Below are 72,089 nucleotides of genomic sequence, written 5' to 3'. Positions count from 1 at the left end.
ATTTGGTACCAGAAGAGACCTCGAATAGCAAAAGAAATTTTAGGCAATAGATATATGGCTGGGGGTATTACAATCCCCAACTTGAAGCTATACTACAAAGCTACTGTGATTAAAACAGCATGGTATTGGCAAAGAAACAGATCTGAGGATCAGTGGAATAGATTAGAAGATGCAGAAACAACTGCAGATATGTTCAGCCACCTCATCTTTGACAAAGGAGCCAACCATCCTCATTGGAAGAAAGATAGCCTATTTAATAAATGGTGTTAGACAAACGATTTCAACCTGCCAATGATTAAAACTTGACCCATGCCTATCACCATACACTAAATTAATATTGAAGTGGATCAAAGTTTTAAATATTAGGACAGAAACACTAAATTTGCTGGAAGATAAGTTAGGTAGAACTCTTGAAGATATTGGTATAGGAAAAGACTTTATGAACAAAACCTCAGTGGCATAGGAACTTGCACAAAGACTCAACAACTGGGATCTTATCTTATTAAAAATTTTCTGAACTGTAAGAGAAACCACCCACAGAGCTAAGAGACAACCTACAATGTGGGATAAATTTTTCAACAACTGTACCTTAGACAAAGGACTACTATCTAGAATATATAAAGAACTGAAAAAAATCAGACCCCACAAATTCAAAAACTCAATTCAAAAATGGGCATCTGAAATGAACAGACATTTCTCCGACAAAGAAGTAAAACCAGCAAATAAATATACAAAAAAACAGTTCAACATCACTGGTTATTTGAGAGATGCAGATGAAAACAACACTGAGATACCACCTAACCTGAAAAGGAATGGCTGCTTTTAAGAAATCGTATAATAACAAAAGCTGGCAGGGGTGTGGGGAGAAAGGAACCCTTCTCCATTGTTGGTGGGAGTGCAGACTGGTGCAACCACTGTGGAAATCAGTATGGAAATATCTCAAAGAATTGGGTTTAGAGGTCTCATTCGACCCAGCTATCCCCCTGTTGGGTATCTTCCCAAAAGAATTGAATCTTCACAGCAATATATGTGCACACATGTTTATAGCTGTGCAGTTTGTAATAGCGAAAGCTTGGAAACAGCCCAAGTGCCCATCAACTGGAAACTGAATAAAGAAGGTGTGGTTTTTTTTAATAAAATGTAGTGCTGCTCAACCATAAAGAATGAGAAACTGGAGACATTTATAGCTAAATGGATGCATATTGAGGCCATCCTCTTAAGTGAAATAAATAGGACACATGTGTAAATACAGAATAGTTTCTCTAGTGTGAGAAATTGAAAGTGTAATTATGGATACACATGGATGAAATGGCCTAATAACATATTTCTTGGGTTGTGTTTCCATTGTGTGTCATATGACTGTATCTAAATTTAAATTAGGGAGAAGTTTGGCTTATGTGGTGTCTGCTAACTAACTCGAGTTTTTTTCTAGATCATTATTTGTTCAATGTTGGTTTTGGGGTCCTTTCTGAAACAAATTACATCCTCTGGTGTCTTGTTGGTGCTTGAGATGCTTTTTTAAATTATATGGAAAAATGTTTAAGTGCTTTTTGGTTGCGTTCTACTGTATTTGAATATTATTGTAGTATTTTTCCCCTTGCATCTTTCTGCTTTGAATGGTTTTAATTTTTTGTATGTGTGTGTGTTTGACAATAAAGTTATTTAAAAAAAGATGGAAACCTCACTGCATCATGTAGAGGAGAATATGCCATCCTCGAATACTATTGAAACATATTAGGAGGCATCATAGCTCTAATCTGAAAACCAAGAGGAGCTTGCTATCCATTCAGCTTAGCCTGTGGAGGCCACAAGCTATTCTCTTTTCCACCACTTTGAGGATGTCACTTTGTTCAGGTGTTGTAGCTGTGTTTTCATCCTGGCCAAGGAGCTTTTCATCCTGATCTGATGAGGAAGATGGGCCAACAGATTTACCACCATCTCTCCAACAAGAAACATTTGGTGGGTGTAAATTGGATCCAGGTCCATAGTTGTCATCATTTGCTTCCTCTTCTTTTCTTTCCTGATCCCCAGCTGTTTGCAAGCTGGACAATTCCTGCTGAAATTGACTATTCACCTGGATTCCACCTCCTTGCCCACCTTGCTTGTTACTGACCCATGATTTAGGAGCAGTTGCTACTTCTGGGGGAGGTGCAACACAGGTTTTGGCTTTGCTGGTGACATTTCTGGTGCTTTCTCTTCTTTCTGCTGCTCTTGTTTAGATGCCCATCCTGTCCCATCTTTAGGCACACTATTCACATTAGGATCATTGCCTTTGCTTTCTGCTTTGAGACTTGGGAGGCATGTTTTGTGAAATACCAAGTTTTCCAAGAATTTATAACCCATGTGGAGCTGCAACTGTAGTTTTCTGAGTTTCCAGTGATTTTCCCTTGTAAGTATTAAATACGCTGAGTGTCACATACTTTTTCCCATCCTTTACTTTTGTGCTCTGGACTGACTTCTCTGACATTTCAGTGGAAACACATGGAATCCAAAACCTCTTGCCACACTGCCCAAATCAGTCAGTCAGGGTGTCCAGTTTGCATACTGTGAGAGTTTCACTGAGGTCTGATCATGGGAAGGGGAAGTTGGGGTTAGAGGGATGACTTGAAAGGCCACCTGGGTGAGAAATTCGAAGTTGCGGATAGACAAACTGCCAAAGCACTTTCTCTGCTTTCCTGGAGGGTGAGAGCAAGCTAGAAAAAAAGTGTTTAAATGATTTTCAAGAATATACTTGTAGAAAATCAAGTTTTTCAAGTACTATAGTGTGGATATCTACAGATGAAAAAATATTACCTGTATCTATAAGGGGCTTAGAGACCAGTAAGTTGATGCTATATCAAGTTCAGTACATAGTATTATGGAAAAAAATATAATTAAGGCACACAAAATAAACTAGAATTTGTGAGGAATATGTCACCCTGACCAACCACCTGAAATATGAATAAAAAAGATAAAAGAGGAAGACATGAGATAGAAGTGATCTATGGCAGCAGGAATCCATATTTTTAGTTGCCATCTTTTCTTTGTCTTTCAAAGAGTTGTGGTTATTTCAATCTCTCTCATCCCCTCTGGGTTAATTTATCAACTTTGTTGATAGAAGTCAAATTCAAATTATCTCAAGCCAAATTCAAATATTCACAAATCTAATAATGCACTTTTCTATTCCTGTTGGATAACATTTACTTTTGTAGTGAAGACATTAGTGTGAGAATAAAGAAAAAAGAAAAAATTGATTACTTGCTTGAAGCAGTTATTGTTTACACATTTACTTGATAAGAACTATTTTGATGAAGGCTCTTTCAAAATGATTTTTATTTCCCCCAAGTAAGCAAATACTCTCATAATAGGCACCACACCTTAGCTCTTTCCGTATCAGTCCCCCACCCTTTTTCTAACAACAGTGAGCACAGTGTGAATGTGTTATGCTTTCAAAAGACAGTTACCAAATTATTCTAACATAATGATGTGGTCTTTCTATAATATGACAGAGTAATTTAGCTCAAGGCGCTTGACAATAACTCAAAGTGATTCAAAGGCTTATAAACACATGGGTAAAAGATATGAATTTCAATGATTTCTTCCAGTTAAATACCACTTCACCAGTAATCAGATATGTTAGGTTGAGATGATTGGTTACTTATTATTATTTTTAAAAGCATTTCCTTTATTTATTCCCTTTAAATTGTGTATTTTTATTTTATAGTTTATGTATTCCTTAGTCAATATAAGGTCAATTCACAGCCAATACTAATGCTCAATCCACAGCCATTATTAATAGTCTTCAGAGAAACAAAGATAATTTCATATTAATTTTTAAAATCATGACTTTGATAGCTGTCAGGCCTTTTAGATTACTACAGAAAGAAACTGAGTTGAATATAGGGATTTAAAAGAGATAACAGATTCTATGGCAAACATTTCTGTTTTTCAATCACTATTCCTTTATTTTGGTTTTACATTTTCTAGCATTTTTCTAATTTTGGTATAATTTGGATGAAAACTGTAAGAAAAGCCCAGAACACATGTATATATATTTTTGTATGTCATTATGAGAAGCTGTCCAGTCCAGGAGAGAGGAGTCTACAGAGTTGCCATTTACATTCATTACAATTATTATTGCTTCACATAAAGAGGGATTTACTCTAAAACATAAAGTAAAGAAAGTTGGAAGCTCCTTCTTAAAATGAGATGAAAGTCTGAATTCTACTAATACAAATAAAATAGCCTTAACAGTAATATTTTAAGACTGAATGTACCAATCAGTGGTATTATATAGAAGATAAACTACTTCATTTTAATTGCCAATTCAATACAACACTATTTAGGCTAAATTTTATATCTGAATGTATAACTTGTACATTTAATTCATAAACAAATACAAGGCAAGGTAAAGAAAAAAATTTCCTATGAATTTAGAAATTGGTTCTTTTGAATGTAGAGGAAGGACAAATTAATATGAAATAGAAGTAAAAATTAGTAGAAAACAAATTGTCTTGTACTTTTTGAGTACATTACATTTAAAAGTACCACCAAAATATTTATTAATCTAGAAAATGTAGGCACTGTATTTATACCACCTTCTGTGATATTAGTTGCAAGTTATGGACCAATTCTTTTTACTTTGATTTTTAAAATTGATATAATTGTATTAGACAATGGCTGCATTCCTTGTGGAGAATCTGATGCAAGTATATAATACATTCTAATTCCTTTTTTTCAACTTTTCCTTCCTTTCACCCCTCCTTCCATCCCTTGATTCTCGCTCTTTTTTAGTACATGCTTACAACACATAAACTTTATATTACTTACGTGGAGTTGGTCAATGTACATAACACAACTGTTTGTTTTTTGTTTTTTTTTTTTTTGGTACCAGGGATCGAACTCAGAACCTTGCGCTCGCAAGGCAGGTGGTAGCACCACTGAGCTAAATCCCCAGCCCACATAACACATCTTAATACCTGGGACGACTTTTGAGGGCTGATTTTCTCTTCAATTAACAAATGATTGCTTCATCAGGATTAAAATGTTTGTATGTTCATTGTTCATATTCCTTTGTTTTCCCTCATTTATATCAATCAAAATTACCAATATTCAACATAGGAATATACAAATTTACTCAGCTTTTTTTTAACATAGTCATATTTAAGAATCATGATATAAAATTTTTCATGCTGAACCTTTATAATTGTCACACATTTATAAACTAGGAGGATAGGCATGAACAGTCATAATAACAGAAACTTCAACAAATAGGAAGAAATATCTAAGAAATATACAAAATGAACACAAATTGTATAAATGTGAATATTAAAATGTATCATGATAAGCTGAGAAGAGAAACTACATTTTTGATCAATTTATTCACTGATCAAAAAAAATTGACTGATGGGAGGACATTATCCAAAAGTGATGTCCTAAATTCTGGAAATGTAATAATGAAAACAGAAAAGTAGATAAAAATTTCCTCCCTGACAAGAGTGTCAATGTTTCCTTCTAAAATTTACTAGGAGGAAACAAAAGATCAGTAAACCTTGAATTATGTCAGAACTAATATACATCATTTATTTTTGAAGGATATGGTGTAGAATTTTCCATTGCATGTATATTCAGATTGTAGATACCTATAACATAACCAAATATCTGCAATCATCTATGATTACATGTTACAATCTTCCACTTCAGATAGATATTTCTATTACAGATACTTATATTAACATAATAATTAAATTGCATCGTATATAGGAAATAATATATGCCATTCATTTTTGAATAATATGATACTGAATTTTACACTGCAGATTTTTTTTCAGAAAATTAAAGATGCAGTTTTCTTATCATTTACTTTCCATTATTGTTTTTTAAGCCCTTTACAGCTTTTGGAATTATTCTTTAAAGAAAACGTGATGTGTTTTATTTTCTCAGGCTGTTGTTATAAGTTATCTCTGAGTTTTGAACAATCATTGAGGTATGTGATGTTTCTTAGTGTGTGTGTGTGTGTGTGTGTGTGTGTGTGTGTGTGTAGTTAATCAGGCACCCTCAGCTGAATTTTGTTTTCAGGAAGTATCTCTCCAAATGTTGCTTATTTGTTTTCCTCCGTGCTCTTATTTACTAAATTATATATTAAATGCATCTTATAGTTTTAAACTATTTTCTGTCATTTTTAACACTTATACATTCTTTAGTACCTTTTCTCATGAATATTTTCCCTATTTTTACTTTTTAAAGTATATGTTTGTAGTATGTAATGATCGCATTCCTCATGAGGAATTGGTACCTGTACACAACACATCCTAATCCTCTTTTTCACCCCTTCCTTATCTGTCCCTTGCCTTCTCTCCATCTCTCAGTCTCCATCCCACTTGCAAAAAATGTACCTCCCTATTATCTACTAACTATCTTCTATTTTCTTCTTTATTTATATCTTGTCTTTTTCATATAAGAACAACCATATGATATTTAAGCTTTTGTGTCTGATTTATTTCACTAATATTATGGTGTTGAGGTACATCTATTTTTAAAAAAAAAACCTCAAGTGGATAATTCTCTATATAACATTATGTAAATATCACATTTTCTTTATCCATTTATGGACAAATAGGATGTTTGCAAGGTTCAGCTGTTATAAGTTGTATTGCTATAAACATGAATATGCATATAACACTGTAATGTAATATCTTTAAATCTTTCAGGAAGATACCTAGAAAGGGTATAGCTAGGTAAAATGGGTTTTCTAATTTTAGTTCTTTGAGGAAACTCCATACTGATTTTCATAAGATTGTATTAGATTACATTCCTACAAACAATGTAGGATTCTTTGCTCCCCACATCCACACCAGCACTTGCTATTATTTGATTTCTTGATGATAGCTATTCTTTCTGGACTAAGATGGGATTTCAATGTTGTTTTAATTTTCATTTCTTTAATGGGTGAAAATGTTGAACATTTTTCATTTATTTCTTCTTCTGAGAAATGGCTGTTCATCTCATTTATTCAGTTTTGATTGGGTCTTTTATCTTGGGAGTCTAATTATTTTTTAGTTATTTGCATATTCTAGCTAGAATTTAGTTCTTGGTATAAGAAATAGCTGACAAAAATGTTTTCCCATTGTGTAGGTTTTCTCCACTATGTTGGCTTTTTCTTTTTCTGTGAGGAAGCATTTTAAGGTAATATGATCCCACGGATTGAGTTTTGGTATTATTTCTTATGCAATTGTGGTTCTGTTCAGAAAATCCTTGCCTACACTTATGTCTTCAAGAGTTTTACCTATCTTACATTGAGGCAAATTAAGTGTTTCTGTTTTAATATTTAGATATTTGATCCATTTTGATTTTACTTTTGTACATAGTGGGAGATACTGTATGGGTCTAGATTCAGTCTTCTGCATGTTGACAGCAGGTCTTCCTAGCAACCTTTGTTAAAGAAGCTATCTTTCTTCCACTGTATGTTTTTGGCAACTTTGTTAAATAACAGGTTAACTAAATGTCCCTAGAGTTGTTTCTGCATGCTGTATTCTGCCACATTTATCCATGGGTTTTTTATTTTTTGGCCAATCCCATGTTGTTTTTCTCACTGTAACTTTGTATTATAATTTAAAGTACAAGATTGTGATGCCTTGTGTTTTGCTCTTTTTGATCAATATTGTTTTTGCTATTCTAGGTCTCTGATTCTCTGATATGAATTTTAGGATTGCTTTCTCTAGTTCTGTAAGGGATGCTATTAGTATTTTGATTGAGATTATATTAATCCTATATATCATTGTTAGAAGTATGACCATTTTGACAATATTATCTCTGCCTATCGAGGAATAGGGGACTTCTTTCTATTTTCTGAACTTCCTTGGTTAGGTTAATTTCTAAGTATTTAATTTCTCTTGATGCTATTGTGAATAGAATGATTTTCCTAATTTCTTTATTAGGTAGCTCATTATTCTTCATTTCTATCAGTATAGTTAATAAATATTTCTCATTTGTGTGTGTCAATTTTTCAGTCTACTGTGCTACTAAATTTGGCTATAAATTCTAGGAATCTTTTTGAGTAATGTTTAAGGTTTTCTGTGTAAAGGATTATGTCATCTGGAAATAATGATAATTTGAATTCTTTCTTTTCTATAGATAGCCCTTTTATTTCTTTCTTTTATCTGATTGGTCTAGCTAATATTTGAAGGACTATACTGAAAAGTATTGATGATAGTGACACCACTGTCTTGTTCTTAACTTTAAATTGAAAGATTTCAATTATTCCTCATTTAGTATGATGTTGGCAGTAGGTTTGTCATTAAAAGGCTTTTATCAAAATTAGATAAAGTTCTTCTAATCCTATTTTCTTCAGGATTTTTTTTTTATCTTGAATGGATGTTGGATTTTTTCAAAGGCTTTTTCTGTGCCAATTGAGATTATCATCCAATTTTTGTTCTTGCTACTGTTTATGTAATGAATTACATTTATTGGCTTGCATATGTTGAAAACTCCCTTCATCTCTGGATGAATCCTATTTGTTCATAATATATGATTTTTAAATAATTTATTGCATTTTGTTTTCCAGAAACTTTTTGAGGATTTTTACATATATGTACATTAAAGAGATTGGCCTGTAGTTCCCTTTTTTGTTGTTGTTTGTGTGGGCCTTTTTCTGGTTTTAGATTTAGGGCACTTCTAGCTCCAGGAATGACTTTGGGAGTATGCCTTCATTTTGTACTATATTAAAGAGATTGAGGAGTATTGGCATTAGATATTTCCTAAAGGTCTTGTAAAATTCAGCAGGGAATCTACCAGGATATGGTCTTTTATTCATTAGTAATTTTTAAATTACTTCTCCCTTTCACTGCCAGTTCCTGGAATGTTCAGTTTTCTTTTACACCTTAGTTCAGTTGTGGTAATTCATATATTCTAGGAATTTATCCATTTCTTCTGAATTTTTCAATTTAGTAGAGTATATGTTCTCAAAGTTGTTATTAATAATCTCCTCAATTTTCAGGTGTTCATTGTAATTTCATCTTTTTGTTTCTAATTGCATTGACTGAAGTCTTTAGTTTCTTTTTCTGGTAGGATTGATTAGCTATTTGTCTTTTTTTTTAATTATTTACAAAAACAGTTCTTTGATTCATTGATTTTTTTTATTTTTTTAGGTCTCAATTTTATTAATTTCTGCTCTGATCTTTATAATTTCCTTCCTTGACTTACCAATGGATTTGGGTTTTTCTGGTTTTTCTAGGACCATGAAGTGCAAATTTTCATTATTTATTCGTGTTCACTCTCTTTGTGATGGGGTGATCACAGCTCTAAACTTCCCTCTTATGACTGCTTCATTGTGTTCCATAGGTTCTGATATGTTATACTATATTATTATTTCATTTTAAGAACTAATTTCTTCCTTAATTATCTTCTGTTATCTACTGATTATTAAAGAGGATATTTTAAAATGTTTATGTATTTGGATAATTTAGGTGGTTTCACTTGTTATTTATTTATAGTTTTATTGCATTATAACTTTGTAATACATATCCGTGAAAGTATTACGATCATCTTGCATTTACATAATCGTCCTTTACGGGCTAGCGTGTGATCTAATTTAGAGACAGTGGAATGTGCTCTTGAGAAAAATGTGTATTCTGTTGGATAGAACATTCAGGAAATATCTATTAAGTCAATTTGTTTGTTTGAGGATTTGGTTCAACCTGATACTTCTTTGTTGATTTTTTTGTCGATTTGTCTGTGACACCAGGGTACTGAGGTTCCCCACTATAATTGTGTTGTTCTTTATTTGCTCTTTTATCTAATATATGTTTGTTTTGTGAAGTTAGGCATGTCATTATTCACTGGATTTATACTTATAGTTATATATACAATTATCTCTTCTTGTTGAATTGTTCTTTAACTAATATGTAAGGACATTCTTTCCCTCTTCAAGTTTTGACCTGAAGTTACTTTTGTCTGAAATTAGGAGAGTTACTCCCCCTTTTTTTTTTCTTCTGGATTTCTGTTCTATGGAATATTGTTTCTCATCCTTTGATTTTTAATCTGTGTAGTTTTTATTAAATGTGTTTCTCATATACAGTATATTGTTGAGGTTTTTTTGTCTTGGTCCATTGTACAAATCTTTGTCTTTTGATTGGGGAAATTATATCATTCACATTAAGAGCTCATGCTGAAAGATACTCACTTATTCATGTCATTACAGGATTTTCCTATTGCTGACCTCACCCCCTTTGGCTTAAGCGCTCACATTGCTTGTCTAATAAAAGTCATTTACTAGACCTTTTTTTGACATTGTTGGCTTCTTTGTCTCTTTTTAGGAAACCCTTGAAAATCTTTTCTTATCCTGGTGGTCATGAATTGTTTCAGGTGCCTTTTGTCGTGGAAATACCATATGCTCTATCAGTTTTGAAATACAGTATTTTCAGGATATTAAGTCAATGTTGGCAGTTATTTTCCTTTGAGGCTTGAAACACTTCATTCTAAGCTCTCCTGGCCTTTAAGTTTTGTGTTAAGAAGTCATCTATAATTCTAATATGTTTACTTTTATAGGAGAGTTATTACTGTTCTCTACCAACTCTTAAGATTCAGTTCCTGTGTTGGATTTCTGGGATTTTTACAATTATGTGTTGTTCTTTTTTAATCATGACTCTTTTGAACATGAGGTTCTATGTGCCTCATTTTTCTGTATGTCTGTTTCCTTATATTGGACATATTTCATATATTTTGTAAATAGTTTTTTATACCATTTCTGCTGTCTTCTGATCTTTCTCTAATTCCAATTAATCTTAGATTAGTCTTCCTATTGTCATCTGGCAGCTGTTATATTCATTTTCATATTTATTTGTTGTTTTTAAGATATCTCTAAATAATTTATCTTTGACAGCAGCCCTATCTTCTAGTTCTGATACTATCTCCTAACATTGATCACTTCTGTTCCCCATACTTTCAATAGAATTTTTTAATGTTCTGGATTTCCATTTAGAACATTTTCATGGGCTCATTCTTTGATAAACTAGTTAAGCATATTTTGTATAATTTTGTTTAGCTTATCTAGCTTTTTGTTCTTATCAAATGTAAAATTTCTGATAGCTATTTTATTATATTCATTATCTGTATTTTATATCTTTTTGAGATTGCAAAGTACCTTATTAATCTGTTTTTAAAAATCTCTATTAACCTTTTGAATAATTCTTCAGCATGGCTTTTGCTTACTTTTCCCTTGATGCCCCATAGATCACCTTGGAAGCAGTTGGGAGCGTAGGGAAGTTTTATTTTTCTCATGTTTCTACTTTTTTTGGTTTGTTTATTTGTTTGTTTTATTTTGTGCTGAGTTTTGGGTGCACTGAATGAGTTTGTTGCTTATATGGAAATCTTTTCAGTTAGTGTCTGCTTTTTAGTGATGTACTCTGGGTATGTCTACCTCTAGGCATTGTCCCTGTCTGGAGATCTGACTACCTCTGTTAATTTTGGAGGGGGATATACAGGGTAATTGGCCCAGCACACAGTTCTGTGGAAATGAAAGACAGCATTGTTAATGACACAAATCAAATCTGGATATTGGCATACATAAGAAATCAATTAATAGGAAAAACTATGCCACCCTAGCAATAACAAGTTAATGAAGAACAAGTAAATCAACAAGAAAATCAGTTTGTCTGAGAGTAACTGGATGTTGATGTAACATTACAACTAATAATGCCTCATCCTTTGCCATTGAAAAGAGATTGTATATACAGTAGAAACACTAAGACAATCAAATATTGACATATACACAACAGCAATCTTTCAGGTGAAATGATTTGTGCTTTGATGTATTTTCCATAATGTAGTTTTCATATTTATTTTAAATTCACGTAGTGTTATGTAACTCCAACATCTGGAAAACTAAATGTGTTGAATGACTTTTTTCTCTTTATTTCTCTATCTCTGTCTGTATATGTGTTTGTGCATGTGTACAAGTGTTTATTTGCATTTATGTGTGTAATATACCAGAGGGAAATTATTTTTTTCATCAGGAAACAATGTATACAGAGATGCTCTTGATTTATTTGAATCTGACTCATTTATTATACTCTTATTCTCTTAGGGCATATCTTTTCTGTAGCCTTACTTCATTCCTGGGAAATGGGCTGGAATCTCTTTTTTTTGATAGGTTTTGAATTACAATTTTTGTTTTTTCAACATCATGAGAATCAAAGTTTTGGTACTTAATAACTATTTTATGTTCTTTTTTCCTGATTCTATTCCAGGTAAATATAACTTCTGTATTGACAAATGATGCATTTTCTTTACCTCTCTATAAATAATTATCACAAACTTTGAAGCTTAAAACAATTCACATTTATTATTTCACAGTTTCACTGAGTCAGGATTCTAGGCATGCTTACTTGTTTCCACTGCTGAAAATCTCAGAAATTCTATGTTTTAGATAGAATAAGTTCTAATCTGGAGATTTGAGTTAGGGGAATTTCACTTTTAAATTCATTCAGTTTGTCGTGGGAGTTCATTTTATAAATTAATGTGACTGCAGATTTTTGCTTGCCTTTGGCTAGACTCTGCCCTCTGGTCCTGTAGGATACTCACCATTTCTTGTAGATTTTGGCAGTTCCTTTCCCTGTGGGAATCTCCTTCTTATCTATTGGCTTCATTAGGCCAACAAGAGAATCTCTTGTCTCGTATGAAACCCCAATTATTTTTTTAAGGTTTCATATATTTGAGGCCTACCTACCATAATCCTCATTTTATTACCCCCAAATCAGCTGGTTTGGAAGTTTAATAGTATCTGCAAGACTCTATCACCTTTAACAAAGAGAAAACATATCTCACCAATACTTAAAGGGAAGGAATGATACAGAGGGGGAGCAGCAGCTGGTCTATGGACCCTCCTAATGCCTATTTTTCCAGATGACTAAGAAAAAGTAGCTCCTAGCAGTAGATAAGGAAGACTTCAACTATTTGCCTCTATCTGAGTTATTGGATTTTCAATTAAGACTCCATGAAAAACTCAATTAAAATCTTCATCTTCCCATCTAGTGAAAAATTTGCTAATGTGATGATTTTTTAGTTTTGCCCCATAAAGTGAGTTAAAAAATATCAAATAAGGTAGAAAATATCTTCCTTCTCAGCCCTCCAATTATTGATATTTGGATTTTTCTACATACATTCAAATAGCTCTCCCTTTTTTTCTCCAGCTGTGTTCTTTAATCCAATTTTTAATGTTGTTTCTGGGGGAATATTCTTCTGATATTAGCTGATTCAGGAGAACTAGAGCCAGAATTTTTATTGTGAACAATTATTTTAATCTTTTGTAAAATCCAACTCTTTCTTCTCTGAAATTAAACTTCTTCCACTTTAAATAATATAGCTTATAATTTAGAGGAATTGTTGTCTCCTTCTCCTAAAACTTTTCTATAACTCCATTGACCCAGATAGATGACTTTGGAATATTAGTGTTTTAGTATTCTCAGTAAAGAAGGGAAGCAAATTTGATTAAGCAAATTTGATTGCCCAAATTTAGTGGGCAATATTTAATAGAGTTAGTGACAATGAGCTCTTCTTTTCTTGTTTCTGATTTTAGAGAAATTGTTTTCAGTTTTTCTTCATTTAGTATGTTTGTTTTGAATTTGTTATATGAAGCCTTTATTATCTTGAGGAAAGGCCTCTCTCCACCTAGTTTCTTCAAAACTTTTATCATAATGAAGTTTTAATTTCACTGCAAGCTTTTTCTGATGTTGTAGATGATTATGTGAATTTATTTATTTTTTTTAATTTATGAAGGTTCTTGCTAAGTCATTAAGTTGCTCAGGTTGGGCTTGACCTCAGCTCTCTAGATCCCTGCCATTACAGGGATTTACCAGTATGAGTGGCTTTCACTTTAAGAATTATAATAGACCGTGTGGAAATTGAAAGGAGATCTCAGCTTGAGTGAGAGACAGGTCGAAAGAGAGGGAAAGGAGAATTTAAAGGATTGAGCTATGCTATATACAGATACTAACTTCATGTAATGAAGATATTATTATGTATTATCCATGTATTTATTAGGATGTGTATTGGAAATTTGTATAATTAAAAATGGAAAAGCAACTATAAAAATCATGAGACTAATAAAAGAATGATTGTTGTTGAAATTTTGTAAAATAACTTAAAAAGCTAAATTTTGTAAAAGTAAAACTGATCATGACAAAGGGGAAAAAGAGGTAGGAAAATAGAAGAGAAGAAAAGAAGAGGGGAGGAAAGAGGAGGAGAGAAGAAAGAGAAATCTAATTAAAGTATTATTCAAAGAAGGCAAAAATGATGAAATATTTAAAATACAATAAAGTATAACTATTAAATCATAGAGTAGATGAATGAAAGTGGAAAAGACAGAAAAAAGAAAAAAAGGAGTCAAAAGTGTTTGTAGCTGAGGTGTTAGGTTTGGAGACTCTTTTTCCAAGGTGTTTGTTCACTTAGCTGCTATCAGGCTGTGGACCCAAGGACAGTGCTTTGCACCACAGGGTCTCAACCAGGCATGTAGTACACACTCACTTTGGAGGTTTCAGACCATCCATCCAGGTTTATAGCCAGCATGCAGAAGGCAGTTAGCTCTGTCTCCTGTATAGCTCTTACATTTTGTAGGCCATTGTGGTGGGTGGGTGATGCTTTCTCAGCTCACATTTCAGGCTGTGTACCTAGGAGGAATGATGAGAGTCCTAGAAAGTAACCCTGCTACTGGTGGGGCTTTTGCTTTATGAGGACCATGCAGGGTGAGAAGTATACACCTCACTTGCAGGCCTTTGTTTACCTGGGGTAGGGAGACACAGTCAGCATTCAGTAAGTAGCCTTTCCCTGACGAGGCTTGTGGACTATGCGGGATGAAAGGCAGTGAACTCTATTCACAAGTTCCATGCTGTTTGCCAAGCAGTTAAGAGAGGGTCATGCATGACAAATATCCATGCTGCAGCAAGCTGCCTCACTGGCAATGCCTCAGTATTAGGAGGGTCATGTTGGGTAGGCAGTACATATCCAGCTCCACAGATATGAGGACTTTAGAAATGCATCTGAGAGTGTGACAGATGTCAAAGCTACTGCTTTTACCCAGGATGTGTCAGTGGATCAGAGGTACTAATCAAACTTCTGATCTGTGCTGAGGGAGAGGGGTGAAGAAATGGAGGGATTTATCATCCCCCTCAGAAGCCTTCATCAAATACTTTTCCACTGACTTGTGTGGCCATCTCTGACACATTAGTGTGATAGGGAGCCCACAGGGACCTCAATTTGTGAGTATTCTGAGTCTTTTTAATCCCAATAGCACTTCCACCCTTAACAATAGAACTCATCTAAAAAGGCTTCTGACTGTAGCCCGCTGAAAGACTGCTGGGCAATGTATTGAATTTCTCCTCTAGAGCTGGTTTGCTGTGCAATGGAAGTCATGAAGCTCAAATCTCTGACCAAGATCTGAAGCTTGTATGAACTGTGGATTTCTCCAGAGGTTAGGACTGTTGGTCAGAACCCACCATACTGATCCACTGTGCTTTCCAGAGTGGAGCCTGGTTTCCTTCCCTGTGTTGGACAGCCTTCCAAAATGCTTACACTTTTTTCTGTATGGCCCCTCTGTTTCACTGTGCTGCTTAGATTTCCTGTGACTTCTTCATTGGTTTTCAGAGTTTTTCCTTACTTTCCATGGAATACAATCTCTCTTATTTTGGTCTGAATCCTATCATTCACAGAGTCGTGTAGGGGTTATCTCCATTCTACTATCTTCTTTCTCACACTTTGTGGAATTGTTATTGTTTTTCTTAATTTATAGATCAAAAAGTTTTGCTTAAATCTTCAAGAATGCCTCAAAATTATAATTATGGTATTCTATTATATAGAAATTATAAAAAAACTAGTATAGATTATGGAATTAATATCCTAAACTTGCTTTTCTTCCACCAATTGCAATATTATCTTTGGTTAAAGTGTCAGGAAACAGTGCTTATTTTGACATATTCTTCTTTACCATCTTTCACTACTGCAGCAACTCACCTATTAAGTCAACATGAGCCAAAGCCCTTGTAGAGTTAAGATTTTTCTGTAGTATAAGTGAGAAGTAAACATTTGTCTTTGAGAACACTAAAAGTTAAAGTAACAAAGGGTAACAATACCTTGAATGATAAAAATCATTGTGCAACTGGGGTGTTGCCATCATATTCACACTCATATTAGCTTACACCTTACAATTCTCATACCACACACACCTCATTTAGAAGGCAGATGACATTTGAGAACATTGTATACAAAGCCCTAAGCATGAGATTCCTATTATGCAATGGTGATATGTCATGTAAACCTAATTACAGCCACTTAAAAGGCAGATAACTTACCAAGGAATGCTTACAATTTTAAGAAAAGTAAAACACAACAGTAAATATTAATAGAAGGATTTGATTGTTTTTGACCATATTTTTTCAAGTACCAAAAGGAACTAAACTGAAAAACATATTTTGTGATCTTCCATGTAGGAAAAATTGGGAATAATGAGAGCTCACAAGCTCAGGGACATGTGAAACTGAAACATAAATAAATAAATAAATAAAACCTGTTTTGTTACTTCAAAAGATAAAAGATAAACCAAGCAGTGCTTTGAATTATAAAGACTAATTGAAAGTCTGCCTCCAGAAGAGAATGAAATCAAAAATATGTCTATCATTCCATGGTTTTAATCACTACATGACTTGAAATGGCAACTCAACTTCTGTCAGTTGTAAAATGGCTCAAAAAACTCGACTAAATTTGTAGCATTCACACTACTGTAAGCTCAATAAGAAAGCAAAGATATGAAGCAAATCTTAGAAGGATGTACATAATAAAACCTGAATATTATTAGTATTTGCAGCTGATTTAGATTCAGTAAGTAAAGAATTCTACTCAGGTTTAGGCTAACTAAAGAAATTTCTATGCTGGACTTTTAAAATATTCTGCGCCACTTTATGATTTAAGATGATCATTAGCTTACAAATGCCTTTAGATCAGAAGCAGGCAAGATTTTTGTCTAATATCCAACTAAGATATATTCACTTCCCAATTCCATGTCCAAATATGGATGAAATGATCATAGAAATAATACAAATCTTCCTCTGTGTATAAGACATTCTTTACTATTTTCAGAGGACAATTATAGTACATACATTTGTCATTGTTCAATCATTTGTGTGATGTGTGGTTTGGTATTCATGAAATTTCTCAGGTGCTCTTTGTCATGGAAATGCCTTATTACTCCACAAATTTTGAAAGATCATTTTGCAGTATACATCAGTCTAGGTTGGAGGTTGTTTTCTTTTATGGCTTGAAATACCTCATTCCAGGCTCTCCTTGACTTTAGTGTTTGTGTGGAAAACTCTGCTGTGATTCTGATGGACTTTCCTTTGCATGTGATTTGTTTCTTTGTTCTAACTGCTTGTAGTATTTTGTTCTTCTGTTGGGTTTCTGGGATCCTGATCATTATATGTCTAGGTGTAGATTTTTTTGATCATGACTAGTTGGAATCCTATATGATCTACATATCTGTATCTCAAATTCTTTTGCTCTGTTAGGGAAGTTTTCTGTCATTAATTCTATGAACAGTTTTTTATGTCATTTGTACTTTCTCCTGGTTTTTCATGGACTCCTATCAGTCTTATATTATTCTTCTTTGCATCATCTAGGAGCTGTTGGATTGACTTCTCATGGTCCCTTACTACTTTTAGGAGATCTCTCTTTTCATGGTCACTGACTGCCATCCTGTCTTCTATATCTGATAGTCTGTCTTCAGATTGGCTCAGTCTGCTGTGTATGCTTTCAGTAGAGTTTTTAATCTCCTGGATATTTGTTCAAATCTGTTCAATGGATTCCATTTCTTTCCTATGATGGGCATTCATGGTTTCCATCATGGTCCTGAACTCATCTATTTTTTTATCTGTTTCTGTTCTAGAGTCTCTAATCATGTCTTTCATTCTGCTCAGCATTTCTGTATTTATCTGGGAGATCATTCAGTTTTGAATTTTTCCAAGCCTCATTCATCTATTTTGTTACTTCCTGTGCTATCAGTTCAGGGTGTCCAGGTAATTGATTATCAGACTTTTTCACCTCATTTCCCCCAGAATTTGCCTTTAGTGGGCTGGAAGTCTGGGTTTGTGGTTTTAAATTTTGGTTAAATGTCTTCTCATTTCTATTATTTTTGTTGGTACTGTCCTTGGTTTAATTCCTGGGTTGATACTTCAATATTGGTTATTGTAAGTATCTTTGTTGCTTGTATTTAGAACCCTTATAGAATGATTACTTCTCAGAGGTATCTTCCAGATATAGCTGGTCTTTAGGTTTTGAGTCTCTTATGACTCTGAAGCTATCTCATTTTATTGTACCAGGAAGGACAACTAATTAGATCAATCACAACACCTTAACCCAAGTGATACAATCAGCAACAACAATAGCATCAAACACAGCTTAGAAAATAAAAATTTGTGGTAGTTACTAATCTACACCTTTAACTGTGTGAATTAAATCAAAATCAAGGACCAACCCAACATATGTTTATAGTGAATAAACTCTTCAATGTAGCAAGTTTACCCTTCAGGATGGGTAATTAGAAGGAGTTGAAGAAGAAGGGATAGATAGGTAGAAGGATAGGGAAAGGTTCGTAGTGAGGCCAGAGGACAGAGGAAGATCACACAAACTCTAGGAAACTGTTGAAGATAAGAGGAAAAAACAGAATGAAAGAACAAAGATGAGAACAGAACAATCTAACAGCAATAGGGAGGCTAGAAACTGTATTTACTTTCCTTAAAAACTAATGACAATTGAGAGAAGGAAAAGGAGAAGAAAAGAAAAAGAAAGAAGAGATCTGAATTAGGGCCAGAACAGGAGCAAAAAAGGAGATGAAGAATAATGGGGGGGGGGGAGTGAAGAAAAGGAAGAAAGAGAAAAAGAGAAAAATTTGAAGAGTAGAAAAAAATAAAAATTAAAAATTAAAAATAAGAGAAAAAAAAATAATTTTGAGAATAACAATTAAAAAACAAAAATGAAGGCCTTCCTTCATGGTATGTTTCTACTGTCACAATAGACAACGTGGATAACAGTGTGCAGATATAAGTCAGTGAGTCTCAGCAAGCCAGTAGCAGACCCATGTGATTCATGCTGATTTCTGGCTGCAAGTCCCAAGTTGAGCTCCCTGACCTCATGCAGGGTTGAACTCTGCAAGTTCTACTGCAGGTTCCAGCTGCCCTTCCCCTCCAATGGGAGATAATGATCCCTCCAACTGATCATCTATGGTGGTCTGATGTGCCTTTATTGCAGAGATTTTCTTCACTTTTCCAGTGGGCTTTGATTTTCATCAAGGAGCCTGAGAGAGGCCCTCTTTCTGTTGTTCAATTCTGCTCTATCTTCTGGAGCTCAGGACAATGGCCTTTATGAACCCCTGTGCCTTTGCAATGTGGATCCAGGTACCAACATAGCCAGGAGGCTGGGAGGGGGTGTCTAGTGAGGTGCTGCAGCTCCTCTTGTCACTAAGCTCCGCTTGTCACTCAGAGGCGGGACAGGGGCGGGGGCCAGCAGCACCAGCTCCACACAGCTGAAGTCCTCACCTGTCCACTCACTCCTCGACTGGTTTTGAGGGCCTCCACCAAGGAGATGATTTATTTACAGAATTTGAACAACACCCCTGTTAGATGATGACCTAGGAAAAGAAACCACATAAAGAACCCTATTTTGTTAATTTTCACAAAGTGATAATGATTACAGACGTCTACAAAACTCACTAGATATTCAGTTCATTTTCCAGTTGAACTGTAAACATTACTAGCACATACTTCTTTAAAAATTTGTTTTTTTAAATTCTTGGGAGAGTCTTCTTGTCTGACTTTATTAAGATACATAATTTTCTTATTTTTTCCCTTACCTGTGTGTCCTTCACCCTCTCCACCCTTCCCTATTTGCATAGACTTCGTGTACAGGTACAACCACTCAATGATAAATGTAAAGGTATTGTATACCTAAAATGTACCAATAAAAGAATTTAAGGAAAAAAATACATAATTTTCATCTAATTGTAAAAGTAATGTTAACATATGAACTTCAAAATGTTAATGTGGTAAATCTTAAATGTGGTTTTACCTTAACAACATAAATAAATAAATGTAACCTAAAGATTAAATCATAATTTTCTGTATATTGACATTTAAAATTATAAGTATTTTCCAATTTTGCATTATAGCTGAAAATGTTTTTGGAATAAAAATTCACATTTCTAGATATTTTGTTGTAGTTTTTGGTTACATTTTCATTATTGTTTCCTTAACTTAGAAACATTTGCAAAGTAATTTTAATGATAAATGATTTTAAATTTTATTTTTTCATAATATTTTAAATGAAATTACCTATATTGGATTTAATATTCTTTTTTATTTGATAATTTAATGGGACTCAATTCTTGCTCAATTCTTTGAACTTAGTTTTTAAGGAAACGCAAGTAATATTCATTTATGTCTCCTTATTTACATAACATTTTATTAAATTACATAATTGATCAAGATAAATTCACACAAAGATAATTCAATTACTAGTCAGCCAATATTAACTCTGTTCCTATTCCTTATGTATTGAGCATATTTCTCTTGGAAATCTATGCTTAGCTTGGCTATTTACTCTTTGTGTGCGGTATCTAATAGGAAAATGGTATTTCAGAGGGCATGAGGTAAGAAAATCTTGAAATGTGCTTGCACAGATTACCTTTTTAACTCTGTTATTTCCAGGAGAACATGGTCACAGGCAATGCCTTCATCCCAGACAATGAGAAACTTGTGGTACAGAGCTGCACCAAATGACTGGAAAATGGTTGATATGTTAGTTGGTACTTATTAACATATATCATTCATTAGATTTGATTAAGTTGCAGTGTAGTCCATTATGCAGCAAGAGCTAAAATCATCAGGAATAAAAGAAGTGCTTTTAAATTATTCAACTCAGCTCCAAACTGCTACACATGCTATAGCCTTCAGTCTGTAAGATACAAAGAGAATGGAGAGTTTTTTCATCTAGAAAAATCAAATATAAATTGTTACCTGAGTTGATGCATTCACAAAGTTACAATAAAAAAATTGGGTGGCTCATGAACACTAGAAATCCATTTTGCACTGTTTGGAAGTGTAGAAATTTCAAGATTAAGTTTTGGCAGATTCAGTCTCTGATAAAGGTCTGCATTCTAATTCATAGATAGCTTTCTTGTTGCTGTATCCTCACATGGTGGAAAGAACAAGAAAGCTTTATGGAGATGATAGCTGCTAGGTAGATACTTTTAGAGACAATCACTGATATTTGGTAATGGGGAGATGCTACCCTTTTAAATGGCTTTTAACACTCCTTCAACTTGCTCTTTTGTTTTAGATAAGACTGTCCAAAGGAATCTACAAAGAAGAAGACAAAATCACTGAGGCACTGAAGCTCACACTTCTAGGTGACCTGGAGTCAACATTCTCATTTTGTGCTCATCATAATGCAAAATTCTCCACCAGAAGGCATTCCCACTTGCCACTTGAACATGAAATGTAGAAAGAACCATGCTCTATAACTGAACATGCTCATTAATGTGCCTGATTCTACATGTGATAACAAATTTTTCCAAAATAAATATACGACATTTACTCAATAAAAGATTCTTTCTTCTTTCTATCTTTCCTTCTTTCCTCTTTTTCTCCTTTCTTCTTTCTTCCTTCCCTCTCTCCCTCTCTTTCTTTCTTTCTTTGTTTCTTTCCTTCTTTGTTTCCTTCCTCCTTTTTTCACTTGTTCTTCTTTCTTTCTTTTCTTCCTTTCTTTCTTTCTGAATAGACCCTAATTTGAAAAATACCCTCAATGTTCTCCATATTTGCATTTCTCTTCATTTTCTTAATTTTCTGATTGTATTTGTCCCATTTGTTTTCAACAAGGGTTGAACACATTGTGTTCAGTTACACACTTTATGATAACACTAATCTCAGTCATGAAGGCCCTATACTTATGACCTAATCACTTTCCAAAGACCCCATCTCCAAACATCATAATATTTTGCATGCAAGTATATGAATTTCAACATGGGGAAAAGAGAAGGGGGTCAAATATTTAGTACAGAGCAGGAAAATGAAATTATGGTGATTAGATCCAAAATAGAAACAAAATTCTATCAGAAATGAAAATTATGATTGTATGTTTGTGATTAATTGTCAATAAACTCATATTTTCCTTCTCTGATATTAAAGCAATGCCAAATAGATAAACATTTTTAAGGTTTTTATGCAGAGGCATTATTTAGTTACAATAAATTATAGAAATATTTCAAATTAGGTTGTCATTCTGAGTTTCATAATTTTTTCTCTCTTTTAATTGCAGGAAACATGAATTTGAACATAGTGTTAAATAACAATTAAAAGAGGCTACTTTTCTGTTTAAAGTTTCCATAATAGGCCCCATCAGAAGAGGCTGTAAGTGAAAGAGAGTCATTATTCTAAAGTTCCATGTAACCAAGGTAAAACTATTTGTCAGATCTTCAGAAAAATCACAATTAAAGAAATTAACAGCCAAGTTTTGCAGATAGACTAATAATTTGTATGATGATTAAATCCCTCAATCTTACCAAAAAGAGAATCAGAAACTACCTGATTAAATTAATTAGTTACTTTTCTATTGTTTAAGCTCCTGCCTTACCAAAAAAATGGCTTGGAAATGCCTAAATGCCTTTTATTCTTTTGTCTATAATATCAATCACCTTTACTCAGGATTTTACTCAGATTTTACTCAGATTTACTCCATTTTATGGAATGACATAGTAATCAATTCCAGAATTGAAAATAAAACCAATAAACTTGGCAAACAAAATTATTGTAGGTATTTTACTTTGATGTTAGAGATCTGCTATGAATTTTTCCCCAAAATTAGTAGCTATACTTACCAGATAACAAATACTTACTAATATGTAAAATTCTGCTTCATTTTTCTTTACCAGACATTATTCTCTTTAAATTGTTCTTTTTCCTAAACAATCAAAAACCTGGTGTTGACATCATAGAGCAGCGTAGTCCCAGGCAGGTCCACCCCAACTTGACCCCAGCAACTTGGGCACACAGGCCCAAGCCAAGGGCCCCCTTGGAAAAGAGCTGCATAAGTGCACAAGCAACAGCCAGATGCTTGACCCAATACCATTGGTAAGTGCATAGAGACCCTGGCAAGAAGCCACCTCAGACACCAGGGACTGAGGTACACAACCCCCAGCCAATGGTCCTTCCAGACAACAGCTATGTAGGGGGCCAGGCCCTAGCCAGAGGGACGCCTAGATATAATACAAAACATGCACATTCACCAGCCAGAACCCCACCTGGACAACAGGACACCACAGAGATCCGGAAGGCCACCACTCTGAACCCAGGAATTGCTGTACTGGTGAGCAGCAGACTAAAGGCTGATCTGTGCTTGCTGAAAATTCAAGACCATTGGGTAAGCAAAAAGTTGCCTCAACAAAGGCACAGCAGGCTGGATTTTTGAAATAACAAGACACATAAGCAAGTGTCAAAATCAGACTTCCAGATCACCTAAAGCAACCCCAAAGGGCAACAAGATGGAACAATCTGTTACTCAACCACCTGGACTATCTGAACTGGCAACAAAAGAGGATGTGGAAAAAATGAAATCAGAAATAATTTCTCAGATAACAGCAGAGATTGTGCCCATAGTGCAAGACATGATTAATAAATCTAGAGAGGACACAGATTTAAAAAAATAGAGGAACTTTGAATTTGGGGAATCTGATTTTTTTTTTCTGAATGCATAAATTCCTTTATTGAAAATATTGGGTATCACTGCATTACATAATCAGTATCCATAAATGAAGGGTCATACATTTCTGATTGGACAGTACTGCTTTAAGAGAACGCCGCAGCTGGAAATGCCCTCGGGAGTATAGTATCATGGACTAAACTAGTTAAGAGTGAAGTCTACTCAGAATGACCATTTAGTAACAGCTCACAGCTGCAAATGGCAGAAATGGTGCACATGGTCATCATGAGACAATCTTGCTATCTCACACTAACTCACTGCATAATGAGTGCATCAGGATGAAATGCCAAAGGGTTGTTCATCACAAGATCCCAACGGGACTTGGCTACAAGGACACCTGGGCCACAGATTTGAAATTTTATAGCATTCACTTGAACTTCCATGGGATGGGAGTGTAGTATGATATTTTTGACCAACAGGAGGTCAATGGGCAATTTGTTCTCTAATAGTCTAAAATAGAAAAATAAAGTAAATATTCTGAAAACTCTTTTTAAAACAAAGATATGTAAGTAAGTACTGCTCATTATTAATTTTTCCTTGCAAAGATCACTAGGGAAATAATTTGTGACAAGTCATTTCTCAGCTTTGGGAATTATTCAATTTTTTTCCATTAGCAATCTTTGGTTTCCATAAAAGTCCAACAATAATATTGGCTAAGGATTTTTGAATGATGTAAAAATGGGTTGATATTTAAAGAATAGTTGTTTTTTAAATCCTAATTTTAGTATGAATAGATTTCCTTATATTACTTTTTCTCAAGTAAAAGTTTAGAGACTGAGACAACTAGTCCAATTTTACATTTTCATTTGATTTTAGAAATGTAGACATTAAAACACTTGGTCCCTTTTAACAAAGGCCTGCTGCTCATTAATGTAAATACTTCCAGAGGGCAAAAAAGCACTATGAAAAAAGTTTTTGTGATTACCACACATGATTTTAGAAGAAGCAAAACATTTTCTTTTCAGAACCGGGGTTTGTTGTAGGTTCATAAAGGTATTCATTTCATAAATATGAACTCTTGACTGTGAGAAGTGATATTTCTACTTTACACAAATTTATTTAGGATAAGTAATTTAAAATGTACCCTTTGCATGACTAAAACAATAGGATGGCCTATGTAACAATCGATAAACATTGGTAATGAGCTTTTAACAATTCAGAAATATATATATATATATATTGCTCAAGATCTATCACTGCCCTAAACAATCAGGGCAAAAAAAAATTTCATTATAAAACTATATAAATCAACAAAGGTGTTCCCTAAAACATAGCACAAAATGTATACATTTATTTCAAGATTTGACATATTAAAAAGAAAACACTTCAGACAATATACTAGAAATAAATAAAAGAATTTTTAAAAATCACACATTCTCTTTAAGTGTTATTTCCTTTCAAATTTTCTAAATTAGATGACCCTTTTCCATGGCAAACAACAGCTGTATATTTTGGTAATGAAAATTATGCTGATAAATACATAAGGCATGTATATATTTCCACAGTATCTTTTTTTTTCACAGTTACCAAAAATAAAAATTGCATGCAACTCATACATCTATAAACACTTTGATTCCTCATGGTGTGGATTTGGAAGAAGTGGAAGTACAAAGTCTTTTCTCAGTAATCTGGCCATTAAAGTTCTTTCTCCAGCGTCTGCCCACCACACGTACCTTTTGGGGTCTTTCTGCAAGGTGATCATGCTCAGAGCTGATGGCAGAAAGAAAACATTGCGGTCAGATGAGGCAGCAGGGCCTGGACCTTCTTCGTCTTCTGGCCAGTGTCAGGAGGACTGAGCCAACCCAATCTTTTTCATGTGACAGTTTAAGGCAGACTGAAGTTCACTCAAATGTCCATACCTCTAGGTCCTGAACTATGATGTCTTCCTTTTTGGAAAGAATATCATTAAAAGTGGTGAGAGGGTTGCTTTGTCCATGGTATAAATCAGGATCTAGCCATAAACCAAATCTTCCCCTCCACCGCCAAGTTCTAAAGAACTTATATCTCCATTGATTAAATATGAGTTTTCTCCACTCTACTTGAAGACTTGAAATTGGGGCTAAATCTGTAGAGAAAAGTCTCTTCTGTGCCGTAATAGTGGTCGCTGAACTTGAAGGGCTGTGTTGCATATGCTCCAAAGATCTGGTTATCCATGTCTTTGATGACGAGCAGCACAGGACTGTCCAGTGACACTGACTTCTGGTAGAGTGTCTTCAGGCTTGTCCCATGCTCCAGCGTGCTTTAGGCCAGTCTCCAGGGGTAGCCTTGCACCCGCTCTGGGAGGCATCGTGCCAGCTGCTCGATGTGCATGTTCTCCAGAAGCACGCTGTGGGGCTGCAGCACGGGCAGCCCCTCCTCATCCTCATCCTCATAGCTACACGTGCTCCTCCTGCTCTTGGCCACCTGAAAGCTGATGATCTCCCAGCTCTTTGTTGTTGGCTCACTGAAGAAGTTGTCAATCATATTCAGCTCTTCTCTACCGCCACAAAGCCTTGATCTTTGGGACCCTTCCCAAATACATCGGGAGACCACTAGACAAAGAACGTGTAGAAATGATGCACCCTCTCCTGAGGGATGGTGAGCCGGTACTCCAGCTGCTTACTGCACCTACTGTACTGCTGCACCATGGCAGCCATGTGGGTGGCAAAGGATTTCCTCATGGGTTCGCCCACTTTCATGCACAGAAACATGGGTGGGATCTTGCTCTTTTCTTCTTTCGAGGAAAGGATATCTTCAATGGATACCTGAATCCTCTTTAACAGCCACAACTGAATCTTGGATTTAATGTTCATCTACATGCCAGGAAGGCTGTCATTGAGGGTTGGTTCCACAGAGGAGTCTAGAGGTGCTCCAATGCTCTTTTCTTCCGCATCATGGTCCCCTTACAGGGCGAGAGGCTCTGTCTCCTCTTCCAGGGCCTCATCTGGCTCCTCGGGGCTGTCAGCAGACACATCGCCTGCCGGGGGAAGAGCCCTGCTCAGGGTGATGTCTATGCCCATGGGGTCGCTCAATTCTCCCTCCTGCGAATTCTCAGCCTCCCTCGGCCCTTCTTTGCTCCGAGCTAGCTAGAACTCGATCAGTTTCATTTTATTGAGCTCTTCGTGTATGCTCGGGGAGTCTGCCAGCCGGCCTTCTGGACAACCTGACTGCTTGTCCACTTCCACGTCCAGTGCGGCCTCCGAATCCAGGGTCCCCTTCAGCCCCGCATTGCGCTCCATGGCCTGGGCGCTCACTTCCGCGGTGGAAGAGTCTGTTTGCAGCTCCTCAGGGCCAACCGAAAGGCTCTCCTTCGAAGTGTTGCTTTTCTCCACTCCGCTCTCAATATGAGAAGAAAGCTCTTCCAAGTCAACGAAGTCATCGTCCTCCCCTTCCAGGCACTTTTCTTTGGCTGCAGATTCAAAGTGAGAGTGCAGACCTGAGGGTTCCCCCCCAGGTCTCCCTGGTGGGCTGCAGCTCCTCGAGTCTCCCCAGGAGCCACTCAAGCCTGGTGCGGTGCCTGTGTTGCCAGGGTGCTGGGGGCACTCTCCACAGAGCCTGCCTGCATGGGGCTGGAAGACACGGCCCTGTCCCCGCTCTGCTGCTGCTTCTCGTTACTTGCACTTACTGAAGGGGCTGAGGTCCCTCTCTGACCCCAGGTCTGCCCACTCTCCAGGCAATGGCAAGGTGTCCTCGATCTTCATGTGGGAGATGTCATCGTACAGCTCGATGGACACAACCTCCTCCAATGGGTAGATGAGGCCGTACTCCTCGCAGCCATTCTCGATTACCAGGGGGTCAGACTTATGGGGGTCAAACATGATGTTGTTGGGGGTGACAATCATGATGCCTTTGACTATGCACTTACCATTGGTGAAGTAGCGACAATTCATTTTTTGAAATTTCACCATGCCTGGCTCTTCTTCTTTCAAAGTAGATGACAAGACTCTTTGATAGGTTTTAAGGCCTTTCTTGCTAAATCAGCATCAGACACCTTGACGTACTCTGCATCTGATGATGAGGGAGAGAAGGTAGCACCCGGGCTGGAGGAGGAGAGCCTCAAGGAACCTGAGGGAGAGCTGGCATCTGGCACGAAGAGGTCCTGGCCTGGAACAATAGTGTGTCTGAACAGTTTATTCAGTTCCACTAATTTATTGGGAGTGATGTTAAACTTCAGAGCTATGGAGTTTAGGGTGTCCTGCTTCCAGCAGTGTATTCCATGGTTCCTTGGGGCTTCTGAACCACCATCTTCTCCTTTTTATCATGTATTTTGTTTTGATTGTCATCAACACTATAATATCTCTTCAGCTCTGTATACCTGATTTCCTTTAGCTGGTTATTTTTCCTCTTTTTCTTCTTGTCAGTAATATATTCCTCTTCCACAGCAATGTTACACTTGTCTTATTCCAAAATGACAGAATTAGCATCGTCTTTCCCAGGAGGAGGCCTTCTAGCTATACTTGTTGCAGTCTCTGCATTTTGTTTGGCTTGTTTTTTCTTTTTCAATCAGATTTGGCACAGTGTGACTTCTGGCTCTTCCTCAAAGTCAAAACAACCATGAAAGGTAAATGTTTTGAATCATCTCAGGTCACTGAAGCAGCCACAACAGCATTACTAAAGAAACCCTGGGGATCCAGCCTATGGACACTTGGGTGTTCATCCCAGAGAAATGAAAATTTGTGTTCCCATAAAGATTTGCACAATGATGATCCTAAGCAGCTTTGTTTTTTAACAGCCCAAACTGGAAACAACCCTAACATTCTTCCATGGAAGAAGAATAAAGCTAACAAAATAACTTTGTTTCCATTCCTTCTTGTCTTCCTTGGTATCCATAATACACAACCAAATGTGCAAAATATTTGGAAAAGTCCTTTGTAATCAATGAGTCATAGGCCTGTGGGGTAGGCAGCAACTTTAGTGTTTCTGTTTTAATATTTAGATCTTTAATCCACTTTGATCTTAGTTAGTGCATGGTGATAGATATGAGTCTAGCTTTAATCTATGGCATGGTGAAATCCAGTGTTTCCAGCACCATTTATTAAAGAGGGTGGTTGGCTCCTTTGTCAAAGATGAGGTGGTTGAGTATGTCTGGAGTTTTTTCTGCATCAAGTGGGAGGGGAAGGGAAAAGAAAAAAGGGAAAGAAAAAATTATGAGAAAAGAAAAAAATGGAAACAAAGACTTTGTAAATAGGGAAGAGTGGAGGGAGTGAAAGGTACACAGGTAACCGGGAAAAATAAGAACCAAGATACATCATGTACACATACAAGCATCCAATTATGAATGTAAATGTATTGTAGACCTAAAATGTACCAATAAAAGAGTTTAAGCAAAAGAAAAAACTGAGAAGCTGTTGAAGACATAAGAAAACAGATTAAAATAAAGCAAGCAAAAGAAAAGTTAAAAAAAAAAGAGCTGAGCTACATGATGGAATCAAAACAGAAAATAAATGGAATCCATAAAACAGTTGCAAACAGATTTCCAGAAGACTAAAATCTCCATGGAAAGTTTATTCAACAGAATCAGCCAACGTGAGGACAGAATTTCAGATACAGAAGATAAGATTGCAATTAGTGACTAGGAAAAGAAAAATTGCTTTAAAATTGTAAGGCACCATGAGAAATCAATCCAGCAGCTGCTAGATGATACAAAGAATAACATAAGACTGATCGGAGTCAATGAAGAAACAGAAGAAAGTGTAGATGACATAAAAAAATCTGTTCACTGAAGTGATGGCAGAAAACTTCCCAAGCAGGGGAAAAGAACTTGACATAGATACAAGCGAGGCATATAGGACTCCAACTAGCCTTGATGAAAAAAAAAAAAAATCTACATATAGGCATATAGTAAAGATTCCAGAAACCCAACAGAAGAAAAAAATTCTACAAGCAGTTAGAGAAAAGAAGCAAATCACATACAAAGGAAAGCCCATAAAAATCACAGCAGACTTCTCAACACAATCCCTCAAGGAAAGAGGAGCTTGGAGTGACGTATTTCAAATCCTAAAGGAAAACAGCCTCCAACTCAGGATGATGTACCCTGCAAAACTATCTTTCAAAATTGATGGAGAAATAAAATACTTTCATGACAAAGAGCACCTTTGGAACTTCATGAATATCAAACTAGCATGCCAAAGAATTTTAGACAATATCCTAGGAAAAGACAATGAGGATCACAACCCCAGGAAGCCTAGCAGAATGAATCCATTGGGCATGACAAGAAATTAAATGCAAAGGGAAAAAGTCATGTCAATGATAAGTCAATACTTATCAGTTTTAACCATCAATGTTAATAGTCTCAATTCACCAATCAAAAGCAATACACTGGAAGAATGGGTCAAGGAGCAAAATCCAACAATATGCTGCATACAAGAAACACAATTCAAAATGAACTCATAGACTGAAAGTTTAAAGGTGGAAAACAATACTCTATGCTATAGGAACCCCCCCCAAAACAGGAGTAGCTATCCTCTTTGCAGATCAAGTGGGTTTCAAAACAACACTAATTAAGAGAGACAAAGAAGGACACTACATCCTTATTAAGGGAACAATGCAAGAGGAAGAGATGACAATCATAAACATATAGTACCAAACACTAGTGCACCCAACTAAATAAAACAAATACTAACGGACATGAAAAATCAAATATGCACTAATACAATAGTAGTGGGAGACCTCAATATCCCACTGTCACAAAGTGATAGATCAACTAGACAAAAAGTAATCAAGGAAACACTAGAACTCAATCAAACTCTAGAACAAATGAACTGAAGATATGTTTACAGAGTATTCCACCCCACAAAATCAGTATACACATTTTTTTCAGCTGTTGTTCAGCAACACGTGGGTTGTTCTCCAAAATAGACAATATACTCATTCATACAACGTGTTTAAGTAAATGCAAAAGGATTGAAGTTGTCCCCTATGTATTATCAGACACTACTGCCATGAAATTGGAGATCAGTAGAAAAAGAAATGGCAAGAATTTCATAAACACATGGAAATTGAACAACACACTTCTGAATAACCAATGAGTCACAGGGGAAATTAAAGAAAAAATTAGACAGTTCCTACAATTAAATGGCAATGACAAGACAACATATCAGAATCTTTGGGACACAATAAAAACAGTCTTACAAGGGAAATCCATAGCATTGAATATACGTATTAGGAAAACAGAATGAGCCCAATTAAATGATCTGAGGCTGAACCTCAAACTTCTAGAAAAAGAAGAGCAGGACAAACCCAAACTCATGCACGGGAGGAAAATATAAAGATCAGAGCAGAAATCAATGCAATGGACACTAAGAGAATGGTCCAAAAAATCAATGAAGCCAAGGGTTGGTACTTTGAAAGAATAAACAAAAATGACACACCCTTAGCCAACCTTATCAGAAAAGGGAAACAAAAGGCCCAAATCCATGCATTTAGAAATCAAAAGGGTGAAATCATAGCAGAAAAGAAGAAATCCACAGGATCATCAATACCTACTTCAAGAAACTATATGCCAATAAGAAGGAAAACACCAAAGACATAGGCAGATTCCTAGATACATATGAATTATCAAAGTTGAGCAAAGAAGTCCTAAAAATTCTAAACAACCCAATATCAACCAATGAAATTGAAAATGTAATTAGAGAGGGACTATTGCCACTAACTCTTCAATGAAATTGAAAGGGAAGCAATACTCCCAAATTCATTCCTGAAAGCAAGCATCACCTTGATCCCAAAAGCAGGGAAAGACCCAACTGAAAAAAAAGAACTTTAGGCCAATATCACTAATGAACATAGATGCAAAAATCTTTCATAAGACATTGGCAAATAGAATGCAGAAGATCATCAAGAAGATCATACACCCTGACCAATTGAGATTCATCCCAGGAATGCAGGGATGTTTCAACATACATAAATCAAAAAATGTAAAACACTATATTAATGGAGACAAAGACAAAAACCATATTATCATATCAATAGAAGCAGAAAAAGCATTCAAAAAAATCCAACATGCATTCATAATAAAAATGGTACAAAAAATTGGAAAACATAGTCTCCATCTCAACCTCATGAAAACCATCTATGAAAAACCAACAGCCAATATCATACTAAATGGTCAAAAACTGAAATCCTTCACAGTAAAATCAAGAAGAAAACAAAGATGCCCACTATCACCACTTGTGTTAAATATAGTTTTGGAAACATTAGCCACAGCAATTAGACAAGAGAAAGAAATAAAAGGAATAGAAATAGAAAAGGAAGAAGTTAAACTGTCATTATTTGCTGATGATATGATACTCTACATAGAAGACCCAAAAAACTCTGCCAAAAGACTTCTAGATTTAACTGACAGATTTAGTAGAGTAACTAGATACAAGGTCAACATTCAAAAATCAATAGCCTTCTTGTACAAAAATAACAGACTCATTGAAAGAGAAATTAGGGAAACAATCCCTTTCACAATAGCATCCAAAAAAATAAAATATTTAGGAATCAACCTAACAAAAGAAATCAAAGAAGTCTTCTCTGAAAAATATAGCATTCTGAAAAGAGATATTGTAGATGATATCAGAAAATGGAAAGACATCCCTTGCTTCTGGGAAAAAGAATCAACATAGTGAAAATGGCCATACTTCCAAAACTGCTATATAGATTCAATGCAATCCCAATTGAAATCCCAGCTACAAACTTCATGGACCTTGAGAAAACAATCCAACAATTCATTTGGAACAAGAAAATACCCAGAATAGCAAAAGCAATTCTAGGCAACAGAAACATGGCAGAGAGTATCACAACCCCCACCTTGAAACTATACCACAAAGCTACTGTGATAAAAACATCATATTAATTGCAAAGAAACAAACTGAGGACCAGTAGAACAGATTATATGATTCAGAAACAGCTGCAGACACACTCAGCCACTTCATCTTTGAAAAAGGAGCCAAACATCCTCACTGGAGGAAAGATAGCCTCTTTAATAAATGGTGCTGGAAAAATCAGGATTCCACTTGCCAAAGATTAAAACTAGACCTATATCTCTCACCATGCACTAAAGTAAAATCAAAATGGATTAAAGATCTAAATATTAAAACTGAAATGCTGAACCGGCTGGAACAGAGGTTAAGTAGAACTCTTGAAGACATTGGTGTAGGAAAAGATTTTATGAACAAAACCTCAGCTGCCCGAGTACTAGCACAAACAATCAACAAATGGGACTTCATCTTATGAAAAAGCTTCTTCTTTATATATTCTAGATAGTAGACCTTTGTCTGAGGAGCAGCTGGTAAAAATTTTTCCCACATTGTGGGTTGTCTCTTCACACTGTTGTTGGTTTACTTTGCAGTGCGAAAACATAGTAATAAGAAAAGATCCCAGTTGTTAATTGTTTGTGCTATTTCCCATGCAACTGAGGTTTTGTTCATAAAATCTTTTCCTAAGCCAATATCTTCAACAGTTCTACCTAATCTCTCTTCCAGTCAGTATAGTGTCTCTGGGTTAACATTTAGATCACCCCAGAAAAAATGGCTGCTATCATGAAATCAACCAATAACAAATGCTGGCTGGGCTGTGGGTAAAGAGGAACACTGCTCCACTGCTGGTGGGAGTGTAGACTGGTGCAACCACTATGGAAATCAGTATGGAGATACCTCAAAGAACTAGGATTGGAAGTCCCATTTGACCCAGGTATTCCCTTGCTGGGTATCTTTCCCAAAGAATTAAAAGAATCATACCACAGTGGCATGTGCACCCATGTTCATACCAGCACAATTTGGGATAGCTAAAACTTGGAAGTATCCCAATTACCCATCAACTGGAGACTGGATAAAGAAAATGTGTTGTGTTTTTTTTCTGAAATGGTGTAGTGCTTAGCCATAAAGAATGATAAATTAGAGGCATTTATAGCTAAGTGAGTGGACATTGAGGTGATACTATTAGGTGAAATAAATAGGACACACGTGTAATTGCCAAATAATTTCTTTATTGTGAGAAACTGAAACTGTAAATAAGGACTAAAAGGTATAATAGATGATGTGAAATAGGAAGAAAATGGGCAAAGGGGAAGGGGAAGTGAGAGGTATAGGGCAAAGGAAAGAAGGGAATGGAATTAAAATGAGAAAATGAAATAATAGAAACAAAGTCTTTGTAAATAGGGAGGGATGGAGGGGTTGAAGGGAGGGCAGGGGAATGGGGCAAAAATTAAGAATCAAGATTCATTATGTAAAGGTACAAATTTCCAGTGATGAATGTCATTATATTGTTTGCCTAAAATGTACCAATACAATTAATTTAAAAACAATCAAAAACCTTATCAAAGCCCTTCAGCATGTGGATGGAGTCAATAAATTGATCCTTGCCTTACTCTAATATTAAGATCGTTCATTGAGTCTATTTTTTAAAATTATGGTGACTATTGACTAAGTCTTTCAGAAACTCTTAAGTGATAAGCTTAATTACACAGTGAAGAAAAATAAATGGGATTCATATAAATTTGAACAGGATAGGAAATATGCAGGTAAAAAAAACAAATAAAAGACCAATAGGTGGGACAAAAAAGCAAAAGAAAACAGGAGAAGGAGGTTTCTGAAGTCAATGAAGCTATCTTAAATATAGACTCCCTCACAAAGTTTGATAAAAGTCAATTTTTAAAAGTATTGATTTAAAATTCGTGCAAGTTAACACAAGTTAAAAGAGAACAAAATGAGTAAGAAAGTGAAATGTTGTAGGTGGTCATCTCTATTTTATTTGGTTAATGGTTCCTAGTATTAAGACCAGGAATATTATTAACAATTTTGAGTGAAACAGTATGCAGTCAAAGAGAATTTCCATGAATCTGGGCTCTCTCTTACTGTTTTAATTTTATTTTCAGTGGAAGAAGAATCTGGATTCCAAAAATCTTAATGAAACTTGTCACAGTAGGGACAGGGATTTAGCTCAGTGGCACCCCACCTGCCTCGCAAGTGTAAGGTCCTGAATTGAATCCATGGTACCGCAAATAAATAAATAAATAAATAAATAAATAAATAAATAAATAAATAAAATGTTTTGAATATTTGTAATATTCAAAATCATATTAACTTGAATTTTGTTTTGTTTTGTTTTTGGTACTGGGGATCGAACTCAGGTCTTTCTGCTTGTGAGGCAGGCAGCAGAAGCACTGAGCTAAATCCCTGGCCCCTTAACTTGAATTTTGAATTGCAAATTCAGGATGTCTAGTTTAGCGAGAAATGTTTTCCACTTTGATATTTGCACTGATATTCATATTTATATTTAAGTGCTCTTAACTTAAAGGTGTCTAAGTTGTAATGAGAATATTTAATATGTCCTCTTTTTCCTGAAATGATTATGAATTAATAATTGTATAATCTAAAAAAAAGACCTTAATGCTTAAACTGTACAAAATACATACATCACTTACTCAGTTGGATGATGTGACTGCTAAGTCCCAGTTTATCCTTATTAATCTTCACACACTCTTCCTACACCACAGCTCACTTGAGTCCCTTGCATAGTCAGATGCTATAAGGTCCAGGGAAATATGAGAAGGATGATCCATGAACAAAATTAGTTCACCTATCCAGTTAATAAAAATAAATTCAGTTTAACATAAATCAGTGAGGGAATCTCTTGTGTGATTCTTAAAAAGTCCTCAATGATGGAGTTCAATACAATTTCCACTTGCAATGCATGCTCTTTATTTAAGATAGTATATTTCATCAATTGCACAATCACTTCCTAAACTCTCTTCGGGATTAATAGAAGATAGAATACAAATTTTTTTCTCTTACTTATTTTATTTTGTAATACATACTCCATATACTTTGTGAAATTTTATTGATCTCTTGTTATTTTCAGGAAACTAAGAAAATTTCACCTTCTTAAATTTATTAAGTACAACAAAAAGCACTGCACTCAAATACAATGATCCAAAAATAAAAATTGTAGTAAAATTAGTTGTGGCAAACTTCTATTGGTTTGATCTGTCCAGAGAAGAATTTGCAAGATAGTGCTTCATAAACCTTATCTTACCAAGAGTTAAGGTTTGTTAGCTCATGTTGTTTTTTAATCACAACTTGTGAATTATCAATGTATCTACATCCACTTATGTACTGATTCATCTGTTCATACATCCATTTATCTATTGGCAGAACTCCAGTCTTTTTAGATAAAAATTCAAAGGTCTAGAAATATTTTTCAACATGGTAACTACTACCTTGAGCTGAGTTACTGCTAATTTAGTTAGGTCGTGCTCCCTGGGCCCTATTCATCCTACAATTCCCACGTTGGAACTATTTTTTTCTCTTCTTTCATGCCTTAAATTCATAACCCTCAGTCTACAAAGTGTGCTTTTAAATGTGCTTATTAATTTAAAAATACTAGTTTTTCTAGATCTTCAGCTGAAAAAGTAAGCTATGATACTGATAATTTAAGTGCATTTATTCATAATCAAGAAAACAAAATTATTCTTAGTAGAATTAAATGAGTCTTTAAATTAAAATTTAACAATATTAAAAAATTAAAAATAAGCTCAATTTAATAAGTTAATCATAATATTCAATTAACATTATTTATTGAATGGACACTAGAAGTAGGTAAATCTTTACTTTTAAGAATAATGACACATTCGACATATAAATTAATTTTAAAAACAAAATTCTCAGGAAGAAATAATATATTTAAATTTAATAAATAATTTTATATTTATGTTTATTGCTAAATTAAATCATTCTTTGTTGAATATGAAAACATATAATGACAATTAAACATTTACTAAATTTCCAACATTTAATTTCTAGCGTTTACAACCTCTGGTGTATATTCAGAAAGTTCAGGGTATGAACTATAAGTGTCATTTAAAAATTCCTAACATAGTTTTTTATAATAAGTTTAAGTTTAGACTTTCATTAAGGATTTCCTTTATTAGACTGTGTGGTAGTAAAATCATACCCTACATCGTACTCCTGTGAATAAATTACTTGTATGGATGACCCTGGACTACTGTGATTTGAGAATTGCCAGGTGTAATTTATATGAGTATTTTTTCAGTTTTGTTTTTAACTCTATTTTTCAGCATTCTAGAATGGTTCTGACAGTCTTTTTTTTCCTAATTTTTCATAAAAATAGATGTCTATCACTGTGTTGTTTTAAATTTATATAATAAAATTTTAGTAATGTGTTCATGATATAAATTTTGTTACGCTGAAGTCTTTTTGACTGTTTATTCAGTACTCTCACAATAGATGTGTTCGCAAAACAAACTTACCTATTATTCTGCAAAATGATTTACTATACCAACTTTTACTTTAAATTATGTTTTTTTCCTGGAATACAGCTTAGTAGAAATATGTTAGTCCTTTAAATTTAGATTTATTAATTCTTACGTCTATTCAGTTCAAGTTAACAAGATTGGGGCGGAAGAATGCCTTGAATACTAAGCTAGAAACAAAAGTGCACATTAAACAAAAATTACAAAATCTGAGTGTTTTGAGCTTAAAACATCTAATAAGTTGTTCCAACAATGACAGCCTGATAAAATGAAAACCTTTAAATTGCTCTTATTCTTAGATATAGTATTAGTAACAGGGAACACAAGGAAGATTTTTAATATTGTTAATCTTTAATATACTTGCCTAAAAATGAACAGAAAAAAAAATTGTCAAAATGAGTTACAAAATGACAACTCTAAAATGTATGCCAAGATAGTTACTTATTTTTAAATAAAATTTTCTAAAAAAAATTGCCTGACACGTTGGGAAACAGGATTTCTGCAGTTTTATTGTTAAAAGTTCAGAATTACATTGTGGTGGCTAACATCTACTGCTAGAACCCATATCTTTTTATTTAAAATAAGGCTGGTTCGCAGTGAACCTAGAAAAATCTACTTGTAATGAGGATTTCATATGCTGACATCTTGAGTAGCCCATCTATTATCTCTAACTTTCTCTCAGCAATGATTCATTTATAATCCTTATCTGTTGAGCTGTTACAAGGATTAGTATTTGTAAAGCATTTTAAAATCCCTTATTAAGTATAAAAATCACTGCATAAGCATTTTCACTTATCCATAGTCAAGGATATGCATGAGCTCTTCATTAATAAATGAATGTTGTGGATAATCCAATTTAGTGAGATTGTAACAACTCGCTGGTTAATATAAATTCACGTCTTATAATATTTGTTGATGGAGAATTCCACACTGGGAAGTGAACAGAAAAAGTTGGTATGAAACAGCTAGAGTTTGAACAACAGCATTCAAGCTGATCATCTGCAAAGTAATCTCAAAAAACAATTTCTTTGATAAGTTACATTTGAGTTGTCTCTTGTTCTTTACTGTAATGCTTAGAACTACAACTATCACATGCAACAATTTCAGCCAATGGTTAAGCTTAGATAAAAATTACTAATACATCTATATGTCCAACTACACCCAGGTCCCTTACCTCAAATTCTTAGCATTTTTTTGTGTGTGGTGAGAACATCTGAAATCTACTCTCTTCTTTCAGAAAGGAGGAGCTTTAATTTGCAACCAACATTATGTTACCTTGTTAGCATATAAGTTTAGCATGTTGGAGAGATTGGTCATTGTAGAAAAGTCAGAAATACATATTTTGTAATAGGAAATAACTGTTTAAAAGCCTGTTATAAAAGTAAACTTTTAATGGCTCCATTATTTCAAATCCACATATATATTTATGTGTGATCACATTTAATCCACAGGCTAAGAATTTTCAGTTTCTGATATGGAAAAACATTTTTAAAGTATACATTAAACAATGAAATTATGATTATTTGGGCCGGGGATTTAGCTCAGTGGTTCCGCCTCCTGCCTTGAAAGCACAAAGACCTGAGAGTTCAATCCCCGGTACCAAAAGAAAAAAAAAGGAATTATGATTATCAAAAACAATTCAATTTTACCTAACTCACTACTGTATAATTTAATGAGCATACAGTTAGCTGACTAGCACATGGATAAACAGAGAACACATTTTTATTCTTCTATGATTCACCAAGTCAACTCCATAGCATTAGTGAAGACAAAAGGACAAGTTGGGATGAACATTGGGTACAGCAGAGTTTTTCACAACAGAAATTAAAACAGGCTAAATTGTTTGCACTGTTTTCTTATCATAGTAAATGCATACTGGCATATTGTGGAGAAAGTTGTGCCATATGCCCAGATAATAGCAAAAATGTGCCCTTCTCAGTTAAAGATTGATTACAACATTAATGTAATAAATCTCATTAAAGGACCTGATACAATTCATTATCTCATCTATCCTTCTTGTGAAGAAATAGATTCTGGAGAGTCTATTCTTTGTCACACAGATTTTGTGGCTTTCTATTGCCAGATAGCTACTTGTATAGCTTAACCTTTTATTTAAATCTTATACAAAAGAGTGACTAAATCAATTTGATGAATTTATACAAAATAAACATCTACTTTACCAGCCTTCATATAAGGAATTGGGCACTTCTTAGTTTCTATAGTAGCGTTATTGCACATTCTTACAGTTTAATTTAATAAAACTGTTACCCATACTCTGATTTCTAATGCCATGAGTTAGTCTTCACATCATTTGAATGTGGTATGAATGTAATAATGTAGTTTATAAAATCTACGACACAGTTCTTTCATATAGTATTATATCAGTGAGGTTCATCTTTAATATTGCATGCAGATATTGCCTTTTCATGACTGTGTAATATTTCTTCCATAAATAAATATATCACTATTTATTTATAAAGTCTTTCTTTACTGAGCTTCTATCGTTCTCACGTTGTGACAGTTGCAAAGATTGTCGATTTGCATTCATGTATGTAGTTGAGGAATATGTATATATACTTCACTTAGGTAAAGGATGGAATTTCTGAGATATCGGTTCTGTCTATTTATCCATCCATCCAACAGTTTGTCATTTTCTTGTACTGCCGAGAAGTTTCACAAATTCACTGAATTTTATTGAACTACTTTATGCTCCCCAAACGGTATATGATTTCCATTTCTTAGTTTTATAAATTAACTTTTGTATTTTAATTATAATTATCAATGATGATAAAAACCTTGGCTGTGTATTATACTGTTACCCACTGGGTTCCTTTTTTTCCAAAGGGATTATTATAAATATACATGTGAGATGTATGAATATATACACATTTCTTTCCAGTTTTATAATAATTTCATCAATGAACTAAACATAAATAACATATATTATTAAATTAACAACTACAGTCTACTCTACATGTAAGCTCAATCTGGGAACATCATAGTTGAGCACAGGGAGAAAACCCAGCAAAGGATGGTCATCCAGGCTTCTTGAGCTTTTTTCACAGTTTCCTGAGAAGAGCTCATTAACCACTTCCATGAACCCAACCTATATAATTATATAAGTCTGGATCCTATGCATGAGCACCTGAGGCACTCAAGCCTCATGTTGAACCCATTAGACCCTAACTGAAAATCAGGCCAGATTTACATAAATTTGCATTCAGTTTTGACCCCCATGATGGGCTTTGGCCCCAGTGTTTATTCTGGTTAAGATCATATTAAATTCAAACTTCTCCTTCCAGATGTAAGCATGGAGTCCACCTTCTGTTTGATAAAAATACATTAGTTAAAATTCTCAATTTATTCTCCAAGTTCCAGGAAAGACAAAATTGAAAGCAGCCTGGTCCTTGGAGCATTAGGTCCTCTACCAAGCTCCCTGCTTGGATCTTTCTCAACTGTATTCTGTTTGTACGAGGCAGCCACCTTCTTGGCTTTACTTGCTCTCTCCCCTTCTTGAGAGATGCTGGGAATATAGTTCAATGGAACCCCGTCTGCCTGGTAAAGGTAAGAGCCTGAGTTCCATCCCCAGTACCAGACAGTTAAATTAAATTAAATTAAATTTAAAAAATAAAGAAACTATTTTACTCACTTTTCAATACACCTGCTAAGACTATCACTCTCCCTTAATAAACCTGGCTGCTAAATTTGTTACTTGCTGATGATGTTACTTTGCCAGGATACTGCCTTGAAATCTTCTCAGGGAGAATCCAAGAAGCTACACTCCTGACAGAAGGCAGATAACCAGCCCAAGAAGATCCAACCATCCAGTAACAAAATCATTTCTACTCTAATGCATTCTGTGATTAAAATCCTTGAATATAACTAAAGCTGTGTCTCTCAGGAAATGTGACCATCAACCTAAGAAAATTATAATAAATATGATTATGTAACCTTTAATTCAATTTTTCACTTAATATCCAATAATTTTGTTTACTTATACATGGACCAGAGATTTTTGGAGTAACTAGGCACTTGACCATAAGTACATTCTTGTTCTTTTTAAAGAAAACTTGAGGCAATTCAGTTGGTATGACAATTCTTGTGATTATTTAATTGAATATAAAAAAACAGCATCATTATCCTAAAATTTTCTCAATACCATTATAAAGCACATTTATGTGGGAAAAAAATGTTCAGTGGGAAGGGGAACAAGGGAGGAGGGAGGGAGAAAGGAAAGGTAAAAAAAGTGAAAATAGAAGGAAAGAAATGAAAACAAAGCTTTTGTACATAGGGAGAGGAGGAGTCTTGAGCAGGTGAGTGAGATAAAATAAAATAAAATTTATTAAAAATTTTTTAAAAGAAACACTTTTATGAGTTGAAAGAACTGAAGTCTCTTTTAATGTATAATTCTTTAATTTCAACATTGTGTTATTCCCATATTTTCAGATAATTTATTTGATTGCTGAGAAAGAGTAGATGTAAGATCAAGGATGCAGTGACTTGAATCCACACTGATTTTCTGTGAGCAAATCATTTTTGATCATTTGTGATGATGAATTATGTTTAGTTCAGAGGATGAAAAGGGCATTACATCTACTCTTTTTCGACTGTGACAATTCCCCACATCATAGCATCCTTCCATCAATTACTAGATATCTTTCAGTCAAATATAATATGCTGCTAATTCTAAAATTCACACTGGGAAAAGAAACAACCAGCTAGAAGAAAATAAGCATGAGAAGAATTAAAGCAGATCTTTTTCATTGACACATCCAAAAGCAAGGTTAGTCGCAGGTTTTCTGGGTCATTACAGGCAATTAGCCTATTCACAGGCAGCTGCCCACCTTGTGAAAATGTGATATTTAAGTATTATAATATGTTAAAGGAAAAAATCACATTTGTGTATACATGATTAATTTATTAATTTTAACTATCAAGTTGTTTGTTTTTACCTGTCTGAAATAGAGGGCTGGCTTATTGCATATGCCCTGGCACCCCCATTAGGCTCTGGAATGCTAATGTGTTTATAGATGACACCTTAGTTTGAATTGGTTGTTTTGTTTCTAAATGTCTTTTGCCTGGTTTTCTAAAATGGAAACTGTTCCAGAAAGATTATATCAATGCTATATGTTATATCAGTTTCTAAATAGCCAATCTAATTTAACAATGTGTATCTGTAAATATGTTTTTCAAATTTTCATTTTATCCATATTTATTCAGAACAGAAGCCAAGACATTACAAGATTATGCCCTAGTGCCTTTTTGTTACTTCAGAAATGCTAGTAGACAACAAGAGCTGATTCATAGATTTTGAATTTCAAGTTACTTTTGGAAGGCGAAGCAAAGACAGAATCAGTGGTAATTTTTTGGAATGATTTGTGTTGTCAATTACCATTCCTTACCATCAACTATGTCTACCACACAGAAACATAATATGCAGAAAAACAATGTGTTTGCTATGAAAGGAGGAGAGCTCCCAGACTGAAACTGTCATAAATATACAATCAAGCTATTTTCCACTGAACTCACCGTTCACAACTTTCCTGCATAAAAATTCTATATCACTGGAAATACTTAATTTTTTTTCATATTTAGTCATTTCAAGCCTAAAGTTATTTTATACCTAAAGTCTTTTCTAATCTAGAAGGAAAACTAAATGAGTATGAGTTATGAGACATTAGCTTTTATTATACAAAAGTTTAAAAAGTGTGCAATTTAAGAGATAAGCCTTGTAATGCCAACAATTGGCATATGATGTTCTTTCCATGTGCCCAAGGTATTTGTCAAGCTAGACAAAGGAAGAAAAAAGTCAAACATATTTTTATACACCTCTTTGGGTCTCTAAGAAAACACTTTATTGCTAACTAATTGGGATTATTTCAAAAGTAAATGGAATTATATAAAACCAAGAGATTTATGGAGTTCTAACAGTACAGAGGACATGCACCTCATTTCTCAGGGCCATGACTCTTAACAAAGATAGGATTACCATTCTATGGCTCCATTTGCATGACCTCCTAAAGACTCCTTATCTAATTATCAGCATATTGGGGATTCATTTCAACATTTAAATTTTGGGAGGACACATAGCATTCTTCCTCTACACACACAAAATTGATATACTTATATGCACAAATACTTATTCATGTTGTTCTAATAACCACCACAGCCTTAACTCACCAGCATCAACTTTAAAGTCAAATGTCTCATCAAAATGTCATGTGACTTAAACTGAAAACTCTTTATCAACTAAACAAAATAAACATGTTTATCTCTGCCACTACAAAATGATGACACAAAGCTAGTAGATCATACACTGCAGATCAGTCTTCAGCAAATAATTAAGTGGATGCATCTCCAGAGCTCTGGAATTCTTTCTTTTAATAGCCTCACAATTTTCTTACACTGCCCTGGCAGCTCTTGCTGCTTTGGCCTCAAAGTTCAATATCTGTTTCTGCACCATAATGAGACAACTGAGCTGTTTGGTTTTCCTTCCTGGTGAAATAGCCTGAAAACTGACTCCAGGAAGAAAAGAGATGTTTACTTTCTGAATTAGTTAGTATTCTGTCACTAGAATGAATATCTGAGACAATCAATTTATAAAAGAGAAAGTTTGGAATACAATTTTAGAAGTTTCATTCCATGATTGATTGGCTCCGTTGCATTGGGCCTGTGACAACACATCGAGGTTCGAATTGGTGGCAGGGTAAAACTGAGGCAGATGAGAAATGCCTGACTGATTTCTCCACTGCCAGCTGGAGGGAGAGTATGGCTTGGCCAGCTGCTGTCTACCCCTTCCCATAGCTTTCCTTTGCTCCATTTTGCACTGCAATGAACTGGGGAACTTTGCTTCAGTATTCCTTCCTGGCTGGCTACCAAACCACCATTCTCCACTCCAACATGAGTGCAGCCAGACAGGCAGCACAGTGCCTCTCCCCGACACCTGGCACTTAAAAGCATACTGTTGCATTTTTGAAGAAGAAAGAGCATAACAGAAGTGGCTAAGATCAGGAAGGGTGCGATCTAAACCCCTATTTGCATACCCAATATTCATGGCAAGCTTTCAGCCCATCCCCTTACTGAAAGGGGCCTCCAAGATGCTGTACAAGCACCATTCTCCAACTACTTCTTGGATTTTAGTTTAGGAGGGCTCCCTCCTATGTACTGACATTTCTGGGCACAGCACAGGCCCTGTTAAAATAAACATTCACTTTGGTGTTCCTATAAATCCGCTGGCAGTTTTTTACTTGGGTAGTGTGGGCTCCAAAAATCCTATAAATCTATTTGAGATTTTTATCCTGAGTAGTATGGACAGCTTGGTTGTTTCCAAAGAAAGAGCAATAAACACTCAGAGATGTTAACATCAAAGAACTCTGATGATTAGCAGCCAACAAAACCAGCAGAGACCAGCACCAGGTAGTTGACCTATGGTGTCTGACACAAGACTGCATCAGATGGTGACAGCTGGTGGCAGCAGGGACAAGCAGCTGTCTATGTCAACTGTTGGCATCCAGTATCTCCTTATGTCATTTGGTGTCATTGTGACTGCTAGCAGCACTGCACTTTGCACATACATGATTTCTATCTGAGTGGAGCAAAAGAACATAAAGATATTTCTAATTTAAAACTATTTAAGCTACAGCATTTTGGCACACAAGGTCATGAAATATACTGATTTGTAGTTTCTTTTTCTTTTGTACTGTCTTTGTCTAGTTATGACATCAGCATTATATTTAACTCATAAAATCACCTGAGAAGAGTTATTATCTCCTGTGTGATTGAAAAGCATGTGCTTATGATTGATACTAATTCTTGGTAAAATGTTTTACAGAATTCAATAGTGAAGACTTCCTCAGATTATAATTTTAATTTGTGGGAGAGTTTAGTTTAAAAATATATTTAATTGTTCATGGATCTATTCCTATTTTGTGAGAGGGGTTGTTAATTTGTTAACAAATGTCTTTAAATGATTTTACCCATTCTATTAGTGTTTAGTATTTTTCAGTATAATTTTTAATCACATTTCCATTTACTGTCTTGTGTTATCCTATTAATGATATCTTTTATTTGATGGCTAACATTGTTGAATATTGACTTCTTAATTTTTCCCAAATATTATGGATGATTTATTCTCTCTTTTTGGTACCGGGGATAGAACTCAGGACTTTGCACTTGTGAGGCAGGCATGGCACCATTGAGCTAAATCCCTGGCTGATTCATTCATTTTATTTCTCTTTGAAGATTTGGAATTAGATATAATTGATATCAATCATTTTTATCTGTTTTCTGTTTTATTCATTTCTATTTTGTTCTTGTCTTTATTATTCCAACTATTGCATATGCTTTGGATTTAATTTGTCTTTTCTTTCTAGTTTATAAGTTTAGATATATTTCTATATTTCTGTTGCCCTTAAAGTTATTTAATGTATACATTTTTCTAATCCTTGCTTTAGGTGCATTGCACAAATTTTTTTAACTTTTTAAAAATGAATTTTATTGGTAGATTTTAGGTATACAATATAATGACATTCATCATTGGAAATTTGCACCTTTACATAATCTCTCTTGGTTCTTATTTTTTCCCCATTCCCCTGCCCTTCCTTCAACCTCTCCATTGCACATATTTTGATATATATTCTTTCAGCATTATTCTGCTCAAAACATTTAAGAATTATCTTTATAATTTCTTGTGTGATCCTTGATAATTTTAAGTATTGTTTTCTTTTACTGTCAATATATTCGGAAATTTTAAAAATATTTATCTTATTTCTTATTTATTTTTGTTCTAAACAGAACATATATATATGTATATATTAATTTTATGTATAATTACAATCCTTTTAAATTAACAGTCACATATTTTGTGCCAACCTAAAGTCCAACCTTTGTCTAAATTCCTGGCACTTAGAGTAAATGTTAATTTTATTTTTTAATTGATGTGATGCTCTATAAATTTCAAAAATGTCAAGTAGATTGATAATGTAGTTCAGTTCCTATGTAATTATTTTCTGTCAACTTGTAACTTACCAGGAGAAGGATGTTTAAATATACATATCTATTTCTGAGATTATTTTTCTTTTTTTTTCTTAAATTATTTTATTGGTATATTTTAGATATCCAACACAATTACATTTCTCATTGGGAATTGTACCTTTACATGATGCATCTTGGTTCTTATTTTTTTCCCCATTCCTAGCCCTCCCTTCACCCCCTCCACCCTTCACTATTTACAAAGACTTTACTACCATTTTTTTCCATTTCTCATCATTTTTCCTTTCCCTCCTTTCCTTTCTCCTGCCCCTCCTACTATCCCTACCCCTTTGGACCTTTTTTTCCTATTTTGCATTATCGATTATTCATTCTAATCATTGGTATGTTTTAGGTATACAATATAATGACATTCATCATTGGAAATTTGCTCTTTTACATAATCTCTCTTGGTTCTTATTTTTCACCCTTGCCCAGCCCTCCCTTCAACCCCCCCATAAAATTGAGAAATTAGAGACATTTATAGCTAAATGGATGCACATTGAGGCAATACTCTTAAGTGAAATAAATAGGACACATGTATAAATACCGAATAGTTTCTCTGGCGTGAGAAACTGAAAGTGTAAATAAGGACTAAAATGTGAAATATGAAGAAAAGGGGCAAAGAGGAAGGAAGTGGGAGGGGTAGGGGAAAGGAAAGAAGGGAATGGAATTAATATGAGAAAATGGAAAAATAGGACCAAAATCTTTATTTTTCTTTTTGATACCCTCCAATTTTGCTTAAATTAACACAGTAAATTTAGGATTTCGATGTCTTATTGGAGAATTGATCTCTACTATTATGAATCTTTTCACTCCTAGAAAATTCCTCTGAAGTCTACCCTGTCTGATAATATCATAGCCAAAGCAACTTTCTTATGCTTCACTTTTGCATGACGTTTGCTTATTTATGGCTTTATTATCGATCTCCTTGTGTTCCTGTACATAACTGTTGCTTTCTTCATGTTATATGAGCATGTCTTAAATTTTCATCCAACTTAAAATTCTCTTCCTTTTAGTTGGAGATCATAAATCTATCAGAGTTAATAACGTCAGCTCTTGGACATATTTACTACCTGAAACTGATTTTTTTTTCCATTTTCCTTATGTTTACTCATACTTTAATAATTTATTTTCTATGTGAACTATTTTTATGGTCTCATTTTATGTCTATAATTGGCTTATGAGCTATTATTGTCTTGTATTTTATTTCTGCGTGTCACAAACACCATAATAGATTTTATAAATTTTGCAAATTTGTTTTCACATTAAACAGCTAGTTATTTTAAGAAAATAAAAGATAAAAAATTATATTTTTATTTAAATATTTACCTTTTGTGATTTTTTGTAAGTTCCCAGTATATATGGAGATTTGTTATTCAAACATACAACTTTCGAAGGTTCATTCATACAATAATAAATAATAAACATATATATGTATGGATGAGAATGTATATACATGCTCTTCCATTTAACAAACTTTTTATAACTTTTATAAATTCATGGTTTTCAGTAGATCTAATTTAAATAATATTTATTGGGTAAAGTAGTATTAAGCTTTGAGTATTGATTCAATTAAACATCTGTGGTAAAGCTTACATTTATGAGTATTTCCAATTTTGAAGGCACTAGCCTTTCCTCCATTGAAATCTTTTCAACCAAATCACCATTAATAATTTCTTTAATCTCCATATATGTTTTGATTATATACTTTGGTCTTAAATCATAGACACCACAATCTGCTAGAATTTCAGGATATGATGATAGTGATTTCTGAAGTTCTGTCATACTCCTTATAAGAGTTCATACTCACACTTGGCCCTGAGAGAATTGTTTTTAATTATTAGTCATATTAAATTATTGAGATGACCACAAAACAATTTCATTTAATTGTCTCTAATACATATTACAAAAGCATTGAACTTAAATTGCCATAAAAAATTTTAATTTACTTATACTTCATAATAGTAGCAAAAAGTTTTAATTTTAATTGATATACATTACTTGTACAACTTAGTACATATATATATGTAAATTTTAAGTTTATATAATAAACATAATCAGAATGGCAACTACTCTATGAATAAATTGCAGTTACATTCTTTGTGCTCATCAATATTATTACTTTTGGTTCAATGTCACAATTATAATTATACCAACATTGCTATATCATAATTACTATATTAATATAATAAATTTGTGATTAGTTTTGTGAATGCTTAAAATATTTCATGAAAGAATAAACTGAAGTCAGAAATTAATTTAGACAGCTTAATTAATTAGGAAGTTGGCATAGTAAGAACAGTGAGAAAGTGATCAATTTCAGATACCTAAGACTGCCATACTTTTTTAAAAAAAAGTATGTGTTTTAGATATTTTTCTGTAGTATACAATTATATGCAGACTATTGAATGGGATATTGCACCACTAAACAATATAAAAATAATATACTACTTTTGGTGTAGCTTTACTAAAGCAAAGTTGACCACATATTTTATCAATGGGTATAGTAAAATTATTTACATGGAATCTAGGAAGATATCCCTAAAATGATAATATTTTGAGATTTAATGAAAAGACCAAGAAGGACCTCACAATGTTCCCCAGCTTGCTTTAAATGATTTTTCCCTATTTTATTTGCTAAATCTTTATCTAATAATTAATTTCCAGATAAAATTCTGAAATTAAAATTTTAATGAAAATTCTAGTACTCTATTAAAATAAGATCTGTATTAAGTAGCATTTCCTACCAGGCATTCCTTATTTATATTCTCATTTTTTGCAACTAAGATTTGCTTAGCAAATTTTTTTAAATAATTATGAAAAATATTTTCTGCCCAAAGGTTCTTATGTTTTTTCAGCACCTTTCATTTACAAATATTGTTGTCTGAATCAATGATTTTTTTAATTATTCAAGAATTTAGGAATTTTGAAAGATTCCTGTACTATATAGCAATGAATATAGTTAGAACACTTTAAAAAGAAAACGTGTTGGCAGAGAAGCATTAAAACCAGGTTTTACAGCCAGCCTAAATTTTAATAAAATACTCTAAGTCATGACACAGAAAAACTTCTGTGATAGGTTAAACATCTAAGTTTTGGGGTAAAATAGTTAAAATATTGTAAAAAGCATAATGACGTTCAAATGAATGATTAAAATTCTTCAAAGACTATAAATGTAAAAAAAAGAAGATAAACAGTAAACTATGTGGAACACAAAACATGTTCTTAGTGAAGTCACTGCGTTTACCTTATCTTTAGTGTCCTCGAGGTTCCATTTTATGAGCTGTGTAAAGGTAAGGTATTATTCAAGTTTCTCCGATAGACTATATAGAGTGAGATTTATTCCAAAAATTGGCTCAAGCAATTATAAAGACTGAGAAGTCCTCATGATAGGAGATGTACAAGCTGGAGACATTGGGATGCTGGTAGGATGGGTTAGTCCAAGTCTGAAAGCAAAAAATTGGGGGCAACTGATGCTACACAGTCTGGAACTCACAGTCTGAGGCTGCACACCCACGAGATGCAGAAGCAACTGTTGTAAATTATGGATTCCAAAGCCCAGAGAGAGTTCTGACAGTCAAGGGCATGTGAAGAGCAGTGCTTTAGTTTTAGGAGCGTGAAAGAGAGAAAATTCTCTGTTCCTCTGCCTTTTTTGTTCTATTTGGGCCTCTATATGATTGCTCAGTGTTCACCCACATTGAGTGTGGATCTTCCGTACTCAGCTTACTGACTCAGGTGCAAATCTGCTTTGGAGAAACACCCACAGTTATGCCCTGAGATAGTGCTTTACCAGCTCAATAGCTAGTGCTCAATCTTGGTCAAATTAATCCTGTAAAGTTAATCATCACAGGCAATGCTTTGAGGGAATAATGACTTTCAACCACAAGTTTTCTCACTCAAAAACTAGGATTAGAAAAAAAAACAGAAACTTGCTCACAAAAAAAGGAATATAATCGCATTCTTTTCTCTGGATATAGAAATAAAACACAAAATCTCTCCCTTGAATATTTGAAATCTGAATATATCTAAGTCGAGAATTTAATGCACTTTTTCATTGGATTATGTACAAGCGCTTGGATAAAGCTACTACTCAAAAATCCAAAACTGTCAGAGAAAAGAAATAACCCTGCTGAATATCCATCTGCAAAGGAAAGGAGTTAAGTTCCTATTCTATGTTGTTGCATTTTATTGTGTTACAGGTGTTAAAAGAACACAAATGCATCTGTGTTTACTACTTATGATACTTCTAATGTTGAAAAAGAATGGTCTTAATATATTGTGCATCCATGAATATATCTACATCATAAATTGATTCATAGCTTTATCGAATATATTAACGACATGAAGAAGAAAATATAGAAAATATTCATCATCCATGAAGTTGCTGACAAAATAGTGAGTTCTTCCTGTCACAAATTCCATAATATACTTCTGTAAATCAGAGTGAGCTAATAGTGAAGTTCCAATTATACAATTTTTAGACACAATAAAATAGCTCAAATTCAACAAATTAAACAGAAAAAATACTAATTTCAGTAGATTTGTATTATTTAAGTAACTATTTAGTAATAGAAAAATATAGAACCTTATTTTTAAGAGACATCTAATTTATTCATAAATAATATTCATGAATAAAATGGGAATATATATGTTGTAGAGCATAATGTGTCAAGTAACTTCAGGTTAAAGAGCAAATCACCTTTGAGAAATAGAAGACAATATTACTTTCTACTAGAAAAACATTGATGGAAAATTTGGTCTTAAGTTTTGTAGGATAGATAGAATTTAGCTATGAAGTATTATAAGAGTTTATTTCTTTTCCTAAAAACAAAAATTACTGTGTATATTCAGTAATACTTTGCATTTTATGGTATATAATTTACTAAGCAAGAGATTAAAAGTACGAAACATCCTACCCTATGCTATAGAAGCAAATTAATAGATATTTTCTGATTCTAAAAGCAAAAGCATTTTTACATCATTTATTTCACAAAGAGATGAAAAGTACTTATAGTCAATTTGTCTTGTATACTGCAGAATATGTGCTCTTAGCATAAAAATACACAAAGTGGAACATAAATCAAAACATGAATAAAATGACAGAGTTTTCTACATCAAAGCATTTATTTAGTGCAGAATTACTTGTATGATTTTGTCTTCCTGTCAACACACACAAAATTTTTATTATTCTAGCATGTAAAATACTTTAAATTTCCAGCTTGTGAAAATGTATTGAGAATAGCAATATGATCCTATTCAGTTATCCATGATTCTTTCACCCCAAGGAACATGAACATCATTCATATAATTACAAATCAAATAGAAGATGTCAGGAATATTTTTAATAAATGTCATTCTTAATATCTATTGTTGCAGTATTTCCAAGATATGAAAAATGAAGGCAGAAAAGGTTAGTATGATATGATAAGAAATGTGTCCAGTATGTGTATGTTTTTATAATATGACACTGTATCAATGCTGGGTAAAGAAATTAACAAAGTTGGTAGTTGTTTCAAGAGGCCAGAATGGAAGTAGGTTCCAGGTGAAAGGAATCAGGGCATAAAAAGAGAGACTATATTCCATGGGAGAAAATGAGGAAAAATTCTGAGAACCAACAAAGAAATGTTGAGAAACCTAAACAGTAAAGAGAATCAGGAAGCAATACAGAGAAAAGTGCTAAACAAGTTTTGATGGCTGCTCAGCATGGGGACTGGAACCAGAACATACAAGGATAAGGTACGACGCTGAAGAGTACAATAAACTCTGATGCTACACAGACCAACAGTTCTAACTGCAGGTTAAAACCATGGTTCATATTAACATTAAATCCAGTTTGGAGATCTAAACTGAGAGTGAATTCCCCAGCTGTAGAGAATTTTGATACATGGCCTAGCAACCTGTAAGAAGGCTGTGCCTAGGAACCATTTTGAGGAAGTGGAGGTTCCTATTTTTAAAGATGTAACTGCTCTAAAGAAAAAGAAATACGTGGAACAGTTACAAATTTGGGTACCTGCGGATGTTGAGCCACATTGATTGAATGGAGGAAACCTACACATGACAGCAGTGGCTTGGGAAACATCTGACCTAGGTCTGCCAGGAGGTGTGAGGAGGAGTTAACAGTGTAGAGCATCAGCTATGATGGACTGACTATGTCTGACTATGACTAGGTACAATGTCCCAGTTCTGGTCACATGAGATATCATGAGGAAGTCAGGGAGAGAGAACTGAAACTGAGGGTGACAAATCATTTGTTTGCTACCACCTCCAAAACAGAATTCCAGCTCTCCTCACACTTCCTAGGTAGTCATGGTTGGGGCAGCTGCCACACTGTCAGATCACAGACTGAAGTTCTGAAATCCTTGAGGTTGAGTGTGTTCTATCTAGATGGCACAGCCCATGGGACACCGAGGATCCAAGAGTGAGAAAGTTCAGTATGGCCCAGACATTTGCCATGCCTGCAGGCACAAAGGCTGCAGTGTGCATTCCCAGTTTGTGCCACCATCCTGGGGGGACTGTGTGGCACTGAAACACTGCAGGTGAGAAGTGTGCTGAAGCTTAGATATCTGCAGTGCTCCCAGGTCCACAAACTGGGGTCCATGGGTTGAAATCTGCACTCCCACCAGATACTTCTCATAGGGCACTGAAACTGCCAATGAGAGAACTCACTGTGTCCCAGAAATTTGCTACACCCCTAGGTGCACAGACTGAAGTCACTGGAATGGGTGAATACACACCTAGGAAGAAGTGTTCTTATCCAAACAATTCCAGGAAGAATTTGGTACTCCTTTTGTTACATTTTTATTGTGTTTCATCGATCTATTTTATTATTTTTACTTTGTAATCTTTCATTACTTTCTTCATATTTTTACATTTGTTGTATTTTAATAGGATTTCTCTTTTCTTCTACACTCTCATTTTGCCGTTTTTTTGGTACTTGTTACAATTCTTACTGTTGTCTGTTTCTTTCCTCCTGAGTGGAGATAATTATCCATCCTTGAACATCAAATACAATAGGTGGGAGTGGTGCTACTGAGGTTCATTTGAAGTCCATATAAGAGTATTTTCACCTTATTCTAGTAATTTGCACCTTATTCTAGAATTTAAATAATACTTGTGTTATTGTTCTCTGTTGTTAAGAATCAGCCTTCAACTAGCAACAACAGAGAGAACAAAATCTTGTAGAAATTGCACCTATAAAAGTCTTCAGCATAGTTCTATCCAATACCCTGGAAGATGACAAACTGTTGACAAAGCTTGAGGAGTAAGCCCAGAGGTAGTACACCATGTATTCTGGTATCTACAACACACATGCCAGAGCCACCACAAAGAATCCCTTCTTACAAAACTGATAGAAAATATGGTTCCAACACAGTATAAAATCTGTGAAAACCAAGCAAACACAGTCACAGAAGCTACAAGAAAAGTACACCATCAAGTTCACTTAACATTAATTTTAATATTTCTCAACAAACTGATGGTCCTGGACAATTCATCAGGAGAAGGTGGTTCCCTATGAAAGCCCCCATAAAAGTAGAAGAGATATCCATGGCAAGAGATGCAAAATTTTCAATATAGAAACAAACACCAACCAAAAATAACCATGAGAAAACAAGATGTCTCTATAGCACATAATTCTCTAGTAGCTGACACCAAATACACTGAATTGAATAAACAGCTGAGCATATAATATAAAAAGAAATTGCAGAGGACATGGATTTAGCTCAGTGGTGCCATGCCTGCTTTGCAAGTGCAAGGTCCTAAGTTCCACCCCTGGTAGTAAAAAAAAAATGTTAAAATTATTAATGAATTTAAAGAACACACAAATGAACAACTCAATGAATTAAGGAAGCCTGTGCAGAATATTAAAGAGAATCTCACTAAAGCAAAATTCTGAAAAAGAACCAAACAGAAACATTGTAAAACTCAATAAACCAAAGAAAAACTCCCTTGAAAGTCTCACCAATAGACTAAATCAAGCTGAAAAAAGAAAATTAAATACTCAAGAGAAAAAAGATAAACTAGAACATTGAAATAGTAGTAAAGAAGTAAGAATTTACAAACACAATATACAACATCACTGAGATGGCTCCCAGCCCAGAGGAAGGGGCTTCTGGGCCACCATTCCACTACTCCCAGCCCAGGGAGGTGAGCCATGTGGGTGCCAACAGCAACACCCCATCGAAATGAGAAGACACTGCATTGGTTAAAAAGACAAATCTTCTCCATCCCCCTGCTCCTGGCCCAGAGGAAGGGGCTTCTGAGCTGCTGTTTCACCACTCCCACCTCAGAGGAGGTGAAGTGCACCCTCCCCAAGGTGAAATGAGAAGAGACATAAACAAGTCACAAAACCAGACGTCCAGATCACCTACAGCAACCCCAAAGAGAAACAAGATGGAACACTCTGATAATCAAACACCTGGAATCCCTGAACTCGCAACAAAAGAGGATCTGGAAAAAATGAAATCAGAAATAATTTCTCACATAACAGCAGAGATTGTGTCCATACTGCAAGACATGGTTAATAAATCTAGAGAGGATACACACACACAAAAAAAGAGAGGAGCTGAGGAACATGATGGAATCCAAAAACAGAAAACAAATGGAATCCATAAAACAGATACAAACAGATTTCCAGGAGATTAAAAATTGCAATGAAAGTCTGCACAGCAGAATGTGCCAATGTGAGGATAGAATTTCAGATACAGAAGATAAGATTGCAATTAGTGACCAGGAAAAGAAAAATTGCTTTAAAATTGTAAGGAACCATGAGAAATCAATCCAATAGCTGCTAGATGAGGCAAAGAATAACATAAGACTGATTGGAGTCAAGGAAGAAACAGGAGAGAGTATAGATGACAATAAAAAACTGTTTACAGAAGTAATGGCAGAAAACTTCCCAAGCAGGGGAAAACAACTTGACATACAGATAAGCAAAGCATATAGGACTCCAACTAGCCTTGATCAAAATAAATCTATACATAGACATATAATTGTTAAGATTCCAGAAAAACAACAGAAGAACAAAGTTCCTCAAACAGTTAGAGAAAAGAAACAAATCACAAACAAAGGAAAGCCCATCAGAATCACAGGAGACTTCCCAACATGAACCCTCCAGGGAAGAAAAGCTTAGAGTGATGTATCCCAAGCCCTAAAGGAAAACAGCTTCCAACCCAGATTGATCTACCCTACAAAACTATCTTTCAAAATTGATGGTGAAATAAGATACTTTCATGACAAAAAGCACATCTGGAACTTCATAAATACCAAACCAGCACTCCAAAAATTTTAGATAATATCCTAGGAACAGACAATGAGGATCACAACCCCAGGAAGCACAGCAGAATGAACCCATTGGGTATGACAAGAAATTAAAAGTAAAGGGGGAGAATCCAACAAAAAGAAAAAGTCATGAAAATAATAAGTCAATAAATATCAGTTATAACCATCAATGTTAATGGTCTCAATTCACCAATCAAAAGAAATAGACTGGCAGAATGGGTCAAGAAGCAAAATCCAACAATATGCTGCATACAAGAAATACACTTAATTCAAAACGAAACTCATAGACTGAAAGTTAAAGGGTGGAAAACAATACTCTATGCAAGAGGAACCTGAAAAAAAGCAGGAGTAGCTATCTTCTTTGCAGATCAAGTGGATTTCAAACCAACACTGGTTAAGAGAGACAAAGAAGGGCACTATATCCTTGTAAAGGGAACAATCCAACAAAAAGATGTGGAGAGCGGTGTGTGGAGAGCGGTGTTAGCCAAAGAGGCTCCATTTTGAATCTTACCCTCCATTGTATAGAGCAAGGAGACTATGTTATGAGGAACCACGTCCTTGCCGAGTTAGATTGCCCTGGAGCATGATGAACGTTTTGTAAGCCCAAGAAAAGGGAAGGCCCATGAGGGTGGGGAATTTCCAAAGAACTAGAAAACAAGGAAGCAGGTGTCTCTGGATAAGGGTCATGATTAACAACCAAACTCACCTGCTGTATAAAACAGAGGAGAAAAATAAACTTGGGTGCTCGGTCTCTGGGAGCCCTCCCAACTCTATCTCTTCATCTTTATTTTTCTTCATCCTCACTCCCTATTCAGGTACTGTTCGACAAGTGACGGCGGGCTCCATCAAGAAGAGGTGACAATCATAAATATCTATGCACCAAACACTAGTACACCCAGCTATAAAAAACAAATACTAAAAGGTGGAGGAAAAAGCATGCCAGTTTGGAGCAGGTGGAGCACAAAAAGAAGTGGACTGGAATGTGACACAACTAGGCAACTGGAAGTTATTGGAATAGAGTAGTGTCACCAGACAAGTCTCTGAACTTGTGCCCTGAACCATATCAACTTTCAGATTTTAGGGAAGACTTAATGTTCCTGTTCCCGCTCTTTTCCACTGGAACTGGGGGGAGGCCCAGTTCCTGATCTTCTTTACTTTATTGCAACTTTTAAAGACACTCTGCTTAGTTTTTTTCGCCAAGGCCCAGTGGATATTGATGACTGTGTGGGTGGGTAAACAGGGGCATTGGATGAATGCAAGAAATTCTTTTTGGACTATCAAAGCATGCCATTCAGATTCTTAGTATAACGTTCTCCTCTCCTCCACACTGGTGAAGAGAACTATCCAACCAGCACAGGTGGAAGAAGAGGTTCCTGTTATTAAATGGTCACTCAGTGTCCACTGAAGAATCCACTGCTCAGTTCCTGCTTGTGTGGCCTCATAAGGTCTGGTGTCTCTCCAATCCCCCTCCATCGCTCCTAGATACTAGGGATCAAATATTGCTGCTGTGAGCTTCTGGCCCAGAGATAAGGGGCTTCTGAGCCACCTTCCCACTGCTCCTGGTCCAGAGGAAGGGGCTTCCCGGACACCATCCCTCCTGCTGCTCCCAGCCCAGAGGAAAGGGATTTTGGGCTGCCTTCTGTCCCACCACTCACGGCCCAGAGGAAGGGGCTTCCAGGTCACCATCCCTACCACTGCTCCTGGGCGCTCTCCCACCTCTCACAGCTCAGAGGAGGTGATCCACATGGGCGCCAACAGCACACCCCTGCCCCTCCCCCAGTCGAAATGAGAAAACACAAATAAGTCTCAAAACCAGACTTCCAGATCACCTAGAGCAACCCCAAAAGGAAATGAGTTGGAACTCATTTGATACTCAACCACCTGGACCCACTGAACTGGCAACAAAAGGGGATCTAGAAAAAATGAAAGCAGAAATAATTTCTCAGATAACAAGAGAAATTATGTTCCCAGGGCAAGACATGATTAATAAATCTAGAGAGGAGCTCAGGAACATGATGGAATCCCAACATAGGAAAAAAGTGAAATCCATAAAACAGATGCAAATAGATTTCCAGAAGATCAAAAACTTCATTGAAAGTCTACACAGCAGAATGAGCCAATGTGAGGACAGAATTTCAGATATAGAAGATAAGATTGCAATTAGTGACCAGGAAAAGAAAAATTGTTTCAAAATTATAAGGGAACACAAGAAATCAATCCAGCAGCTGCTAGATGATGCAAAGAAGAATAACATAAGACTGATTGGAGTTAATGAAGAAACAGGAAAGAGTGCAGATGACATAAAAAAAACTCTTCAGAGAAGTAATGGCAGAAATCTTCCCAAGCAGGGGAAAAGAACTTGACATACAGAGAAGTGAGGCATATAGGACTCCAAATAGTCTTGATCAAAAAAAAATCTACACATAAGCATATAATGGTTAGGATTTCAGAAACTCAACAGAAGAACAAAGTTCTACAAGCAGTTAGAGAAAAGAAACAAATCACATACAAAGGAAAGCCCATCAGAATCATAGCAGACTTCTCAACACAAACCATCAAGGCAAGAAGAGCTTGGAGTGACATATTCCAAGCCCTAAAAGAAAACAGCCTCCAACCAAGATTGATGTACCCTGCAAAACTATCTTTCAAAATTGATGGAGAAATAAGATACTTTCATGACAAAGAGCACGTTAGGAAATTCGTGAATACCAAACCAGCACTCTAAAAAAGTTCACACAATATCCTAGGTACAGACATTGAGAATCACAACCCCAGGAAGCAAAGCAGACTGAACCCATCTTGCACGACAAGAAATTAAATGTAAAGAGGGAGAACCCAACAAAAAGAAAAAGTCATGGCAATGATAAGTCAATACATTTCAGTTATAACTATCAATGCTAATGGTCTCAATTCACCAATCAAAAGAAATAGACTGGCAGAATGGATCAAGAAGCAAAATCCAACAATATGCTGCATACAAGAAACACACTTAATTCAAAAGGAAACTCATAGACTGAAAGTTAAAGGGTGGAAAACAATATTGCATGCGATAGGAACCCGAAAAAAAGCAGGAGTAGCTATCCTCTTGGCAGATCAAGTAGATTTCATACCAACATTGATTAAGAGAGCTGAAGAAGGATACTACATCCTTGTAAAGGGAAGAATCCAAGAGGAAGAGATGACAATCATAAATATCTATGTACCAAACACTAGTGCACCCAACTATATAAAACAAATGCTAACGGACGTGAAAAGTCATATATGCACTAATACAATTGTAGTGGGGAACCTCAACACCTGACTGTCACAAATAGATCAACTAGACAAAAAATAAGTAACGAAATGCTAGAACTCAATCAAACTTTTGAACAAATGTACTTAACAGATGTTTACAGAGTGTTCCACCCCACAAAATCAGAATACACATTCTTCTCAGCTACACATGGGCCATTCTCCAAAATACACCAAACACTCACACATTGAACATGTTTAAGGAAGTGCAAAGCAATTGAAGTTATCCCCTGTATATTATCAGACCATAGTGCGATGAAATTGGAGATCCACAGCAAAAGAAACTCAAAAAATTTCATAAACATGTGAAAATTGAACAAAACACTACTGAATAACCAATGGGTCACAGAGGAAATTTAAAAAATCAGACAATTCCTTCAATTAAATGACAATGACAATACAACATATCAGAATCTATGGGACACAATAAAACCAGTCTTATGAGGGAAATTCATAGCAGTGAATACGCATATTAGGAAAACAGAAGGAGCCCAATTAAATAACCTGATGCTGAACCTGAAACTTCTAGAAAAAGAAGAGAAGGACAACCCCAAAGTTCATACAAGGGAGGAAATTATAAAGATCAGAGGAGAAATCAATTCAATGGAGACTAAGAGAATGATACAAAAAAAATCAATGAAGCCAAGAGTTGGTTCTTCAAAAGAATCACCAAAATTGACAAATCCTTAGCCAAACTTATCGGAAAAAGGAAAGAAAAGGCCCAAATCCATGCCATTAGGAATGAAAAGTGTGAAATTATAACAGATACAGCAGATATGCAGAGGATCATCAATACCTACTTCCAGAACCTATATGGCAATAAGATGGAAAACACAGAAGAAATGGACAGATTCCTAGATCCATATGAATTACCAAAGTTGAACAATGAAGCCCTAAAAGTTCTAAACAACCCAATATTAACTAATGAAATAGAAAATGTAATGGAAAACATATCAACTAAGAAAAGCCTGGGTCTGGATGGCTTCACTGCTGAATTCTACAAGACATTTAGAGAGGAACTACTGCCACTACTGTTTAAACTCTTCAATGAAATTGAAAGGGAAGCAGTACTCCCAAATTCATTCCTGGAAGCAAGCATCACCTTGATCCCCAAAGCAGAGAAAGACCCAACCAAAAAAGAGAACTATAGGTCAAACTCACTAATGAACACACATGCAAAAATTCTAAATAATACACTGGCAAATAGAATGCAGAAGATCTAGAACATCATACACCCTGATCAAGTGGGATTCATCCCAGGGACGCAGGGATGGTTCAACATATGCAAAGTAATCAGTATAATACACTATATCAATAGAGCCAAGGACAAAAACCATATGATTATCTCCATAGACACAGCAAAAGCATTTGACAAAATCCAACATGCATTTATGATAAAAACCCTACAAAAAATTGGAATAGATGGTCTCTACCTCAAACTGATAGGAGCCATCTATGAAAAACCAACAGCCAATATCATACTAAATGGTCAAAAACTGAAATCCTTCACACTAAAATCAGGAACAAGACAAGGATGTCCACTATCACCATTCTTGTTCAATATAGTTCTGGAAAATTTAGCCACAGCAATTAGACTAGAGAAAGAAATAAAAGGTATAAAGATAGGAAATGAAGAAGTCAAATTGTCATTATTTGCAGATGACATGATGCTGTATATAGAAGACCACAAGAACTCCACCAAAAGTCTTCTAGACTTAATAATCAAATTCAGTCAAGTAGCTGTTTACAAGGTCAACACACAAAAATCAATAGCTTTCCTCTACACGAATGACAGGCTCACTGAGAGAGAAATAGGGCAAACTTTTCCTTTCACAATCGCATCCAAAAAACTGAAATACCTAGGAATCAACCTAATGAAAGAAATCAAAGACCACTTCTCTGAAAACTATAGCACTCTGAAAAGAGAGATTGAAGATGATATCAGAATATGGAAAGACATCCCCTGCTCCTGGGCAGGAAGGATTAATATAGTGAAAATGGGCATACTTCCAAAACTGCTATATAGATTCAATGCAATTCCAATTGAGATCCCAGCAGCACACTTCACAGACCTTGAGAAAACAATCCAAAAATTCTTTTGGAACAAGAAGACACCCAGAATAGCAAAAGCAGTTCTAGGTAACAGAGACATGGCAGGGGGTATCAAAATGGCAATCACAATCTTCAACTTGAAATTATAATGTAAAGCTACTGTGATAAAAACAGCATGGTACTGGCAAAGAAACAGACAGGAGGACCAGTGGAACAGATTAGAAGATGCAGAAACAACTCCAGACACACTCAGTCATTTCATATTCAATAAAGGAGCAAACCCCCTCACTGGAGGAAAGATAGCCTTTTTAATAAATGGTGCTAGTAAAATTGGGTTTCAACTTGCCAAAGAATAAAATTAGATGTATATCTCTCACCATGCAGTAAACTAAAAATCAAAATGGATTAAAGATCTAAATGTTAAAATAGAAATGCTGAATCTCCTGGAACAGAGGTTAGGTAGAACTCTTGAAGACATTGGTGTAGGAAAAGATTTTATGAACAAAACCTCAGTTGCTTGTGAACTAGCACAAACAATCAACAAGTGGGATATCTTCTTATTGAAAAGCTTCTCCACAGCAAGAGAAACCACCAACAGTGTGAAGAGACAAACCACAATGTCAGGAAAATATCTTCACCTGCTCTTCCTCAGACAAAGGCCTACTATCTCAAATCTATAAAGCACTTAAAAAAATCAGACCTCCCAAATTTAAAGACCCAGCCTGAAAATGGGCATCTGTAATGAACAGGTATATCTCAGACAAAGAAGTAGAAATAGCAAAGAAACATATGAAAAAATGTCGTACATCACTGGTCACTTGAGAGTTGCAAATGAAAATAAGGCTGAGATTTCACCTCACTCCAGAAAGAATGGCTGCTATAATGAAATAAACCAATAACAAATGGTAGTGGGGCGGAGGGGAAAGAGGAACCCTGTTCCACTGCTGGTGGGAGTGTAGACTGATGCAAACATTGTGGAAATCAGTATGGAGATACCTCAAAGAACTATTACTGGAAGTCCCATTTAATCTGCTATTCCCCTGCTGTGTATCTTACCCAAAGAATTAAAAGAATCATACCATAGTGATACACGTGTACCCATGTTCACAGCAGCACAATTTGTAATAGCTAAAACTTGGAAGCAGCCCAAATGCCCATCAGCTGGAGGCTCAATAAAGAAAATGTATGTTTTTTATAAAATGGAGTACTACTCATCCATAAAAAATGAGCAATTCGAGACTTTTATAGCTAAATGGATGCACATTGAGGCGATACTCTTAAGTGAAATAAACAGAATACATGTGTAAATATCAAACAATTTCTCTAGTATGAGAAACTGAAAGTGTAAATAAGGACTAAAACATATAATAGATAATGTGAAATAGGAAGAAAAGGGGCAAAGGGGAAGGGGAAGTGGGAGGGATATGGGAAAGGAAAGAAGGGAATGGAATTAATATGAAAAAATGAAAAAAGTCTAAACAAAGTCTTTTTAAATAGGGAGGAATGGAGGGGTTGAAGTGAGAGCAGGGGAAGGGGGAAAAAGAAGAACACAGAGAGATTATGTAAAGGTGCAGATTTACAATGATGAATATCATCATATTGCATACCTAAATTGTACCAATAAAATAAAATTTTTAAAAAAGAAATTTAGAGCGTTTTCATTTTACTCATTTGCAAATCTCACTTTCAAATTCAAAAGTGTTTTCTCATAGAAATGAGCATAAATTCCAATAAATAAATAATTCAGGACAAGATAAACACTAAACAAAGTCTAAAATTTATTTTCTCTAGTGAGTACTATCATAAGTGTCAAGGCCTCTCTATTTTATATCATTTTAGTTTTGAGTGAAAAGTACTTTAATTTGATCCAGCATCATCGACTTTAACATTTCCCTGATCAAAATAATTAAAGAGCAAAAGTAGAAATTGTAGAATATAGGGCAGCAGACTTTTAAATAAAGGGAAGGGAATTGGGGAAAAAGGAAGAAGGGTGGGTAGGAGTAAGATAAAGAGGCAAAAAATGATCAAGAATGATCCAGAAATATATATATATATATATATATATTCCCAAATGAATATGATTTATATATCAAAACATACATTAATAAAGAATTAAAGTATCCAAATTCTGGTAAAAAAAGTAAAACAAAACAAAAACATTTGAGGGGAATGACAGAATGCTAAGTGACCAATCTATCATTTAGTCTTTTTCCTTACTCATAAATTCACACTCTTAGCTGCCCCTAGCACATTAGTCTAAAATCTAATGTTCAAAACATACCCTTCCCTTTTCTAACATTGCACATAACAGTTATACCCCTACAATTCTCTAATTCTTTTCTTACTCGTCTCTACTTAATATGAGCATACATATGTTTGAAACCAAAGGCTCACCTGTATCTTTTCACTGTCTCTTTTATTCCTCTGAAATGGAAAGGGTCTCCCCAAATATTCTCTAAATTTCTAAAATACTTTGTTACCAGCCAGGGAACATATGGCTTCAGCTGCTTTTTCCTATAATAAATCAAGAGCATGGTTTAAAATGAATGCTCAAAAAAGCCTGATGTCCTGACTTAAATTATATCACTCAAATAGCTTAACACAAAAATTATGTCAGTAGAGGCTGAATCTATATTGATTAGAAGAATAAGATACTGAAATTATAAAATTCTCAATACATATCTTTGTATGTTTCCAAAAATCTAATAGTCTATCAATGGTGTTGCATTATTTAGATGACAAAAAGTTATTGTGGATTAAAATAAGGTAATGAACAACATTTTCTGGTGGTTATTTTTTTAAGATGCTGAGAAAAATAATTATCATTATTAACATTTTATTGGTACCAGGGATTGAACTCAGGTCCTTGTGCTTGAGCAGCAGGCGGCGAAATCACTGAGCTAAATCCCTGGCCCTTAACACTTTAGCATAACAGAAGATGCCCATTTGGATTCTATATGAGATATTCCAAAACTTAACCTGAGTGAAAAAACATTTAGTTTTATTCCTAAGTAATGAAGCACTAGTAAAGCAAATATATTCTTGGCTTTATTGATCATAAACCTTGCCAAATCTCTGTGCTTTTTTTTTTTTTTCTCAGTTGACTGGCTTAAATTGTAGTTTGCAAATAAACCAATTAGGAAATTAAATATTCATGTTGCAAGAGAGAATGTAGAACACTAGAAATATTGATACAGGGTAAATATAACTTCCAACATATTGGATTCCAGATGTGCCAAGTTTGTGCTCCCTAAAAGTGAAGCATGAATTCTGGAAAAAAAAAAAAAAAAAAGAGCTTAAGAGTAGAAATGGATTATTGAGACATAGCTCCTGGGAGACAGGAGGGGTCCCAAAAGTGGGTTGCCACTGAAACCCTTTGTCAGCAGTAATTGATACAGAGAAGTCACACTGTGGGTACAATGTGGATCAAACTATAAAAACTTACAGGTTTATAAGTGTAGCTGCTTAGCTAATATTGATCCAAAAGGGCAGTGGGACACATAGCAAGGGTACATGGAAAGAACAAAGTCACTTTGGGGAAGGTATGGGTCTGAATGTTCTGGTCATCCACCTGGGTGCTACCTATCTGGATTTCTTGGACCACATGGTCTAATTATAGTATAAATTTAAGTTACTGCTTGTCTCTTAGGGAAACATGTATGTCTGGCCATTGCATCTTTATCTTGAGTCCTGGTTTTCTTCAGAAACTCCTCCAGCCACAATTCTGATGTCTGTATTTTTTCTCCTGACTTTCTTGAGAGCCCAGTCCCACTCCGACTGTATATTAATTCCTATCTAACTTAGCTTCCTATAATAATATTATAAGAATAGAAATGTAAAATCCTAGAGTATGGAGATCCTATACATGTGAATTATCACTTTAGTAATTACATACTGTGGCAATAGAAAATACAATACCATATATATTTACCTTAAAAAATATTCCGATAAAAGACACATTAATCTCCCTTTACATACTTAAACTACTTCTCATTATTTTCAACACACATTCCATTGTTCTTGGCAATATGCTTTTTACTGTTATAGGTTTATAAAAAATTTTAACATTGTAAGTTTTTAACAACTTAGCATATCACTTACAGTGTGATAGGTTTGACTCAACAATATTTTAGGAGATGTCATATTAAAATAAATTAAATTATGACAAACTTTTTGATTGAACCAGTAAAATGCATAATATTCTGATATTTTATTTGACGTAAATTTATTTTCAAGAAAATCAATATAATTCAAATGGAATCAAAACCACAAAGAAACTTTTGAGGTTACAGCCAAATATGACAGAAAAACCAGTTCAACTTGTATATTTATTTTATTTATTTTATCTTATATTTTTATTTATATATTTTTTGGTACAGGAGATCAAACTCTGGTCCTTGCGCTTTGCAGCCGGAGGCGAAACCACTGAGCTAAATTCCCGGCCCTCAACTTGCATATTTTTAGAGAGTAGAAAAATAAACTTTAGCCTTTCTGAGTATCCCTATAGATTTTCTTTTTTAAATCTTTCTGTGTGGAGGAGATGGACATAGTATTGATCATATATTGAAACTACTTAGGCCACAATTTGAGTAGAAGCACTGTGCTCACACCACTTTTCCTGTTTCTCCTTCTATACATATTGGTTTTTAAAATACAGATTAAAGGTCTTAAGTACACTGACTCAAGGCCAGCTCTTTGGAAACAGGCTGCTGACTCCTGGTTCATATCTTTCTTCCCATTCCTCTACTCACACATGTTATAGTATTCATGTATGACTCACACATGTCATAGTCTTCATGTATATGCACTTTTATTATTTTAGTTCAACAACATTTTATTTTTAAAATCAGAATTTGGAGCTCTTTTGAGAGATAGTATTGAAGGTAATAACAAAAAAATACATACATATATATATATATATATATATATGTATATATGATAGATAAATAGGAAGTAGGGAGAAGTTCAAATAATTCCCTGAATTACCTTGTTATGGCTTCTGTTTAAATGTCCTCCTAAAGCCTCAAGCTTTTTCAGAGATGGCTGAATCTAGAGTGTGTGATTGATTCATGGTCCAGTTAGGCCCAAGGGCACTAGGATTAAGGTTGTGAGTGTTACCCACCCTAAGCAGTCTGAAGAAGACAAAAGGGGCAGAAAGATCCTGTTAAGGTTCCTTGTTGCTTTTGTTACCTTCTGCTGCCATGAACTGTTGCTCCACTGTCACCCTGTCTTGGAGCCAGCCAGTTATGGACTGAATCCTCTACGAACTGTAAGCCAAATAAACTTTTCCCTCTTTAATTTTGGGTGTTGAGTATTTTGTTTCAGCAATGAGAGAAAAGTAACTAACACATACCTCTTCTGTTGTTTCAAAAATATTTTAATATATAAGCTAATTTGTTTCATTTATGCTACTAGTTTCCCTTAGTTCATTGAAAAGAAAGTTTTATGATATTATCTGGGGGGGTTTTTTTGTAGACTAATCTTTTTGTCTCTGTCTTGTACTAGAGTAACTACTTTGAAGAAAATGATACATTGTGTATAATTTTTATTCTTTTATTATTTTGTGACAAATTTTTGTTTTACTTCTTTATAAAATAAAAAAAGAACAAGTAAAGAAAGAAACATAATCTTCATTATTTAAAATATGTACTGTCTCACATGGTGTGCATATTTGTGCCAGTGTGTGTGTGTGTTTGTCTGTGTTGGATTGAGATTGAAGTGTGAATGGAAATTAATTTTGTTATGGACCAATAGCTATGTAATTATATTGCAAAAAGAAACCACTGTGGTAAATCAATATCTACACACATAATTTTTTTATTTTCATCATATTTACAAATGTATGCCTTGTAATCTATAAACATTGACTAATTAATGGACTAATAACCATTAGCCAGCTGGTCATATACAAATTCTTTAATAGTTTTTCTGATTATAAAATGATATTTTTGATTAATTAAAAATTAAAACAATTTATTTACCAAATTTATAAGCAGAAAATTATTTTAAAAGCGCATCTACAAATTACCATTTCTTGGCTATTTAAGGAAGAATATTAGGTCATTTTTTAAAACTAAATTTTATCAAGTATATTTTAGATCTTCAACATGATATTATACAAATAGGCATTAAAATGGTTATTGTTCTGAAGCAAATTAATATGTACATCATCGTGCAGCTACCATTTTTTGTGGCAAGAGCAACTAAAATCTCAATTAGCGTGAATCTTATATGTATTATACTTTTATTAACCATAATGCTCATGTTGTAGCTTACATATCCAGACTTGTTCAACCTACATATCTGCTATTTTGTATCTGCTGACATGTATTTTCCAATTTCCTCAGAACCTCCACACCTTACCCATTGTAGCTATTAATTTATTTTTGATTTTTTATTTGAACATATTAGTTATACAGATTAATAAGATTTAGCAAATTTATAAATACTATACATACAAAATAGATAGAGCACCTTTCCTTCACCTATCCTTTTTTTGGTCAATTCCTCTTCTCTAATAATTCCCTTTCTACTTTAATGTCATCCCATGCTTTTTGATTGCACATATGAGACAATAAATGCATTATTTGTTTAGCTGAGTCTTACTTATCTTTATTGTCTGTATATTTCATTTATTGTTAAAATAATACTGGCATAGGCTATTAGGGTGAGGCAGAGCTGGTTGGGGAAGTAGGAATGACCTATTAATTACAAGATCCCAGAACACATATGCTGAATAGTTTCCAAAGCCCTGCACATGGATTTCTCACAAGAACTCAAGTAGATTTTCAATAGAATGGCCTAGACCTAACTTGACCTGAGGTGAGGGACCGCAGCACCGCCTCTCAGGACTAAATGTAGAAATTTTTCTGAGCTTCCTCAAGAATTGGACACTATAAATGGACGCAGACACCAAGAAGAGCTTGCTATTGTGGCTTTCCTCACAATAGCCCACCTTGTTTCCTCCAGGGTGTACTTTTATCTTGCTTTTTCTTCTTCTACTTGGCCCATGCTCACTCTGGAGAGCCAGTTTCTCTCCCTTTTCACTTTTACATTTTCAAATAAACCTTCCCACTGCTTTTTGGTCATTTCATTCAATTCTTTGTTTGAAATGACAAGAACCTGGACTCTAACTCCAGAAGGAGAGGAGAATAACGCAAAACCCAGAAACATTTGATTGGTTAATCATTTTTAGAAAGAGCTACCTAATTATATTTTGACATAGCCAGCCAGAAAAATCAAAAGCCAAGAGATTCCAATAACAATAACATATAAAAGTGAGATTATGCGATATTTTTCTGTGTCTGAATAGTTTCTTTTAGTATAAATCTTAGATTACATATATATTGTAGAAAGTTGAATAATTTCAGTGATTTTAGGGCTAAATTATATTCCTTGGCAAATATGTATTACAGTTTCTTTATCCATTCATATGTTGACTGATAAATATTTCATTGGTTATTATGAATAATGCTGCAGTGACATGGGAGTACACATACCTTAATCTAAATAACCCAGTGTGGAGTATACTTTATTTTATTAGTATTATAGATAGAGGAGCTAGTTAGAAATATAGGAAGTCAGATAGGGCTGTGTCCTTGAGAGGGTTAGGACAAAGGTGAAACACACCACAGTGTCCACCAGACACACATCAGCTTAAAACTAGGCCTCAAGATAAAGACAAGATGACCAGACCTACAAACTTCCTCAAAAAACAAACACTGGGCCTAATGAAGTCTAGATAGACATTAACCACCCCAGTGGGTGACCAGAGACCTCTGGACCCAGTACTTCCTAGGAAAATTTTTGTTCTTTCCATCCATGCTTGTTACATGACTTGTTTCCCAATTGGACTACTATTACCTAAGTGACTATACTTGTAACCTTATTGGATGATCATGGCTGTGGCCCACATTATACCCACATGCGTTTCACCCTATTAAACTCCTCTGTAAAGTTGGGTTCCTGGCTACCCACTTGGGACCCTTCTTGCCCCTCAAGAGCATTCTGATCAATAAATATCTTCTTACACTTGAAACTTCTTTGTTCCTAGAATTAATTGTTTGATTTTTAGAGAACAGGAACTAGTGTATCATAAAGCTAACAGGTTGGGAGATATCACTGTTAAGAAAAATATAAAATAATTGCCTGCCTTGTTCTGCTTCTGTAATTTGCTTCACTTGCTTCCTTTACTTCTGAGAATGCTGTTTCACTTCTCAGAGTAGCAATACCAGATATTTTGCCATTAACCACAAGTTTGTAGGCATGAGATAAGCAAATGCCTGCACCACTGCCTAACTGCAACCCCCACCCAAATGAGGCCAGAGGTCTAAACCAAGATAACAGTCACCATGCCTCATGGGCAAAAGTACTCACCCTAAGCAACTCAGGATCAGTCCTTGAAGGCATGTTCCTGTGAGGCTAGCCTGCTAGCAAATAAATTTTGTTGTTTTACCCCTGCTCTTCCATCTCCAGTGAGTCTTTCAATTGTTCACAGCGAAATCCAAAACATCATATTTCATATTCCTTCTCTGGTATTATTTCCTGTACCACTAATATGAGTGCGACAGCTAGCTAGGGGAAGGGCCAGAGATAGTGGGGAACTCAGTTATATTAAGGGAAATTAAAATAAGAATACACAGTAATCTAGGACTTTGACCAGGAATGAACATTTCCCAGGCAACATGGAATGCTCCCTGTCCCTCTTAAAAAGACAGACCCCCTCCTGAACTCCTGAATTTTGAGGAATTTAAAATACAATGAATTTCTTCTGTAAAATGGAATGCACCCCACTCCCTCCAATGATTTTGAGGAAGTTGAAATGCAAAATAACTACTTTATTATAAGATCCCCGTTTACTATAAATACTCTGTAAGAGAACTGGGCTAGAAGTGTGTTCCATCAATCCTAAAGGCAGATCCCAAACCAATCAAGTTAACACTCCACTCTAACTGCCACACCACATAATCAAATCATGGTTAAGCAAGCAGTATCCACGCCACAGTCTGAATGTTGGGAGCTTTGAAATTTCCTACTGATGTTACCACGTGTACCATGCTCATGATTCTGCAAAACACTGAAAAATGAAGTTGAGAATCAAAGAAGGAGATTAAGAAAGTTTTATTAGAAATAAGGATAGGAGAATAGCTCCTGAATTTTCAGGAATCCTGAATAGGTTGCCATGTGGTCCCTCAGTTTAGAATTATTTATATGTAACCAGGGCACAGGAATTGTTTAATCATTTACTGGAGCCCTGTCTCTGTGAAGTTAAAAAAACAAAAACACCAATTGGAAGAAAAACAAGAAAATAAAATGAAAAGTTGTAAAAGCTCTCTTGAGATGACTTATATAATCTTCTAATAGGGGAGAATTTGAGTAAAAGTTCTGTCAGCAATGGGTGAACATGGGGATTAATAAAAAGATCACCTATGCAGTTTTCCTGTTCTTCATATGATTGTGAAAGTATACAGGTTATGTCTTCAGTAACTTAAAATTATCTTCTAGGTGTATCTGTGTGGTTCATGGAGCCATGTCCATGTCTTTGTGTAGGGAGGAGGCATGATTGATAAAAAAGATAGAATGAAAGCTTCATTGAGTTTTACTAAAAATTAATAAGACAGCTTTGACCTCTGGAGCAAGATTTCAGCAATTAGAAGGGCAAAGGCAGGGCTGGGGATGTAGTTCAGTGGTGCTGCTCCTTGCTGACAAGTGCACAAGGTCCCAAGTTCCATCCCAGTACCAAAAAAAAAAAAAAAAAAAAGGTTAAAGGCATCTAGACTCTGAGCAATTAGAAAGATAAAAGGCAGTTAGACTCAAGTAATTAGGAAGACAAAGGTAAACAACTCAAGACAAGGAATTCCTATGTTATAATAACATAAGCATCACAAACTTCCTCTTTACTTATTCCTTTAGCCTAAAGTACCTGTCCATAAAGTCTTCCAACCATAATCTTATCCTCCACCAAAGAACATAGAAAGGTCACATGACCAGCAGAAATCTAAGGTCAGGATGAAAGACAAGCTGGGGAGTCAATCAAATTTTCAGAGCCTATGTGGGACAAGGACCTCAATAAAAGGAGGTATAAGAAAACCATGAGTTCCTTGGTTTTGAATACTCTCTATTCATCCAGAGTAGTTGTCTACCATGTCTGTTCTCTCTCTCTCTCTTTCCCTTTTCCCTACCTTCAAATAAATTGTCTTCTTTTATTTTAAACTGCTTTTTTAGTTCTTTTACTGATGCTGGATTTAGTATCACTGGGAATTGTGTGTTCCAGCAAAGCAATGGCATGATGCAACAATGTAGTGGTTTTCTGTCCACCACTGAACATTGAGGTGTAACATAGCATGGCATGGCGTACATCCCTCCTCAGATGTTACACTTTGGGGAAGTCTATTTCTGGTCCATTGTCCCTTCTATTCTGGCACTCTGCTCTGCTTTCTGGCAACCATGAGCTGATCAGTTATTCTCCTCCATGTCTCTCCCCTATGATGTTTTTGCCTTAGAGTCAGATGATCACAGACTAAAAATATAACTGAAACCTTTCTTCTTTTAAATTATGGGTGTCAGATAATGATTCTCAGTGACAAGGTAGGTAATACAGAAAATTGTTACCATAGAAGTGTGGTCCTTGCTGTGACTATACTAGGTCATGTAGTTTTGAAATCTTTAGAATTGGTTTGAGGGAAGATTTTGGAAAAATTTGTATGTATTGTCTAGAGAAGCTATGAACAGATCTTGATGCAGGATTTTGGTCAGAGCTGAGATGACCAGAATACCGATAGGAATGTGACCAACAAAGGCCAGGCTCAGGAGGTTTTATTTGAGAACAAAAGAACCATTGGCAGTTGGACAAGAGGTCATACATGTTACAATCTTGCAGAAAAAAGTCTGTATTTTGCCCATGTACTGAAACTGCAGGAGACTAACTAATTTAGTGGAGGAAATTTCAGACTGTGGCATGGATACTGTTGGCTTCTTTTAGCCAGATTTATATTGAGAATGAGAAGCAAGAAGCAGAGCAGAAAATTTTGAAGAAGTTAAATTTTGGTTCAGATACAACCATGTTTTATGCTGTAGCCAAAGGAAGTATACCTGCTGAAGATATTAGAACTACTAAAAAGAAACCACTTACATGCTATGTACAGAGATAGAAGAAACATGCCCTGCCTTAGCACATTCAGAAATAAGCAAAACTTCCATACACTACAGACTCCATGAGGAAAAACTGTAAATATTTCATTTGCAAAGAGAGTCCTTGTTTGAAGAAAGGACTCCTAGGGAATTATTTCTGCAGGACAAATTTTACTGTGCTGTCATCTAGCTATTCAGAGACCACTGCAGCCATGGTTTAAGGGGGCATGATTTCTACTTCAGCTGACACCTGACCTTGATATCATCCACATTATGTGGGTTTTACTGGCAAGCAGAATGCAAGAGT

General features: G+C 34.9%; 1 long non-coding RNA gene and 2 pseudogenes across 2 annotated transcripts; all 3 read right to left on the bottom strand.

Annotated features, from left to right (window-relative positions):
* LOC101696803 (protein PRRC2C-like) overlaps nt 1-2,701 on the bottom strand; it is a 4,859-nt pseudogene extending 2,158 nt beyond the window's left edge.
* A 9,596-nt stretch (nt 2,702-12,297) lies between these two features.
* On the bottom strand, nt 12,298-69,245 carry LOC147825623 (uncharacterized). Of its 2 annotated transcripts, XR_015440344.1 has the most exons (5): nt 69,029-69,245; nt 35,153-35,253; nt 22,907-22,971; nt 20,698-20,792; nt 12,298-19,645 (listed from the first exon to the last, which is right to left on the bottom strand). It is a non-coding gene; the product is annotated as an uncharacterized LOC147825623 (long non-coding RNA). The 2 variants fall into 2 exon arrangements; XR_015440345.1 differs by lacking the exon at nt 35,153-35,253.
* LOC101701561 (nuclear receptor coactivator 7 pseudogene) lies at nt 23,892-28,471 on the bottom strand (annotated as a pseudogene).
* Nucleotides 69,246-72,089: the final 2,844 nt, after the last annotated feature.

This window comes from Heterocephalus glaber, unplaced genomic scaffold (genome assembly GCF_053883595.1).
Source record: "Heterocephalus glaber isolate CG9 unplaced genomic scaffold, H.glaber_assembly_v1.0 deba00001497, whole genome shotgun sequence".
Lineage (NCBI taxonomy): Eukaryota > Metazoa > Chordata > Mammalia > Rodentia > Bathyergidae > Heterocephalus > Heterocephalus glaber.
The sequence above is the reverse complement of the archived record's forward strand: the minus strand, read 5'-3'. Positions and strand labels throughout refer to the sequence as shown.